The following is a 72,089-nucleotide window of genomic DNA, read 5'->3' on the forward strand; positions in this document are numbered from 1 at the left end:
GTTGTTTGTAATCTTGTATCACCTTTTTTTAAAATAAAAAGTGAATTCATTTTTTTTTTAAATTCGTAGCGCCTTCCAAATCTACAATTCTCACAAGCGAGAGAATTGTAGATTTCAAATCACACAAGCGAGAGAATTGAAAATTTTACTACTCCTGAAGTTATTCGGCTTGGATAGAATCCCAGAAGATACCTTAGCATAACAACATGGTTTCTGCTTATTCTTATCAATCAATATATTCTTAAAGCGAAAATGTGTAATATTAAATATCACACATTTTTCGCTTATCAGATTATCAAAGAAATTGCCAAATGAAACTTGCAATTCGGAAAGAAAAAAAATTAATAAATATTCCTCTTTCTAATTCCAAGCTCTGCCTTTCTTTGATCCTTGTTATTGCTTCCACCTGCAGTATATCTGTAGGTTTCCATTCTGTGGGTTTACAAAGAAGCTTACTGTTCTAGCAACTTTTCTCTAAGAATTCTTTAAAAGCCGAAGCCAATAACTTGCCTGTACACACACGGCCATCTTTTCTTCTACTTAACTATTAATATAATACTTGTATAATGCTTTATCGAAACGATGTTAGATATCGATCTTAATAATCTACTGGTGCAGAATTTCCCTTTCGTTCCCAATCTCTCTTTCTTCTATGCTCAACCGATATTCCGTAGTCTCTTTCGTTCAACAAGAGATTTACGATAAATCTTGAAACGGATTTCCTTTGTGCGTGATGCATGATGTAGTCAGGCAGCGCAGTTCCAAAGAATTAGCAGGTAACGATGTCCGGTGATTTCATGACACATACACATTATTTATCAGGACATAGAAAAAGTGAATCTCTTTTCCATGTCCTTCAAATTGAATCCCTAGTCTTTTTACCGACAAAAATTAAGTTTTATTTTGAAAATAAATACATCCTTTGAACAGGTTTATTTATTGTTTTGCGTAGCAAGTTTTTTTTCATGTAGTAATTTTTCTTGCAGGAACTTTTTTATCTATTAAATTTCTTTCATGTGTTTTTTAAGTTGTTAACTTTTTTAACCTGTTAACATTTTCATATGTTAATTTTTATCTGTTAACTTTTAATCCGTTAACATTTTCATATGTTAATTTTGTATCTATTAACGTCCTTTTTCATATGTTTCTTAATCTGTTAACATCTTCATATGTTCATTTTTATCTGTTAACTTTTCATGTGTTTTTTAATCTGTTACCTTTTTAATCTGTTAAAATTTTCATATGTTAATTTTTTATCTGTTAAAATTTTCATATGTTAATTTTTTATCTGTTAACTTTTTCATGTGTTTTAATGTGTTAACCTTTATTTGCATGTATTAACGTTTTTCACATTAAAAATGCTATAAAAGTTGTCTTTTTTTTGCTATCATTGCAATTGATCAACATGCATATCTGCTATGGTTTACTAGCTACAACTTATTTGAAAATAAATAGGTCGTTATATTTTAAAGTGGTTAAGTGTTATTTTTATTTTTTAGAAGCTTTTATATTATAACAAGGATATCATTGCTGTAAATGAAGCTGAAATATCGTTTATGCAAGAACACACGTCTCACCATCAGCCTGTACACAATATAAATTAAAATGATACATGTTCGGGTTATCTTCAAAGAAACAGACAGTGAGCAAATAGACGATGACGACAGCAAAGTAGCATGAATATTTGATAAGACAAAGAGTAAACACTTTTGTTTCTTTCGCTGGAAAAAAACATCTGAAAACAAACCAAATTTTGCACAGAATAACTTTGCTGACTGTACAGTTTTACTTCCTTGATCTTAAAAGACAAGACATTAAGACGCAATGTATTAAAAGAGGACCACTGTGTATACTATGAATTTCAATTTGAATTTAATTTGAACAAAAGCGTTGTTTTTATACTGTATAAGAAAGGAATCACATAATATACATATATATGACTTAATAGATGTATTTATCGGCCGTATCATTTTCTAGTTTATAAAAAAATCTTCGCAATCTTTGTTAATATTCTATATTATCACATTTGTCTCTATTTGAAATAAAATAAATATACCAGAACTTTTTGAACTCTTTCGACAAATATTTTTAAATTATTATTTTTATGATGTAATAATTCACTTCTCATAATGAATTTCATTGCTAATATCAGAATAATAGGTGGGGTAAATATACTGTGACTTAAATTTCTGAATTCGCAAACGTCTCAATTGATGAATAATCTCTTCTTGTGAAATACATTTTATACAGTAAACATGGAAAAAAATATTGCAGTAAAGCCTAGAGGATACACTAGTGTTACGCAATTAATAAGGATGATATCCTACTCAGATAAAGATACATTTATGCTATAAAGAGGAGTATCAGATTATTGTGAAATAGGAAGTGAAGACAAAGTCTGAAATCTTGAAAGGTTCACGAGAATCTTTCAAGGTTTTACGAGAAAAGAACCAAAAAAAAAAGATAGATAGAAAGAAAGAAATTGTAAAAAGACATTTGTACAAGTAGCGCTTGGCAACAAACAAAAAGGTTTTAATTATACAGAACAAAAGAAGAAATTTAACCAAGAATAAAAAAAAATTCGCAAGGGATTTTGTGACCGCATTGAAGATAAGCAAATATTTAGAATGGTTTGAATTTCAGTGATTTCACTTTACGTACTCTTTCAAAAAGGAGGTACGATGGAAAAAATCTTGTATACATGTTCTTGGACATCTGTCGCATGACAACAGATTTTCTTGCAATTTACAGATTTGTTTAGATATTTTAAAACCGGATATAGATATTTTCAATAATGTGTATTGTACATGGGAAAAAGCAGAATCGTATTGTCTGAGAAACTAGAACACGTAACAATATAATTACTTTTGCAAAAGAATAAAATTTGGAGATTAAACAAAATATTGATAATGGACTCAGTTTATTCAAAAATTGAATTTTTTTCTTTGTTAATTTAACTATAAAGAATCCTAATTTATCGTATTGGAGATAACACATTATCTTTAAATTGTATTTAAATATCAATTGTTTTAAATAAAGGTTTTATCAATCCACTAATAGTGGAGTGGTAGAATGTTAACAGTACTCGAATATAAAGTTATAGCTAGAATAAGAGCTCAGTAGTAGTGAACCAAACTCTATTAATCAGTCCAATTTTAATTTGTCTTTTTAATTTTACTTTAAATTGAGCTGCCCATTGCCTCTTAAATATGTGCTTTCAATCTCCCATTTTGAAGTTTATGGTATCTGAAGCCTGCTTTTGACTTCCGAAATAACTGAATCGCCAAAATTTGGGGAAGAGTTCTGTATTACGTACTTAAAATGCTTTGAATGTGTATTAAATCAGATCTTTTTATAAAGTCAGATTTTCTTTAGGCACACTTTTGGAATCGTATTACATATTACATACACAGACATATTACGATATCACTCTGGTGATGATCAAAACGATTTTTTAGAAACATGCATGTAAGACCTCTAGAATAATCACATAATCTTCATTCTGTCTTTAACACTACTGTCCAAAGTTTGACAAAGTCTTGTATTCGTGTCAGCAATATTTAATTTGGTTTTGCTTTATTTTTTTGTTTGTTTGCTTGACGTGTTTGGTAAAGTGAATCACTTCTGCAAAAACTATTAATGATAGTGATGTATTTCCCATCGTTTATTAAACATATACAATAGGTAGAAGTCATCGAAGGTCTGGAAGGCTTATGTCACGTACAGTGAAGGTGAGAAAACTCTTGCATCCCTTACTTATCCAAGAAGATCAGATAATTCTAGTGAAACTTATTCTGTTTTTGCGCGATTTCCCACCTTAGTCAGATTCTTCTTCCATTTTAACGTTCTTATTTCCAAGAGAGAAAGTAGGTATCGTATTCATCTTATTTTATGAATTAATATCATAAGTAGGATGATAACCATAATAAAAAGCGCTAAAATATAGGTTTTACCGTTACGTACTTGACAAAATTCAAAGTAATATAACACACATTACGAAATATAAATGATGTCATTGTAAATTGTAGCAGAAACATGTGTATTGCCTGACTCAGTTTTGGTTATTATGAAACTTACTCAGGTTAGTTATAAATTATGCGACCATGCTAATATTTCTGTGCAATCTTTTAAGTATAAATATAGTTAAAAGATTGCGAAGGAAAAACAAAACAAAATAATCAGCGATTAACAATGAAAAAGAGCTTTTTTTTTCCTTTTCAGAGAGATTGGTTTATCCCCAACCTAATGATCAACTCCGACATTTAGGAAAGATAACCAGTGACTTTGAAAAGCATCCTCTCTCTCTCTCTCTCTAGATATCAAAATTTAGAGGATTAAATGTATAGTAGTAACTTACCGGAAACGCAGTGCACCTTGACAAATGGGATAAGTGCAATAAGCCTATCGTCGAGTAGCACGTCCAGAGTACGTGTTATTTTTTTAATGATTTTTCAGGCATATCAGACATCCTAGATTCGATTTGAACAATAGGATTTAACTGAAGATTGCAATGCCTACTTTATAATACGTGTTCAGAATTCATTGTAGATTTTTCCCTTTATCTCATATTAGAAAATCAAGTATTCGTTTTAATAGAATTATACCGAAATGTCAATGTCTTCTATAGCATACTTATTCTACGAAGCGCAGTCGATGGAAGTGATTGACTTTGAATAGAGCAGTATCTATGAGGTAACTATAAAGTTTGGATGCTCTCTTTAGGATTTTCTGGACTATAATTCTCTAAGTCTTCGCTGATACTGGCGTGACCTCATAATTATACGTTAAGCCCAGTTACGTTGCGAAGATCAGAGCAAACCGTAAAACTCATGTGATCATTATCTGCCTTAGCGATCATTGGTTTGGAATAGCCTTTAGTCTTTCTCATTGCGTTATTCCTGGTAGATTAGGGGATGTTATAGCTGTTAATGAGATGAGAGCATTTCCACCTCTATGACAGTCTATGATCGTTAAGAAATTGAATTCGCGTTTGTTTTGATCAGGAGAAAAGATACTTCCTGGGGAGAATTCAAAGTATAATGAATGTTACCGTATGGTGTAGGGAAAAAAAACGATTTTAAAATATATTTCAATATATGAGTGAGAATTACATGTGAGCTTTAATTCTAATTTAAATTGATTATCGAAATTTTAAAGCATATTTCTAAAGCTAAGAAACTTAATTATAAAAAGAGAAATAATCAAGATTTTACCACTGTTGACAACGTTCTTTTTAATTTTGTCGACTGAGATATTTAGCTGAGTTTAATGGTTCACGTGCCAACTTTCTTGGTGAGTACGTAAGTCAATGACGTAAGGACATCCCACTATGTAATGTAGCGTCATGCGAGACAAAAATATAGGACAATTTGACAACACGCTTTAGCTAAGATATATTTTTTATACACGCGGCATTTTGCTGGATGATTGGCTGTATACAATAAACAGTAACAAAGATAGAATTAAATTTTTCCATGCTTAATTTAAATCCGTAAAACTTGAACTGTGCAGTGATTTTGATCTGAAAATGCTAATGTTCCATGTTGCTATTTGTTAAAGCAAAATTCGTTCCTCAAGACGACTATTGCACAAGTTTTGATACAAACGTTAATTTTTTAACCTTTGAACCGTTGAACAGTTAATTTCATTGTTAGCATTAGATCGTGAGTGTTCGAAAGGAATGCTTGTGATCTAACTAACAGACGCAATATTATATTGTATAAAGCAGGAAATTCCAAATTTCAGTGCGAACTCATTGATCAGTGATGGCAGTTATTCAGCTAACTAAGCAAGAATTTTACATACCTGCTGTTGAGAACTCTTTATGCTGTTAATTTAAAATGTAAAGCCGGATATAGAGAAATAGAAGTCCATTAAGAAACATGACTCTCAAATCTCTACATGGTATTTGGGCTATATCACGGAACACCTACCTTATAACTAAGGTAATATTCGCAGAAATGTATCAGACTGCTTAAAAGGATGAATAAATGGTCAAAGATAAAGTATCTTGGCCGATAAGCAATTTGAAAAAAAAAAAAAATTCAACTTCCTGGTTGTAGTTGTATCCAAATATTATAAAGGAAAATTATCAAAGCATGAATTATCATTTCATAAAATAAAACCACACCCTCCTACGGAAAAAAAGGTAAAATATAACAGCGAACAAAAATACAATCTTACAATTTAATCTTTTGACCATAGACCATCACGTGATCTCAGTTTCGCATGATGACGTTTCATTTCCCCCCTCTTTCGAATTGCCTTCTAGCAACTGGCAATTTGCCATAATAAATTTTCCTCTTGGTAAGTATAAGACTTCTTATCAGCTCTACAGTTCTTGGAAGGCATACTTGGAAAGAATGCAACGAAGGCTTCCCATGAAACTCACATTTAGGACGCAAGTCACAACCATTTTTTTTTTTTTTTTATTAATAAGACTAACTTTCCAAGTGAACATTTAGACTGCGATAGGATTACTGGTAGCACCTAACTTCGGTATGAAAGTAAGAAGCAATACTTTCTATCTGCGCAGACGGTATCAGACTCCCTCTTTCTCTGACCAGTCATTCATGCGTATGTGTGTGTGTCGTCCTATATTCTAGCGGATCGAATGAGGTTAATGTGTCTCAATATAATTACTCAGAAATGCTACGATATTATGTCTGAAGAATAGCGAAATATTTTGTTTCCTACATAAAGAGAAACTGAATAGTTGTAGACAATCAGTTAACACATAAGTGTCACTAATAAAATAATTTGCAATAATTTTATGTAAATATCACTTTATGGTACACACTTTAAACATAAATGATTAAATACCATGTTATATCTCCATTTCTTTCATAATTAGCATTCAGATATTGAAGTAAGCAATTCATATTATGTTTCTCCTTCATTCTTGGTAATCCATTGTTGTCATTCACTTTAATGTAAAGTAAACACGTTGTCATTGACTTAAATATAAAATTAACATTGTTGTCATGGGCTCTAGATTAAAATAAATAATTATTGTCGTGCACTTTACTAAAATTAACATTGTTGTCTTGCAATTTAGTGTAAAAAAAAGATCGTTGTCATGGACTTTAGTATAAAACAACATTGTTGGCATGGACTTTAGTATAAAACAACATTGTTGGCATGGAATCTATTGTAAAATAAATATTGCTGTCATACACTTTAGTCTAAATAAGCATTGTTGTTCTGCACAATTTAATTAGCATTCAAAATAATTTATTGCATTATTGAAACAGTTTTAGATTATAGTTAGAGGAGGACTAATTTAAGTAATCCATGGAAAATTTGGCTTTATGTAACTTTATACCCAGTTTAGATTTTTATAAGTTCCCTTAGTAATTAAATGTAAAAATAAACATTAAATCACTTATAAACAATTTATGTTACTTAATTGCAAATAAATTGAATCTAAGACATATTTTTAAATTTATTTTAGATTAAACAATGCAGTCACGATTTAGACCAAAAGAGGACATAATGACATACGTTTTAATATTTAACATGCACGATATCCGTTTTATGATTAATCCATGTTTTCTGTCATCCGGCAGGATATAAACCAAAATACATTTTAGTCGAAATGATGGTTCCGGTCAAAAATTATTTATCACTTAACTGGTTACAAGAAAAACTGTTTCTCTGCACTTAAGAAAAACATTAGAGAAAAAGAATGACAGAGATAAGAAAGAAATCTCATAAATATTTGTTTAGATATTGTATGATCCTGATTCACAAGATTGCTTTGCGATGCTGTCGTTTTTGTTGTTTTGATTCACGACCGAAGCAAAAGACATGAAGCCAAAGACGCACGTCTGTCAATTAAGGTGCGTGTGTTCTTCTGACCAGTTTTCCTGTTTGACGCTATGAAAAAAACCGACACATGAATTCAAATTCTTGGGGAATTTGAACCCAGGTGTCTGTAACTAGTTTAGTTACAGATTAAACGGCATACTCTGTATTGACTGCTGAGGTAAGATTCAAAAGAGCGAGAGCAAGGGAGAGAGAGAGAGAGAGAGAGAGAGAGAGAGATACTTCACGAGGAGCCATACTATCAATAATGTCCTTTGGGCTGTAAAACGGTTTCCTTTTTAACTTTAAGATGCAGACCGAGTTCATTTATATTAAAAGAAATATCTTATGAGCATTTATTTAGATATTGAATAATCCTGATTTATAAGATTGCTTTCAGGCTATGCGTAAATTATGAGTTGTTGGAAGAAAACGACTATTTAGTTTGCAAATATTGAAAGAAAGAATATTTAGCTTAAAATATTCTAAGAACGTCAAGTAAAGTACATAAATGCATGGAGTGTAATGTACAGCAGTAACAGTGGATCAATGTATGATAAATACAGGAAGAAGGATTGAAATGAAGCATTTTATCAACATAAAAGTACCAAGTGATGTGCTTCATATTATAGATAGCACGTGTGTGCCTCCCACGCTTCTCACGAAAATGGTAAGAAGATTAAGTAGGATTTTGAAGTTCAGTATTAAGTGAATATAGAAAATGGAGAGAACATGAATTTGTAGAGCTGATAACAAAATGAAATAACGAAAACATATTGCAAACACTTTTATCGTTTCATGTTATATTGAACACAAAGATTATTACTGGGATTATTGGGAGTAAAAATAATCTACGACATAAATTTCAAAAAATTGTATAAGGTGCTGCTTGTAGTCACAGTGGTTGTTCTTCCGTAATACCTTTACTGGGAAACTAATCGTTCAAAAACATCTTGGGACTTAAGCCTCGCACTGCTACATATGCTGTCATAACCTTTCAGATTATTTTAATTAAGGGAACCATCAACAGTGTTCGCAAAACAACACTAATGCACAGCGGGTTGTGTTGTGCTGTGATTGGCTAATTTAAGAATCATATATCAGGATATACTTTCGTACAATTTTTATCCAGATGTTATTATCACCATTGAAAGAATCAGAAAACTTGCAAGCAGTAATAATTTTGAGGTTAGTTGCCTAAAAATGGGGAAACGAAATTAATGCTAGTGTAGCATTATCCATGCTATAGTAGTAGTAGCTGTATGTGACACGCCATTTTTATGCCATTGAAAAATATCATAATAAAGATTAATAGACTTAATTAATCTTTATTAGTATTTATTAATAGACTTAATTAATAGACTTAAAAACATAAGCTGAGTCTAACTTATTGAACACACATAGCAAAGAAATAATTACTCTAGGAAAACTAACAAAACTGACTTTATTAATCAACATAGTGGGCATGAAAAGGGCCCACTAAATTATCTTTCTCCTTTAATGTAAGATAAAAACTGTAGTTTCATGATTTTAGTGTAAATGACCACAGATTCGATTCCCTTCGATGACGTGAGGAGTTTAAGTAATCTTTCTCAGCCATAGCCAAGTTAACTGGTCATGGGCGTGGACAGCAGGTTTTTTTCTCAGTTTGTCTGGGGTTTTTCATCCCGCAAGCAGGCAAATTGGCCCCGGTCAAAAATACATCCCCCCAGAGGTAGGCTCGGCGACAGGCCGGTTGGGAGTTGTACTAAAAAATGTCTCATCAATGTAACATGCGAACTCTGCATTGGAAACGGGAGAAATGCGCAGAGGAAGAAGAAGAAAAAGAAGTATAAATGACCACAATAAAGTTATTACTATAAATCGCTATCACTGATTTTTGAAAATTAATCTCATGAAGTACTCATTTAGAGTATATTCATATTATCTAGCGGTCACTGATCAATACTGAATAACTTAGTTACTTGATGAAATACCTAAAGCTATTCAAATTATAATCATCTTTTGATTTAAATATCTGTATGCAGAGAAAGCTACTGTGATTTATTTCCAAAAATAGAACTAGCTTTTAATGCATCTAATTAATTTCAAGTACTACTTTCAACGGACCTTACTCATCGACGTTTGCTCTTTCACTTTGAACAGTAAACTAACTTCATTAAAGGAAGTATTCCTTACAGAAAACTCTTGATATTTAGCAATTACAATATTTTTTGCATTGGACAAAAACTTATTTTCCAAACCCCTTTCTAGAACTGAGGTTTTTATGAAATTGGAATACTCTTATTTATTCGAAAAGTAGCACCTGCTGACTTCACTGTTTTACTCTTCAACTAATATTTGTCTACTTGAATTCAACGTTTTCCACAAATAAGTTTGGTATATTTTCAAGGTTCTAATGATGAAAATTCTTGTGAATTTCATGGTTTAAGTGAGTTTTATTCCAAATACTCGTAGTAAATTGTTGTCTCCGAGATTCATTATCTACTTCATTATCTAACAACACTCTAGTATGTCAGATATAAGTGATAAATGGATAATCGCTAAAATTGTTATTTAAAGAAGAAAAAGAGATATTTCATTTCCTTTTAGCGATGTATAGAAATGGCTTAGAATAACTCATTTAATAGATTGATTGTATATGGAATAATTGTGAAAGTTTCTAGCTATAATAGAGGAAAAATCGATCGAGTGTTTTGGAAATACGTATGGGCAGAGAGTCCCCTTTGAAGAAGACGAAATAGTGTTTGAGAAGTAAGATTTATAGAGGAAGAAATTGTTGATATCCTAAATAAATTATTTGTCACAATCAAACAGTAGACATATGGAATGACATATCTCTGTTAGTAGAGAACATATGTATTTCAAGATTAATCAGTCCGCATTTGTTATCACTTTCAATAACGAGCAGAAATTGGAAATGGTATCTTGAGATTGGAAGATCGGAAATATTATTCCATCTCATAAAAACGATTCTTCACATGGAAAATTATGAACTGGTTAACTTTTTATAATCATTGCAGGAGAGCTGATGATAACAGAACAACAACAACAACAAAAACCTCGAAAAATTTTAGGATTGCTTAGGTTTATGATAGGATAAAAACGATCATTTTCAGTATGACCCAGTCTGGTTTGGCTAAGGGGAAGTCAGGTTACGAATAACCTGTTTAGAATAAGAAGAGATTGCAAAGGAAATACATTACGCAATGGGTGTAGTACAGAGTAAGATTTTAGCAACATCAGTATTCCTTATCTTATAAATGAGAAAGAAATCGTTAGCAACATCCTAAATAAATATTACTCATATAAAACTGCTTCTGAATCTGCTTGGCGAAGGATTAATGTCCCGATCTCTAACAAATATCTTAAGTGTTCAAAAACATCCATGCTCCCTGATGGATTTACGTGTATTTTTTTAAACTTTTTTTACCTAATTCGGAAATCCCATTTAGAGACATTTTAGACACTAGGTTCCACTTAATAAGGCTTTTAATGGCTGAAAAGGTTAGTCTCTAGAATGGGATTTCCGAATTAGGTAAAAAATGTTTTTTATAAAAATGCATTTAAAATCTTTGCCCATCAAGATTACTAATCTACCGAAGATTTACAACTTTTCATGTTGACATAAAATAAAAATCAGCATTTAAAGGAAAGTCTAGCGTTTCTTGCTAATGTAAACATTTTAAGGTAAACATTTCTCTCTCTCTCTCTCTGCTAATGAATACGCGAATTTGAATCGAATCATGAACGGTTCTTATGTTCGCAATTCTTAAAAGATGATCTTATAAGATTGAGGTCTTGAAAGGGAGTAGTAATTTAAATGTAACATTAACAGGTGTATGATTGTGATTTGCTAAGAAGCTAATATCAGATTGATACAAGTTAGATGGACAGGAAGCACTTCTATAGTTCAGAAGGCTTTGAAGAAGCTCTTTTAGTTGACATTTATTACGGCTTTCTAAATGAAGATAAGTTAGTCAATTTCGTACTGAAGTGGTAGATTTTTGCCTCCTGGAACTCTGGTTTCTAGTTCTGCAACCAGGCAAACCAGCTAGAAGAACACACGAACTTTAGAGACATAAAGATATATTTAAGCATAACATCAACTATACTATCCTTGAATTATATTTACGAAAGCTAAAGAATTTTTGTCAGATCGTGGGCCTCTAAGTATTATTATTATTAATAGATGGATAGGATTTTGGAGTCTTATTGAAAACAAGTTCAGATATCATGTTGATAAGACAATCAGTAAAGCTCTGAACATTTTAGATTTAATTGAAATATTATTCGCTTGAAGGAGTACGTAAGAGGGAGACCCTTCTATTAGTCTCTAGTCAGGCTTATATTGGATTGCTGCTCACAACTTTGCCTTCTCAGCTTTTTAATGGACGTCAAGAGAATCGAAGGTATTCAGAGAAGCTTCATTAACTGCTTGAGGGAATTGTATCATAATAGTAACGGGAATTGGTTGATTAGCTGTAATGTGTTAAGTTGAACGAACAGGAGAAGGAGAGATGAGTTAATTGAAGATTACTAGCTCGTTCAGGGAATGTGTATAGGAGGCAGAAGTGATCTGTTGCGTCTGACTGAAGTAGGTTTTACTAGAAAACATTATAAGCACTGTTAAATAACAATCAGAATAAATACAATAAACGTGTGGGCGTGGGGGTTGGGTGGGTGGGTGTTAAATAAAAGAATAATTAAAACATTTTTAAATAATTAAAAAATAAAAAATGAAGGGAGAGAGAGAGAGAGAGAGAGAGAGAGAGAGAAATAAGAAATGACGATAAGTATAGTATACATATAATAATCTGTGTATGGGACTAGGAAACTGGTCTAATCATATCGGGTTGGTCATAGTGTAATCATTCGGCTGTTGACCAAGTCATTTACATTATTAAGATGGTGCTCTTAATGGTTATACAATCATAACCATTAAGAGCACCATCTTAATAATGTAAATGACTTGGTCAACAGCCGAATGATTACACTATGACCAACCCGATATGATTAGACCAGTTTCCTAGTCCCATACACAGATTATTATATGTATACTATACTTATCGTCATTTCTTATTTCTCTCTCTCTCTCTCTCTCTCTCTCTCTCTCTCTCTCTCTCTCTCCCTTCATTTTTTCTGAATATTCGACAGTTCGTTTCTTATAGTTTACTCGTTTACCACTTTAGATGTATATCTCGTTCTGTAAGCCAATTCTGCACAAAGAAGTTGTTCAAAACTCTTCCCAAATTAGAATCTATAAAGAATATAATAAATGTACAGTTTCTCGGAATACCAGTGAAGTCGCGAATATGAGATTCAGTTTTATGTACGAAACAAAATCACAAAACGAGGTAATATCCAGAGACGTAACAATAAAAGAAAGAGTTGCATTCTTCACAATCAAAGTGAAATGTTGAACAATGGAGACATTTCCCCAACAAAAAAAATTTATTAGAACTTTTTATAAATCCATCCATTAATATTAAGGGTTAAACAAGGTAAGAATATATCGTCCTCGTTATTAATATGTATAAAATCGAGTAATAAGCATTAAAATTAAATAGTTTTTGTAAACATAATTTGAATAAAGTAAAGATTTACTGAACAAGGATCGTAGAAAAGAAAGAGAAACATTTTGAGAGAATATTCACATAGAATACACCCATATGTATATATCATACACATTACATATCTTTTGATGCTATGTCACAGAAAAACGTTGTATTCAAAATAAACTTTACTGATTTTTTTATTATTTTATTTAATGTTTGAACATATGGGAATTACGCAAACTAAAATCTCGCAGCATATCCCACAATCCCAGAATAGATGCACGCGTTTCACATAACATTTTATTGGCAAATTACAGAAAATCTAGAGAACAAAGCTGTTATTTTACTACGCTTGCTTGCATAGAATATATCATGCAAGTATACTCCGCAGTGAGCTGAAACATCATCAAATCATGTGACATACTTTCTTTTCAAGAAGTAAATTTAAAGGAAGATACGGAACAAAATATTTATTTTATTTCATATTCCATTATCTAGGAGAAGAATACAACGTCGAATTATTCTATAGCATTAATTTAGGTCAGCCATGTATAGCTTCGTGTTTCACTATGCTGTGACTTCTGTATCCGATTTCAAATAGTTTCCCGTAGTGAAACATACATGTTACGTATTCGTAATTTTGATACTTACACAGATTTCCTTTACTTTTAATATTTACCATTCGTGGTAACATCAATGTATTTTTCTTGAGAATTTTTCCGGTTAGAACTGTAATGCACAAACGTGATTTTCAATAAATAATCGTTCTAGAAACTTAAATATTCTCTCTTCTGGCTGCAACCGGGCAGTTTATATATATATAGAAAGGATGTTCTTTCAATATTCTATGATATCAGTGGATAAGGTTTTATTCCATACTTTAAATCTCTTTTCTTACAAGATATTGTTGGTTAGTTGCTAGTAGACATCCTATTCCGAAGGACTATCTTTCTGTTGCGAGCAGTTGTTATTATTATGCTTTATACTATCACTCTATTCCCAGGCCTTTATGAAAAGATTGCTTTTTCTAGAACGCACTAAAGGCGAACGTGTAGTATTTTGGCACTTATTCAACATCATCATTTGGCTTCAGTTGTCTTCGTTTTGATAATAATCTTACCGTTTTTTTAAAGTAAACTTTTTACGCTTCATCTTTCTTGCTGTCCTCATTCTTAAGTTGGACAGAAAGCTTCTCATTTTATTCTACAAGGCTGTGGATTTTTAATATTTTAAGCAATTTTCTTATTATACAATAAGTGTACGTTATAGAGTATCTATCTCAGTTGCTGCATTTGTAGGAATGTAATGAATGATAATATTAGGCCTGTATTTTTCCAACTGCTGGGTTAAAGCCTCGCTCTTTGAGGGAAGGTTGGGTCTGCTTCTCCCATGGGGACCAACTCTATATTAAGAGAGTGTATATGTATTTGTTATGAATGAATGAATGTGAAAAACAATCACAAACAGCTATGCCCTAGGCGGGATTCGAACCCATAGTCTTCTTGTTGGAGAGCGGCTACGTTAACAATACGGCCAATCAGAGCTGTTGTAGAAATATGTTCGGTGCCTACTTAATAAATACGCTTTTGTAATGTGATCTTGACAGACCACATTAAGCTTTTGCACCATATTACTGTAACTCTATTAAATGGCCTGATTGCGCGAGTCGCTAGCGTACCCGGTCTCCAATCCAGAGGCTGTGGGTTGGAATCTCGCCGCATGCATGGATGCTAGTGATTGTCTTTAGATGGGAGATGCACTTCATCGCACGGTGTGAGACCCACCACCCCGCTGATTGGGTGTAATTTTTAATTTTTCTGATACAATTCTTTTTTGTAAAATAGTTTACAATAATATTATTTTGATGATGATATATGGTATCTCATACATATTTTGAATCCTTTCAAAATCACTTAAATCTACATAAGAAGAAAGGAATTCAATTCACGCTGATTCTATCATCATTTGGGAATTATTGTTTACAGTTAATTTACTGGCTTACATTTTTTTAAATACTTGCTTTAATTCCTGAAATAGATTCAGCACAAAATACATTACACTGCTGAATTATAATGCTTTAACACAACAGCATAATATTGAAACTAAAGTATTCGAGTTCCACTATGGTGTCAATGGTTGAGAAAGTCGTAATAATAGATTGATTTAAGCGTGTTGTGTAAAATAAAATCCCTAATCTGTCTTTCACGAAAGCAAAAACATCAAGCCTCGGACAAGAAAAATAAAGCCTCGGGCAAGAAAAATAAAGTTTCAGTCAAGAAAATTCAAGCTCCGAGAACATCCTTCTGGTTTATTAAACCAGTGTAATCATGATTATAAAAACATTCACTGTAATTAAAAACAATAACTCTGAAAGTAGTTGTTGCAAATACTACCCACAATCAAGGTATGGGTGGTTGTTTTGAATTATACACAAGCAGTGAAGGCTTTGAGACCTGTGTAAAATCCCTACTTTACGTTTTTAAACGGAAAAAACTCAGAGATCTCAGTGTAAGACCAACAAACTCGCCATCAGTTGAAAAACCATTATAAACGGGATTACATTGCACAGCTCTCCAACCAAAGGATATCATCGATACTGAGTGAGATATTATCTCGCAAGAGGTATGAAACCAAAAAAGAAAGAGTCGGTTTGAATTCATAAAAATTTAAATTAAATTTTCTAGAATTTCTCTATTATTTTTGTCTGAACTTATCCATTAGGAAAATACATGCAGAGTGCAAGATAAAACATTGTTTGTATTTACTTGAAGAAATACTTTACATTCTAGGATAATAAACAAACAAATTTGCTTGTCACTTGTTCCAGAAAGGAAACCTTCATTGCTGAGAGCGTTCGATCTCCAACCGGGAATTAATTGCTAAACTTCTACAACTGCATTAAAGAAGTTTTATCAGATATTTTCTTCTTAGAGTTGAGATAATGGTAGCGGAATCCTTAAAGGAGAGCTAGTTTTCGTATACTTTTAAATATAAACAGGGGGAAAAAATCTAGAAGAATCTCTCTCTCTTAAAAATAGTTTCTAGCCATCAACAGGAAATTATTAAGAATCCTCTGAATCAGCAAGTGCTGATGATAAAATGATTACCTTTATGATACTTTTAAAGTGAATTGCTTACATATGATCTTTCATGTAATATGCGTCCTACGTTATCTGATGACCAGTAGTTTAGTACGTTTATGATGACATTCGATTTATCTGGTATTTTGCAAAGAGCCTTCATTTCTCTAATTAGCTCATTCCATAAATACTTCCGTAATTTTATTATAATCTACTGTACGTCAAGATTAGGAGACATTTTTTACTATTGCATTTCCTGTTGCAATTACTCTCTTTTATGTCTGTAATTTAGTAGATATTGATTCATTCGAAGAAATAATGCTAGTAAATCATTCAACCTCCCCTCTTTTCCTGTTTTCTGTTCCTTCGTTTTTTTTTTCTTTTTCTCTCTTGCCGTTTTCCAATCATCTGTTCTAAAACGCATATCTCTCATGGCACGAGAAAGAATTGCAATTATCATTAAGTTGGCTATTTTTAACTTCATACCTCCTCATCGTCTTCCAAAGTACTCACAAGAAAAGAACTAGGGATAAGTTTATCCGAAGTAGTGCATTCATTATTATGAGTCTATACTTTAATTTCAAGGACAAATGACATTTCTCGCCGAGTCGTTGTTACAAAGCTCACCCTCACACCTTTTATTTTCGATTCTACTTTTTTCATTCTTAAATCACGGGAAATGAATGTGGTGTCTGTGTTCTCTCCTGTAATAAGGGATCTTTTTCTTAGCAATTCATCGAAATCATATTTGCTGTTCCCAATATAATACTTTTAAAAGAACTTGCTTTTTTTATTCTAGGAAATAAAGTAATATAATACTTAAAAAAGAACTTGCGCTTTATCTTTTTATTGGGCATAGTTCAATCGATTAATTCCTCTATCGATGTCAACAGCGGTTTATATTCGGTAATGTGATATGTAGAGTTCGGCAGTTACCATACATCGGAAGTTTAAATTTCCACAGAATATAACTAAAAGTTGGAGCTTCCGTAACTGTTAGTTTCGACGGAGGCTTTTGGATGAAAGTACCTAGGAATCCGGTCAGTCACGCGAGAAACTTTTATCATGGCATCTCAATTAAAAGATGAGTTAGCCGGTCTCATACGAAAGTGTAGGATTTGACTCCTTGAAAGTCGGGTTTTTTGTTATTCAAAACGGACAAATCAATCCCGAAAACGTGCCCATATTTACATACATAAAATACTTGCCCTTAGGGGAAGCAGCAAAGGAGTATCAAGCAGTCTGAATTAATTAATTGCCTAAAACCTATAATTTAAGTGACTCAACCCATCTCAGACGGACGAGAAATGGATAAGTTGAAGTTATTAAAAGATTACCCACGGAAAAAAATACAAATTGTAGGATTATTTTGAATTTTTTTCTATAATTATGAGACTCAACTATTCATTTGGATTATTATGCTGTTGTCGAGTTTAATTCCACAGTGTTTATTGCATTAAATCACTTACTTTTTTTAAGTATTCATTTGTGTAACAAAATATATTATAGATTGATCAATCATCATCGATCTCTCTTATTAATAGATTGGATTCGACATTTCAGTTTATTCAAATCATATTACTTGTTATTTGTCCCATAACCACATTCCATTCAAGCATCTGCCTTGAAAGTAAAAGGAAAAGATGATGGTAAAATATTCGATCCTAAATGAAGTGGAACAGCATTTCTTTTTTCAATGTCAACTTTAAAATCGTGTTAAGTGGTTCAATATCTGCAGTTGAGACTCTTAACTCATCCCACATATATAATCCACGCGAACATTAACTTCTTTTGAAGTGCCTGTTTACAGTACACTAATATCATTCAGTGACTGTGGCAATGCACGCTGTTCAAGATAAGAACGTCATTCGTGCATGTACTTTACGATAAGAGTAATAGGAACAGAGTTTATGATGAAAAAATGCACGGAAGGACACTTTCTTCCGTGTCTTTCTGCAATCAGAAAGAAAAGCAAAAATTGAATGAGAATAATAAACTGAATTTATTATTCTCATCTTGGATGCCTTGTTCTCGCAACAGGGCATCCAAGTGATCATCACTCCTTGTGATCATCCTCTCCCTTATATGTCTAGTTTTGGAGTACAATAACATTATGTCTAATGTTATTCTACTCCAAAATTAAACGCAAAAATAATATATAACCTGCAAAAACCTATTAGCGTGATGATGAGTACTAAATTTCATCATCCTCGTAGTTCTCTTTAGTTATTTATGTATTTTATTTATATTTCACTGCGAAGTAATCAGCAAGGACAAACACAAGCTTCATGTTTGACTGCCTTTAATTTGAACCTCAAATCATCGTCTCTCAGGTAGGACACTCTGTCCTTATACAGAATACAGAGCTTTACCAGTCGCTCTTATAATCTGTCTATTGTTGAAAGCGTGGACTGACTATTGTGGCGCCATGCAGACTGGAATCTGCGGAAAGCAGGAAGCGTAGCTGACACGTTACCACAAGGTCATGACTGGTCCTATATACAATGTAAAAAAAGAAGCCCAAGAAACAAAATACTGCACTCGTCTACATTAAAACCCTTTATGTAGTATGTTGTAAGATGCAGGCCCGCTAGCAGACTGATGGGAAAATATGGGTTTAAATTCTGTCTAGGACATCAATATGAAAAACCGAGAATTTTTCGTAGTTAAGAAAGGTATTTGGATTACTTGGACCGAAACAGTAATATTTCAAGGGATTTCCCGAGAACCTGGAAACCATCTTTTAGAATGTGGGCTATATTTCAAAATATAATATGCACTGTGTTGATTGAAATATTACTGGAAACATCAACATTAAAATGTTTTTTATACAAGTAGAAGTTTCGGTTACGATATTTTAAATTCAATTTAAATCTCTCGCTTTTTTTTTTGAAGATTAAAAAAATGTAAGAGGATAAGTGGATAAATTACTGTACATCTATTACTAGAATATTCATGTAATAATAATTATTAAGGGTCTCCTGAGTATTATTATTATTATTATTATTCTATATTCAGTATAATTCTTATTATTTTTACCTTCAGAAAGATAGTAGAGATAACCCACTTGGGTTAAATCCAGCGCAGAGACATTTGTTAGGCTTTAGTTTTTTGTCCTTATAAATAAGTAATCTCCGAGCCATTGCTTGAACAAAGGCCACTCCCTCATGTCAAAGCTTTGGAGATATTTGACTCTTTCGCTAAGGTGAGCGACACACACACACATGTACGAGACGCTAGACGCTGTGGTATGCTGAAGCAGTAATAGCAGAGAAACGGTATTTGTCTCGCGATTCGTGACAGAATGTGCTCAACATTGGAAAAATTAATAAGATAGAGCTTGCAAGAAGATTTATGCTCTCATTATTAGTGTTATTTTGATCGCATAAGTTAAAATACAGTTTCCGGGAAGAAAATCGAACATAATTTATAAATTCAGGAACAAATTTACAATTTTAGGAAAATAAAGTTTGTTTCGTTATTAACTTGCTTCAAAAAAAAAAGATAGGACACTGGTCATGTCACGAAATTTTGATAGAATTAAAAATGAAGTTATTTAGTGAGGAGTAAAAGTTCGATAATTCTAAAATAAAGTGGAATTGAACTAATTTTACTATTTCATGAGCAGGCTATTTGCTAAGTATAAGAAACTGGAAAAAGAAGGAAAAATAAGGGAATATATATATATATTTGAATTTGACCGAAAAAAATTAAGCAAAAGTGTTCTATTATATTCTCATTGAGAAAAAAAAAAAGAATAAGCAGAAAAACAGTTTGTAAAACGCTTATTCAAAAATTTTAAATTCATTTTTACAATACTTCTCCAAACCGAGTCCTTGACCTCGTTACACAGTACAGTGCGTCCAGGTATAGCGCATGTATTCTGCACCCTTGAAACAAACTATGAAGTTCTTCTGTCACAGTCACTGGCAATTCTGTTTTATTGTTGTTTCTCAAAGCGTGCAGATGATGTTTCTTTGCTGAATTGCTTGGTTTTTTTTTGAATGTTGAATATGTTGATATGGTGTATTGTTATAGATTTTGCAATGGAAATGGTTTTATTGTTGTTTTTGAATACCGGTCACGATTTCTAAATCGAACAATTCCTAGTTGAAGTATGTTTACTTTTCCATCATACTTTCCCAGCATTCATGGACATGCTTGTATGCAGTTTACAAAACAAAAATATGTAGAACCTTATGCGAAACAGGAGTCTGCTCCACAGCACGTTCAGAGAGTCTTCAGTGAAGTTTTGTAATTGGCACAACATTAATAGCAATTTTATCGAAGCATCTTGTTCTGTGATGGAGCCAAGTTCACCATATATAAAATTGCTTTTTATAAAGCAATTTTACACATTGCGTTTTTGTTAATATGTGGTATAGTTGGAGTTATCTCTGATCAGACATTCAAAAATATTTATGATATGCATCATACAGAATATATCTGTCTACGATGCCCGAAAGGAGAGTTGCTATTACTGTTAGATGATGCACGGATAGCTTCATAGCACTGTATGCACTTCTAATATGGACAAGTATCTCCAACGCTTTACCTGTACAGTAAAAACACATGTCAATGATAATTTATCTATGTGTGCGTGTGCGCGCGCGTCCAAACATGATATTTGATAAATATCGTAGTTAGTCTACAGAGCAGGATTTTGTGATGATCGAACATAAAATGAAAACTCATTAAGCAGATATGAATATTTCATAATAATGTGTTACTATGATTGATCCTGTTGTTTAATCGATCTCGAATTTTAAAACGCTTTCAACTTTACCTCCTACTCCTCTTTCGGTCCCTTATAATCATCCAGTTTTCACTTATATCTTCTGTCATCGATTTCAAGGAAAGATAAAAAATAAATATCACTGCACTAAATAAAATTTTCCTGTTATAGCAAAAACATATAACATATATGGGACATTTCTTAAAAGTGTTTTAACTTCATATTCTCATTTCATCCATAACAACCCCGTGATAAAACAGAATTAAGAGAGTTAGTATATACCTATGAGATCAGAATTCTTGTATACCAAAACAGAGGAAGATGTTATCCATGAGAAATGGAATGGGATATATGCAATAGCATAGAGGATTATAAAAATTTACTATTCCTGCAACTGAAGCAGTCGTAGCCTATTTTCTGATCAAGGTTGCTATAAATCTCTTCAAACTGGCATTATCTAGAGATTATTTTGGCGGACTCCTAGAAATAAAACAATGCGAAATAATATTTAATATCATGTTATGAATGGGTATGCTGATATCAGTGCATTTGCTGTTAGCTGAATGTCTCAATATATATAATAATTTCCTTCAATCTAATATTTCGAAAGATGAAGGAACCAGTTTCTTTCTTTTTTTTTTTAATGTGGTTCCAGCCACTAAAGATTTTCGAAAACCTACAGTATATTAGTACATTGGATGGGCTGAGGATGTTTTGGATGTTTATTAATTTTTATATTCCGAAACCTTGCTATACAGACCAAATATTGAACATTTGTTTTTTTTTTCAAGCCATTTCAGATCTCCAAAAAGTAGAATGGTCTTCATAGTTTTATAACAAGGTAGAGCGAAATTCATATTCCACCTAAAGACAATCACAAATATTCATTCTTAAGATGAGATTCAAACCCGCAGCTAATTACTCGCCTTACCAGGCCTGTAGTTATAACCAAAAAGGTATTTTCTGCTAGTTCTACAACAGTAGGCAGGGAAGAACGCTGTAATGTTCCAGAGACCTTTTTGGTTCTGATTGTGAGATAATGACGCTTGAAAGCATCCACTTCAAATTCTCTTAAACCTTTACTATTATATTCCTCAGTTTGAGGGTGTGTTTTTGGGACAGTAGAACTAAAAGGTGGTAAATTATTCACGGAGGTATATACTTCTATAAGTAATAATGACAAAGGCTGCTTTGAAAATATCATGAGTTCTTAATGAAGACTATAAACACGGTTCCTAGATTAATTTTACTTACTGTATTTAATTTGCCTTTCGCTATATTAAATATAGTGAAATGAATTGTGCCTGTAAGAAGAGTATCTGCATTATATATGTAAAATATATAACTGGTACATTATTTATAAGAAATGAAAGAATTCTAGCAGTGGTGAGTAGGTTAATATGCAGCTGAAAATCTGAGGAATCACCTGAAAATGGAATGGTTTCATACAAAGTAAAAGAAAACCAAGTTGATTAATTTTCCAAATTTGTTATATTGATTACTACAACAGACTGTAGTTAATTTATAGCAGTGAATGGGTTAACATGTTATAAACGTGTACTAGTAAACCTCGTCATCAATTAAATAATGAATGTTACTCTCTCTAATTCTGTTAAAAGGATATCTTTAAACAACGTTTATATAGTATATATAATGAGAAGGATTCGGTAGTGCACTCAGGTATAACACCCTTCGGATAGAAACATCTGGTATCATAATAATAATAATAATAACAGTGAAGTATTGAAGACTGCAATAGTCTCCTCTCCAGGGATGAGTCTTAGGATACCTTAGTTGTAATGTGGATGAGTTGAGATTATTTTTATTATTTTCTTAATTGTAAGTTATTAAAAATCCTATTTAAATTAGTAGTGTACTAATAAGAAAAACATCATTGGTTAGCTGACTTTCTCCTTTGAACAGAATTAACTTGGAAGGTTGTTTGAAGCATCGTTCCAAAGGCAGGACCTGTAAAGAAGGTCGTCTTTTAGCTTTTTGTATGTAGTTTCGGATATGTATCATTAAGTGCATGTACTAACTAACCTCATATTATCTCATGGGGTTAAGATTATGTTAGGCCTAAAATGACTGGCTTATTGATTATTAATAATTTCCAACATTATGAATAATTGAAACCCACTTATATAATAATTTATGAGAAATAAAACAAAAATATTTGATTATTGCTAAGATTATTAAAATATATGATATTAAGTTAAATGTATTACCTTAATATTTAAGCATAATAAGCTGATGCTCAGTTAAATATATTCGTGCACTTCACCATTTAAATTGTGTAAAGTATTATTTAAACACACGTTAATGTTACCCATGCAGTAAAGGTAAACAAAAAGGTAGGAAAATGTTGTTATAAACCTTTCCTGGCATTCATTTATGACAGTAAATTTACATACTTTTGAAAACGAATGCGCTAATCAATTAAAGTTATCTATTTTTATTTGTTTCCAGGAGAGATGCTATAAATTTGCGCTTCACGAACTTCAAGTTTCCTATCTCTCCGTCTGTATTTTGTTTATGGAATGTTCGTTAGTGACATTTTTTATTCGGGCCACTCTAGCAAGAGTAATGTGTACGTGTGCTCCTTTACCTCCACTTGAACGCGATCCAAAACTAACGTCAGCTGGTGCTGCCCACAATATCTCAAGCAAGCTGCAACTCCTACACTAGAACTGTACGGCTTCTATAGCGTTGGCTTAGTATAAAAAGAAGTTCACTAGAACAGTTTGCATTTTACTCTTGGTTTTCACTAAAGCAGCAGATGGCGCTGTATGAAACTTAGTAGATTATTAGTTTCCTTTAAATATCGAACACCATTGTGTAAAGACTGTATATGTGCCTTTAACTGAATATCAAATGAAAGTTAAACTGCAATTTTTAAATTATCATAAAGTATCCCAAATGAAAACCGAGTGCGGGTTTATTAAATGCGTGTATATATATATTTAAATGCGTTAGATAAATTTATTAAATTGTTTTCTCTTTTTAATATTATTAAAAAGAGAAAAAATAAGTATTTATTAATAACCTCTGTAAGTAAACAAATAACGGTATTGCTCGATATATGATTCTAACATCGTCTTCAATAGAAGGTGTTATGTGTTATGCTGTATATGCCCTTCATATTATAATTATATTCATATCAATACCTTCTAGGCAGATCTCCGACAATTACTTCTGAGCATTTCTTTGTCTTCTGACTTTTAAAGGACAAAGAAGCAATGCTATAGTAAGAATTGAACGAACATTACATACATCGTACTCTTTTAAATATTCTTAATATAGACATCACGATGTTATACCACTAGAGTCGACTATCCATTTAGTGCGGTCGCCAGCAGTTGGAGAAGAATTTAATGGAGTTCAAAAAGTATTATAGGATGCCATATTGGTGGCTTATCGGTTCATGAGAATAGTAAAAGAATAAATCACCCAGAAACTTTAAGTAAGATTATTAACATCCACTGGAAATCGTGTCATCTGAATCTAAGAAACTAACAACAATCAAAGAGAATATCCAAGTAATAAAGTAATAAAAGAGAGTATAGAGAAATCTCAGCATGTGATCTTAAAATGATCAACCAGAAGTTCAAAGGCTCCATTGGGGGTTCCAACTACCAGATATTACTTAAAGAACTGCATAGCTTCGGTTAATAAGAAAGGGTAGATACAGTAAACCAAGCGTCATTCTATGTGAATGGATAGCACAAATAATACTAGTGTAAAGGATAAATTAGCTCATTAGTGTTAGAAATCCATGGTGTGGAGCGAGTGCCCACGATAAACAATTTTCTGAGGTTGTGTGATTTAGTAAAACATTCAGGGTAAGTTGCTCAGAACACTATTATCAGAACACAAGGTGAATCGCATCACCTTGAATACTCAAAACTCAAAAATATATTTCTGTCTCAGATTCATACAATATTTTGTCTTCCCATCTAAATAAAATTCCGAATTAACAGATCATTCAGCATCTCCAATACCTCCTATCAACATTAGATTGCCGTGATGCTCATTACGAAGTTTGACAATTCTAATTATGCAAAAGGATTTTAGAGAAAAATACTCTTTTTTATTTTCAGACACAATAAGTTCACCGATCGTATTTGAAATCAAAACAGTAATTATTTGGTTCTAATGGAAATTACTGGAATAATTACAAGCCTTAATTTCCCGCGTCGATTGTATGAAATTTCTAACATATTTAGAAAGTGCCAATTATCCTTAATCAATATGATACAGTACATATTAATAAATTTTAGATTACTAGAAATTATTGTTATTATCATAAATTTCAAGTATTGCATATCTCTCGCTGTAAAGAAACATGTATATGTGTGTATATATACAGGGTGTTCGGGATAAATTTGACATATTTATAATTAATTATATTTTTCCGTAAGTTACATGTATTAACACACACTTCTCTTCATTTAAAAGTTTGGACCCTTCTTCATTCATATACAAGATGTCAGAAAGGATGGATAGCTGGAACCCACCTGAATCATGGAAGAGAATAACTTGTATCATGATGATTCGTGCCCGCCATCAAAATAAGGATATTACGACTGCTGCCCAATGCTCCCTGAATACAGTAAAAACAATCAGGCATGAACTAGAGACTTGCAATGGTGACTACGAGGATGTAGCAAGAAGAAAGATCCCTAGCAGACGATCTGATTGCGTTCGTACAGCAGAATTCCTCGCAAATCTGCAGGAACAGGTGTTGAAGAACCTGGCATTGGAATTCGGGCTTTGTTCGTGGAGTTGCTAACTGTAGTCAAGCCCTGGATAACAAGGGTAGCCAATGGTAGGCCGTATGTATGGCAGCAGGATTCGGCCCCTTGCCACACCTCTGGGAAAAGTCAAAAATGGTTGTCTGAAAATTTCTACGACTTCACCAGTCCAAATGTTTGGCCTCCAAACTCCCCAGACCTTAACCCCATGGATTATTTTGTATGGGGCGCAGTTGAAAAAGACACCAATCGCACGTCCAGTAATACAAAAGCCCAGTTAATGGATAAAATTAAAACAGTTTTTGCGGCCCTTCCCAGGGAGACTGTAGCATCAGCTTGTTCGAGGTTCCGAAGCAGAATTGAAGCTGTGATCGATGCTAATGGTGGTTATTTTGAGTAAATCTTGTTGATAGTATTGTAATTAACTCTGCCTGTAATGTTTTTTTGTCAATTCATTAAATTTAATAGATACAAAGAAGATTTTCTTTTTCCTTACGAAACTGTCAAATTTATCCCGAACACCCTGTATATATATGTATTACGAAATTGTTGCTAAAATATTTAGATTATTTCGTTTAAATTGGAGAACAAAGTCTTATTACTGATTTTAATAGTCTGTATCATGCAATTGTAATCATCATTTAAGTCTCAAAATAACAGTTTTCAAACATGGATTGCTTCTACCTGTACGTTACACTCTAATCTTAGTAGACATTTTTTTAATAAATAATATTCATAAAAGTTTCAATAGGATAATATTGAAATATGTAACATAGAAAACATATCATATAAACGAAAGTCAACACACTTTTATATACTACACACTATACTGATTTGTATTTATTTTAAAATTCGTATTAAAGATCTTTTATATTTTATTACGCATAATTTGAATTCAAATGCATGTTATTTTGAATTTTTTGGGACTCCACAATATTATATTACAATAATTACATGCATCGCAAGAAGGAAATAATCTCAAAAGCCTCAAAATATAAGAGAAAATAAATAAATAGTTTTATTATTTATTTATCCCAGTAGAAGAAGTTATCAATATTCTATACAATCTCTTTCGGGAAGATACGGCTCACCTTTTTCGTCATTGGCTCAAATCTAATTATTTTAAAGGGAATGGCACGATATATGAACAACTAAATAGAAACAGACATCCTTTCAATATTAGACCCAAAGCCTTTAGTGTGGTGGAGGTACGTAGATGATGTCTTCATAATTTAGAGGGACACAAAAACAGCTCTTTTGGACTTTTTAACAAAATTAATGCTTTCCATAAAAAATACAATTCACTTTGGAACTGTAAAAAGATAATCAATTACCATTTCTGGACACCATAATCAAGAATTTAATCATAGCAATCCCCTCCCCACAACAACAACCTACCACCACTCAGTACAGATCTTCAATAGTTATTCCTTATGCAGTTACAATGTCGAAAAAGATCGCAAACTTAATTAGGCCTTTCAACATCAGAGTTGCGTTCAAACCTGTAAAGACTGTCCGCCACGTTTTAAGATCACCAAAAGACATCAGTGCGTTCTTCAAACACGCTGGAGTGTACAACATCTCATGCTCTTGTGGCCTAAACTATATAGGACAGACGTTGAGAAGTCTTGAAATCCAAAAAACAGAACATATAGGTGATGTTAATAACAACAGAACAGACAATTCAGGTCTATCCCACCATTTCGCCATGGCAAACCACACTATTGAGTGGAATAGGAGCTCCATGGCTTATCTAGAAGAAGACTTCCGTTGTAGAAACTGCAAGGAAGCCGTATTAGTCCTCCGTTCTGGAGAAAATCTTAACAGAAACCAGGGAATGATAATTGCTGACATATGGAAAACCTTAATAAGATCGCTCACTTTCCTAGAATTTCATTTCGCTTATAACTACACAACGTGCTCACATAACAGTGACTAATACAACACGCTCCCTGCGTGTAATGTTACGCGTCTGTTTCATTTGTTTAATTTCTACGATAGTGTTACTCCATTTTATCTGTACTAGCCACTTTGAGTTTTCTCTTACCGTTATAAGCCCCGAAGAAGCCGAACAGCTCCGTTGGCGAAACTTGTGTTACCTTCGTGATAAAAGTTTTGCAAGATGCCATTCCAAACAATACAGAATAAAGAAAAATAGTATTAATAGAATAACCCAAAACTTCGGTAGAAAACATGTAGATGTGATCCTCCAAATCATGGACATAAAAGTCCTCAGAATTCTACAAGACATGCGCAGAAAATCTTTTTAAACCGTGTTGGAATATAACAATTCTCTGAATGAAATATGCACATGCTCTTTTTTTTAATGTTAACGATACACCTGAAATATTTTATACAAATTTATTCAGATTTAAAAATCATATAAAACAAGTTACCCGTCGAAAATGAGTATAGAAAACGCCTCATTCTAAGGCGATTAGTACTTGATATTTACATCTTCAAACATGTACTTTCTTAGTGAGTGCAAATAATCCCTCCTAGTGTAATGTATGCCAGCCGTTAGAGTAACACTTCCTCTTGAATAATATGACATACAGATAAGAATCTACACATTACCAGTGACGAAATAGTAAATTTAAGGAGACACTCCAAGCTTGGAAAGTGTATAGCAGAAATTATTTGCTTATCTGATTGCCTTGAGGAAGTTATAAAAGTAGGGTGTTACCAACCTGAAAATAGTATTCCTAGCCGCCTTTCTCATCACAGCCAAAGTTGAAGTTCGCCATCAAAAAACTATTTCAATGCTGTAGCAAAGAACTGAGTAACTTCGTCCTACTTCCTTGCTTTATAATAACCTGTATGTCCTGTCAGATGTGTATTTCACAAGGGAAGAATAATAAATAAAAAAAAAACAGATATTCCAAAACCTAACACCATGTTGGAACTTAATTCTCGTATTCGTGATTCGTTGTATCCTATTTATCTTTAGCGAGGTATCTTGATATTAAATAATCTAAAGATACCACTCAAATACGTGGGAATATCTGAATCAAAATAACTCGGAGTATGTTGTGCCAAAAACCTTCACAGTTATGCTGAAAATATCAACGCAACAAAAGTGGGAAAAAATGCAGCTTCATGTTTCGATAAGCGAAGCTGGAATATATTTGCAATTTAAAATATATTACCGTAATTTCAAATATATAACATTATATTCCATGTTTATTTCAAGTTCATTTCTCACGGACGGACTTTGCTTTTTTTTTTCAAAAACGTTTGCGTACTATACAAATGTTAAAATATCGCTCTAGACGAATAAATTCAGTGAATTTATCAAGCGGGATCTTTACCAAAATTAATCTTTCGAACCTTCTCAATACCAAAGAATGATATACCAACACCAAGAATGGTTCTTAATACAGATACTGTGACAATCCATACTGCCCCTCATCATCTGATTTTTGTATCTCTCTCTTTTGTGTTTTCTCATGACCATAATACGAATTAAGTTCATTCAACCTTGTGCTACATTTCTTTCAATTGTAAAGGCTAACAAAACCTATTAAATTAACCATTACCTATGTACATTAGGCTAAACTGATGATGATACGCACGTCTAGAAGTCGCAAATATATTTTACATAACGCTTTTTATGTAAAAAGTGCTATGTAACAATTTATTTGTTCTTACTAAATAAAAGGGTTACGTTAGATAAATTATGTCAAGGATAAAGTGCATTAATAGAAGTAATCCAAACTTTCCCACCTAGTCGATGAGTCTTATGTAGGTCAGTCAAGCCTCCAAGACACACGTCCAAGGAACTTAAAAGTCATGCATCATAAATCGCCTCTTCATTTGACTTAAACGTATCATTATACAGTGTGTGTTGTTATACAGCGCTACAGACAGATGGAGTTAAAAGGTGGTTTTATACTTAACTAGACGTCATGCTTTGGTGATTAAATAGATGGAATGAACCAAGAAGTGCTTTTCAAAATTGTTGTCAGCTGATTTCCATGACGAACGTGAAGATTTTAAAAACAGTTTGAGGAATTGTAATCATTGAGTTATTCGAAGAAATGATATACCGTGTTCCTTTTTCTTTTTCCTTTTTAGTAATTTCGAAGTTTTTAAAAGTTATTAAAGAAACAACAAGGAAAAGGATCTTAAGGAATAACAAAACGACGTAAAATCAAAAACAATATTAACAGAACAAAATTCTAATTCGATGGCTTCTCTGAATATTACGTTTGCATTCCATCTAAAATAGCTCAAAATGTTATTTTTAAAAACACAGATATTAATCAAGATAAGTGGTTCCGGTTGATTTTTTCTACCGAAAGCATCACAAATTTTCCGCTCTATTATCCAATAATCACAACGTACTCTACTCAGTAAGTCATCAAGCAGACATCTGCTTGAATAAGAATACAGAAACGCATAAATAGATTATATAGTTAGCGTGTCTACTCTCCAAACAACAAGCTGCTACGGGTTCGAATCCCTCAGTGGGCATGGATTTATAATGAAAAACCCGAGTTACCGAGAGAATAATCCTCTAGCTCCGTATGAGACCGGTTACCTCACCTTTAGTCGAAAGAGACCAAATAAAAGTTCCTCGCATCATGGGCGGGATTCGAACCCAGGTCTTTCCTACCAAATGGCTTTGTTTACAGAAGTGGCAAAAGTATGTGTAATTCAGATCACGAAAAATATTTGCGATGTTCCTTATAACTGGAAAATTCTGGTTTGCGGAAGAGTAATTTTAAAAATGCATTTCTTTAATTAGTGATTGTGTTTGCAATCGCCAATCACTGATTCTTGGAACATTAATTATAAACAGATGTTAAAAAGTGATTAGTAAAACCGAATCATGATATATTGGGAGTATATATAGATAGAAGTAAATAAATTCAAGTGGAATTATAATGGAAATAAATAAATTCAAGTGGAATTGTAGATGAAAATAAATAAATTGAAGTAGATTTTCATATGGGATGGCAAAATTTAAAATCAAATGGAAAGTGGAATTATGCACAGATTTTTAACTCGAGTTGTTCAGTTCTTGAAAACCTTATTAATATATCAATATCTAAAGTACTATAAATGAATGTTATTTTAAAAGGACAATTAATACCAAGTACTACATTATCTTATGAACATCGAATAAGCTGAGTACTTTCAATTTAAGGAGCATCCTTGCTTCTAACAACATGTTTATGGTAAAATGTCTTATTGGGAAAGGCTTGATCGGTTGTGTATTTCCTGGGAATTCCAAATCTCCTTAAGATATTTACTGTTTCTCTCTGTTTAGTTTCAATGTTTGCTTTTCAAAGAGAGTTCAAGCAGAAAACTTTGTTTACAGTTTCGAAGAGACTATAATTTCTTTTGCCAATACCTTTTTTAAAAAATCGAAAGAGTGTGTTCTTTGCGAAAATTGTAAACCCTTACCTGCTTTCTAAATGTTATAAGTCGTTATAATTACAAAAGCAATGTAATGATTTAAATTTTATATTTAAAAAGTTTTGCTTATTTAACCAAATAGAAACAGGTGTAAAATAAGAAAGAGAAAATACAAAAAAAATGAATTGGATATAAATGAAGGACACCAGCTAACAAGTGGAAAAAAATAGGAATTTTTTTAAAAAAAGGATTTCCTTTCTTTTGAAGAAAATTGTTTCTTTGTCAATATACGATAATTTGGTTAGAGCAATTGTGTGACACTTTCAAAAAACAATAATAAAATACACATAAAATAACCAATATGAAAACGTTCTTTCCTCCTCATGAGAAGTGTAATTTATTGAAATGTTTTTATGTAATGACACGGTATGTTACATATGAAACACTATCATTCATATCATCTGAAACACTATCATTCATATCATCTGAAACACTATCATTCATATCATCTGAAACTACTAGGAAAAACCCAGCATTTCTCAGTATCGCAAAATTGCATGTTTTGTGAATGGGTACGTATGTAACTTTTGGCATGAAGTATTTCCATTTCTTGTTTCTTATCGTGCTGCTTTGTCAAACCTAAACTTTCTGTGTATACGTATACAGTTGTGTACTCCAAGTAGCCTTCATGACGCTATTTTATAGTCAGCAGTCTCTTTTATAACACTTTCGCATCCATGTTTTTAATCTGTTTCTACAATGTTCTATAACAAATTTAAATTGCTTCACAAAGTCAAGGGTTTTTAAACTCACTAGAAAGTTAAAATGAATAAAATGCTCGCCATCTGTTTATAGAACAAACGCAGAAATGACATAGAGCAGTAAAGTGTAAAGAGAAAAAAAAAGTTTGTTTCTTTAAGACGAAATGAATTACTCTTTTTAAACTTCTACACGGTAGCAAGTGAATTTTAATACCTCACTAGAAAAAAAATTATTGTTATTGGTTGTTGTTGATTCTTTTTATTTATTTGATTTTGAATTACTTTTTTATTCAAAGCGGTATTAAGAATGGAACAGAAATAATGCACTCCTGCACACCAAAAATTCTATTTGCACTTTTAAAATTATCTTGGAAAGTTTATTTTTCACTTGATCAGACTATAATAAATTTAGTTTAATCCTTTATCCAAGTGTGTGCAAACAAAGTTTGCGCCTGAAAGTATCTTCAGGACTGGAGGAAAGTGGTACAACACCTGGTAACTCCTTGCAAAGGTGGAGCAAGCTACCAACACTCCTATCTCAGTATCTCCCATAATGCAAAACACATCTCCTTGCGGATATGTATAATGTTATGCATTAAGGGAAGGGCCGCTACCCAGACTAGTTTCGACCTTTATTGAGGTCTCTTCAGTGGATATCTTGCTCCACCTTTGCAAGGAGTTGCCCGGTTTTCTACCACGTTACGCCAGTCCTGAAGATACTTTCAGGCGTAAACTTTGTTTGCACACACTTGGATAAAGGATTAAACTCAATTTATTAAAATTATCTTTGTTTATAATGGTTATTCCACCTAACATAAAAATGTAAAGCCACTGGAAGACATTGTTTTTTTATTGGTTAAAAAAAAAACGTTTTTGTTTCCTGTGTGTAGACATTCACAACTAGGCTGTTCTGGACTTTTTATATGAACAAGATAGGTTTAAGCGATTTGATTTTTAAGTTAAAATATGCTAGTCTGGTTGGCTTAGAGCATTGTATGGCTTCTGTATCGCATCCCACTAAGCATGAATGTTTAAAAAATCATTCGGTAGTAAATGAATTTCATCTCTAGAAGTGCGACATCACTCTGGCCCGGATCAGGAGTAGAACGTTACTTGAAAAAAAAATACAGACACACACACCAGCCTTTCTTTTTTAACTTTTTTGACTTTACTTTTTGCCATAGTATTCCCAGAAGTCTTCACTGAGAGACGAAATTAAATATTTTCTACCATTAGAACCTTGTTTTTTCCAAATTTCTGTTCAAGACCATGCCATGGACAGGTATAAATTTACATTGTTAATATTCTACAAATAGACTTATACAAGGAAGATTAGAGATGCATCGTTTGACCTTTAAGAGCAGTGTAAGATTATTTTAATCGCACAAACGTACATCAGTTTCTTTGAGGAAACTTACTACTACCTTTCTGTTGAAAGATATTATCGTACTAATTGAATAAGAGTGTTTGCCTAAAGGCAGCATCAGTAATAAATGAAAAATAATATCGCTGCGAAACATGTCAAGTACTTAGATTTAATTAAGTTCAAGAGAATATGCATGGTTTCCTTTTGTATTCTTTCTCTTATTTTCTCTGATTTTTGTTGAACTGGCGAGTATGAAGTCTTTGACGTGCTTAAAAGTTATCCATGCATCACTTCTTTCACAGTTCCACAGAAAAATTGCGCGAGGGATGTCTTATTCATTTATCCCAGATTTTTAATGGAAAAATGGAAATTCAGAGGGCATGATGTATGTGGTAATTACTTCGATGAGATAGTTATGATTTCTGATATCTACATTCGTTAACTAACCTTATACTTCTCTGATTTCAGAGAGATTGCAATCATTATTTTAATCATTATCACCAAGCATGACTGATGATGGTATATTTATTCCCTTTAACTTTCTAGACATCCTTGCTTTCATTTGATTGATACCTTTGTGAAGCAGACGCTATGGAGAGTCTTTCTTGATTTGAGAACATGTGTTCTACCTGTAAATGTCGTAAAACGTTCTGTCCAATCTTTTGCTGACATTGATGAATGACTTGCCAGAGAAAGATCAGCATTTTCATTCACAATCTAACTCCTTTGCTGTCCCTCCCCAACAGACAGCAATTTTCTCACAAGACAAACTCATTTAATAAACAATTTCAAAATTACGCCTCATGGCCTTGTCGATCTCGGTCGTCTTTTTAACATCTTCTCCTCCAACTAAATAGCTAATTTTATTACCTTTCTCAGTTTAAAATTATTAAATATTCCTCTAACTGCCAAAGATATTGATGATAAATTATTACATCAGAAATGAATTCTCCTCCTCCTCATACGTATTAGGCCTAGTGGCCTGTTACGTTCGTATTAGACATGGCCTATTACGATTTGAAACCACGACCGCTTCGAGTATAAAGTGGTTAGCCCTATGCCTCCGGTTTATCCTATGTTTGTAGATGCGTGTATTCATGAGATGATTTGTCTGTTCTGGGGAACGAAAAACTAGAGTTTCGGGGTGAAAAATCCCTACTTCCGTACAAGACCGGCTAACTCACCTTTAGTCAAAAGGGAATAGAGGTTCATTATAAAATTGACATTATATTACCTTCCATTCAGTTTAATCACTCTAATGACAGGTTTTAATATTTTGGTTTACAAAGTGTTTGTGGCTTAAAGATCATTTTAATAACTTTTTTATTTATCTACTTCCTTGCTTGCTTAATTTTCTGCTTACATTAAAATGCATCTAGCACCACTTCATATACTCTTATACAAATTAACCTGATACAAAAATGCCCTAATTTGAATCTTATAATTAAGAAATATGAGGAATGAAAATCTCCTCGTTCGCTTTAAGATAACTCGAACTACTTTATAAGAGGTACTAATTCTGAAGTGTAACAGATTTCTCTTGCGTGAAGAATCTTGGTGTTCGTTTATAGAAATATACCTTAAAGGCAAGAATAACAATACTCAAATTCTAGAATAACTTAATTAAAAGAACACTTGCGACTTCTTTTTATCATGAATATGTACTTTTTAATCATCGAAGCATTTTCTTAGCAGATGCGTCAGAGATTTCGCATTTTACAATATTCATGTGAAAAAGATAATTTTCAAAAAAAAAAAAAAGATAATAATAATAATAAAAATAAAAAGAATATTACTTAAATTAAGGGGATATTAAATCCCACATAGTTTTAAAACCGAATAAGAAACTCAAAGATTGGAATCAGAGAGTTTCTTGCCGAATATAGTAAAACTATAAAGTATCGGCGACACTAGCGTTAGCCAATGCAAGTGACCCTAGTACGTAGTACAATACCGGAATAATGTTTTCATTGCCGAAATGAAGCTTATTAGCTCTTTATACTTAAGTAAAAAGAAAAATTAAATTAAATTTAAAAAATATAAAGAAATATTATCAGTTTACATAGAATGCAGTCTCTCTTTCTTTCTTTCTTTCTTTTTCTCTCTCTCTCTTGTCACTGCTTCCTGCTTTGTTTATATAAAATAATATGCAATGTTAAGTGAATCTCGAATATAAGAGATTAAAATCTGAAATAAAACAACAAAAAAAGAACATTTATTTTCCGAACTTTTTCTGGATAAATAAACTTTTTAGATATTACTGAAATATTCCAGTAAGTACTGATCTCCTTTAATGAGTAGAATTAAATGTATTACGATTAAAAATTAAATATTTGTTAAGATTCTATAAATACCACCGAAACGTTTAGTATTTATGGAATTTATTGATTTATAGAAAGGCTTATCATATCGTTACTAATTTATAATTGTAAAATTTAAAACTAAATCTTTCTACTTCTGATACAAAACAAGAAATTTAAAACAATAAATCAAATTTGTTTATATTCGAACTTAAAACTCGTAAAGAAAATATAATATATTAGGGATGTTCCAACTAACTAAAAAGAGATAAAATATAAATAAAAGTATTTGAATTCTACCAATAGTAGAAATCAAAAATGTATTTGAGTTCTACTATTGGTAAAATATATTATTCTAAATTATGATGATTAATTTAATATAATATGAATGCTCTCTCTCTCACTTACGCTTACACGTTACACTATTTGACTATTAATATATCTAGTATGATAGTATTAAGTTCCATTAATACTATCATACTAGATATAGCTAGCATGATAAGTTCTATTGAGGAAGATTCTATAATTTTAAGTGATGTGGTTATAATTACGACAGAAGCGTCTAAAATTATGACGAAAACTATATAAAATCTATTGTTTGGATAGAATATCCAGCCTCTTATTGGATAAAAACACATTCCTGGAGGTGAAATATCTTTTCCCATCAGTATGAAACCAACTACGTCATATTCAATTCAAATGCCCTTGTAAAGATTATTCGTATCCTAGACGAGAATCAAACCTAGTTTTTTTTTCAGTTGACTAAGAAATGTCGAATATTCTCTTAACTGGTCTACGAGGGTGCTTCTGTAATCATTCAATACGCATTTAAGAATGTTAAATAAATAACCTCCTTAAGATAGTTCCTTGTAAAGGACAAACTCGTCCGTAACATAACGAAATTATTCTTATGTAACATTTTCTTATCTTCAAAGTATCATTTTACAAATTATGAGTTTTGATTCTTATTAGAGGTTTGGTGAAAAAATTCTGTTTATACATTTCTACATCATATTGGCTAATATCGCTACTTTTTATTTAAAAAATACAAGACAGTGCGCAAACGTTTATTAAACTCGCGGAAAATGTTGTAGGTAGTAGTCTGAAAAAAAATAATTCAAAAGGAATCAGAAGTGTAATATTGATATGAACATTTTGTTTTCTAGAAATTCACAAGGAAAAATTATTATTCAAATTCTATCATTTTTCCTACTCAACAAATTATTTTTATGATGATGATGGCAACGATGTAACTTTCCTTTGAAAAATAAATAACTGGGATCTAATAATGGCTTATAAATAGACTGTCATATTTATTTCAGTTATTAAAATTTTCGTGTTTGTTAATGGTATTCTCTTAATAAATATGTTACTAGTAGAAATTCCAAGATGATGAGTCTTGCAGATCTAGGCGTTTAGTTTCTCTGAAATCTTGCTACAATTCCTCTCCGTTTGCTAGAAGCCAAACGCTGTCAGCTCTCTCTCTCTCTCTCTCTGTCTCTCTCTCTCTCTCTCTCTCTCTCACACACACACACACAAGGGAGTCATTTCTTTTTGATAATGTGTTCTTGATGTTCCTTTTGGAAGACATTGTCATCTGAAAAGAAATCAAAAAAATCTGTCTTCTAAAAGAGAATTTTAGTAGACACCATTGTCTGTCATCTGCCGCTTAGCCCGATAAAGTAATTCAAGAAAAAAGTACCTTCTCATTTTGCTAATTATCGAATAAAAAATATTTTTGTCTAGCGTTAAATTTCACATGATATCTTTATTTTTCTTGAAATTTACTTAATGACAAGATGCTGTAAAATATGAATTTATCGAGAAAACAAAAAAAATGTTTTTTTCAAAGTTGTTTTTCAAATCTGGTATTTTTTTTTATTAACATCAAAATATCTCGTTATATACTTTATGGTTTTCACAACATATTTAAATATGAAAACTCTATTTGACTAAGCATATTATTTTTATTGTAACAAAGTACGGTTCTTTCGGAATATTATTCATATACGTTAATAAAACTTTCATAATTATGTTGTACAAATATTCATTGTTCTGAATTATTGTCTTACTTTTATAGTATATTACTGTTTATACTCTGTCTTTTATTGGCACAGCTGTTTCTTCACCAGGTTCCTATTGTTAAATTAAGTAGCTAATATTTCGTTTTGGGGTTCAAATTTATTTGCTTTTCTCCTCTCAGAACTTAAAAAAAAACTTCCCGAATAGTATCAATATTCATCTTTTGTAAAGATCATAACGTGCAATACAAAACAAACAACATTTTAACAACGTGCATTCAAAATCTGAATTAAATTTTGTTGAGATAAAGTAGAGCCATAGAATGCCATGAGTGTCTTCCAAAAATAGCGCAGGGTGGAAGGAAACTCTGAAAAGCAAACTGAAGGGGTGGGGGGGGGGGGAAGGAATACTAAGAGAAATGAACTGAACATACAGGAAAATAAACGAACAGGAAAAACTAGTAACATAGCGGGTAATGACGTCACCAGATAATATATTTAATTGTGATATAAAATATTTACCATCCATTTATTATATGACAAAATATTGAAAATAAGAGAAAGATGGCATTTCATTAGTCTTTATTACTATCGAATAAAATATCTACTTAATTTCTTTCTGTTACTAGTAAAATTTGTATTAATATAAGTACCATTTATATTTTTACATACAGATTCCCTTAATTGTTGAAATAGTTTGCACTAGTTTGTTGAGGATCAATTTTTCCTACAGCCTTTTGTTGAATTTATGTCGGCTATCAGATCGTCTCTGATTTCTACCTAATGACAACGTGTTTCTGATGAATTATGCATGGTTGCTCTACACGATAAATAAGAATAGACCACTTTTTCCACAGCACAGATTTCCCGATCAAAAATGCCTCTCGTTTACAGACCACTTCAAGAAAAATTTCAGCTAAGTGTAGCATCCCATCTTTTCTTTTAAGTTTGTCTCCTGTCTCTGTACATTTACATGGATGATTTGTCTATGTAAGCAATGTCTCCTTATGTCAACGTTTTGCTTTATGTCATTAAGCCGTTATACTTTGCCGTATTGATGCAGAGGACACCCTATATACGCGGTACTCGTTTGAACGAAGCAATAGCCGTGTATAGGCGTGTCAAGGGAAGCCTCGCACGCACGGGATCTCCGCGTCTGTACTTCCGCTTTTGGACGAACGCATACATACAGAGACAGGCAAAGTTTGCTTAGAAATAAGATTAGATATCCCCTTCCGTGTGAGAGTGAAAGTACAGAGTACAGCAGATGAAGGACGGAGAGCTGGAGAGAGTTGCATCAACATGCAAAGAAGAAATTCTTCCGTTGGTGTCACGGTTACCGCTGGAATGATTTTTTATATTTACGGCATTCATCTTTGCACGAAGAAAACCAGACCATACTAATTCACTTCCGAGGAACGTAAATGAAATTCTGAATTTAAACTAAATCTTTGTAAATATATTCGTTTTCTTCAACTTTCATTATTCATTTCAGCTCAGAAAAACTTCAGATATCCATGATTGCTATATTTTTTGATAACTAAAATATTTCTCAGTATCTTATAAATATCACAATCAGTGTTCATTATTTTTAAGTTCAGACTGAGAAGCGAATTTGAAAGGATATAAACATGCAATTTAAAAAAAAAAATTCTAATATTATATGTAATCACGAAAAGACTATTAGATCTGAAAACAATAGAAGTATTAAATATTTTAGACATTTTTTTTATTACACCATTTATTTTATTGTTTATATTTTATTAATATAGCTCAACAGAAAATTCAGAATTTGTTTAGGTGATGATACGAGCTAATGAAGTCTTAACTGAGGTTCGGCTATTGCCGTTACCCAACCATGACTAGAATTTGTTTAGCTGATATCTGGAATTTAAAATAAAGGCATTGGTCTTATTTAATTAAACAACCCGACTTGAAAACATGCGTATAAAATACATTATCAAATATTACAAACTATAACTTCAGTCGTATGGGATGGAAAAGAGACAGATAGAGAGATTATTTAGTATGTTCCATCAAAAAGTATAATGCGTTCGTTTGCACAGATGAATGTGTAATTAACGCTTATTTCATTTTATTTAAATAAAATATTTATTAAAATAAAATATTTTATTTTCAAGATAAAATATTTATCTTGAAAATAAAAGAAAGAAATTACTTGAAATTAATTAATCAGATATTGAATTTCAGATTTAGTTTATTTCACATTTATATCAAATTTCACATATTTAAAAATGAATATTTGTGAAAAAAACCAGTGGATAAAATACTTGTCTCAAATAAGAATAAAAAGAAATATATAAAATATTAAAGGAAATAATTGTAAAATGATGTGAGTAATATTTTAAAATGAATTTGAAGCCGATCTTGTATGATACTCTTAAACTTTTGTTTACACAGTAAGTTGTTTTTAATTCACAATATTATTACACCACTCTTTCTTTATTTTTTAATCAATGGCGTAAAAATAAAAGATAATTTATTTAGAAATATCTATCCTAAACTATCGAAATTGGGTTGATCATTGTAGAAAACATACTTTAAAATTAAAGATATTCATATTCCTTTCGTTTTAAGTATCGATAGGCATTGATATACATAAATCATCCTCCAACCCGCATTGCTCCAGTGTATTACACGAGAGCACCCTTGCAGTAAATTAATAATATACGATATCATTAAATTAATTATTATTTATCAAAAAAATGTTGAAAAACGAGAATACAGTTTCTACGCTGGTATGCGAAGAATTAGAAATGCAATTAATCAGAATTAAAATACACTTTTGGATTAAAATAAATTTGGTTTTGTTTTGAATTAAATTAACTTTGAAGATCTGAATATTTCTACCTACCTTATTAACAGTTAGATTCTATTGATCTTGATTAAAAATAATAAATAAATAAATAAACACCTTACCTGAGAAAATATTCAATATTTCAATGTATGTGCAGAAACCAGAAGAATGAGGTACGTCCTATTTAAAGATCATAAAATATTTTCAAAACTTACGTAGAATAAACAGGTGGGGACATACACATAAAGGATATGGATTCGTCATCATCCTCATACACCACGATCTTGGTCTTGTAGTTTGAAATAAGCAATAAAGCACTACAGGTCTAAAACCCGGGTAAGGAAGATACTCCTCTCTGTCATAACCACTACTTGCAGTACTATAACGACCAGAACGGTCAGAGCTGTCGGTATGACTGTGGGATCCCGAGTGGGAACACGCCGAACACTCAGAAGTTTTACTTCCATGACTGCTACAGCTGCAGCTTGACGATATCGTGCTCGTCGATGAACCATGAGATAAAGACCGATGTGACAACACCGATAATAGGTCTTCTTCTGTACGTTTCGCAGTTGCCGTGGCTGCCGACAGTGCGGTCTCCTTCTCCGTCCATGCTTTCTCCGGAATCGGGCCATGCTCCAATTCTTTCCCGCCGTTGGCAAAGGCCATCGTATTAGGTCGTCCGATGTCTCCCCTTCTCTCTCCTTAACCCCCTGACAATCGGCATCCTCACGAGGGGATCCTACAACAACTAAACATGCACTGAGCAGGAAGATAAATCCGGCAAGAATCAACTAAAAAGCGATTTTCCATGTTACAAAACACCCTTTTTTTTCAACCCCCCTATCGGCTGAACCAGAACACGGATGTGGCGGCACAGTTTACGTGGAAAGTTCTGACTCCTCTTGGCTGCACGTGCTGACTAGCAACCAATCGGCGTCATACTCCTCATCGCTTACTCGAAGTAACTGCTTGCTGAGTGATGAGGCAACTCTTCGTCTGTCTCTCACTCTTACTCTCTCTCTCTCTCTCTCCCTCTCCTCTCCACTCTCTTTCTCTCTCTCTCTCTCTCTCTTTCTCTCGCTCTCTCTCTCTCGAACTCTCTGTGTGTGTGCTGCTTCCACAATGCTGAAGTGCCGGACTGCGGGGGCGCCACATGTTCTCTCATTCCACGCTGTCGTATCTATTTGTGTCATGTGATAGCTGATTTTAATAGGTGCATTAGTCGTTCTCGTTCACAAACTTTGACTTTGGTGCTCACTTTCTTAGTTTGCTAGTGTAATGAGAGTTGAATAGTTTACAGTAAGGAAGAAACAAGAACCGGTAATTAAATTAACGTCTAAATTTCGACATTTCTTTGCATGGGATTTTATCCTCTTGTCTTTAAGAATGACTTTAAAAATAATTCTCATATATTTCTCAGAATCAAGTGAAAATAATGAATTATTATCAAACTTGAATACCACATGAGTCGTTTTTCGTAAAAACATTACACTTTCTCTACCTCCATGGGTCGGATAATCGTTAGGTTAGGAGAAATCTGGAAGTTTCTTAACATTCTGGAAAAGAGAATTTTATTCGGAATTTATGAGATTATATTTGCTTTAAGTTAAGTATGCAATGGATAAAATCTTCGATCACTTTAGAGTTCGTTTCGAGGATGGAATGAAAGAAAGAGAGAGATAAAAACTGAGTATCTTGAAACATGTAGCATCCGTTCAAAAATATTACTTGCTCATATAGATTGCGAAAATAAAACAGCCGTCTTGAGCATGCATTTTAGTCAGTATGATAAATTTGGCAGCCATCAAAATAAGTTAATTAGGTGGCGTCGTCTTCTCGTTTATCTTACGCACCATGTGCATTTTATGGGAATGAACGGAAGACACCGAGAGATGGCAGCACATGTCTACAATGTGACGCATGGTGACGTTCATATAACGTGACAGATTTAAATACAGAAAGGCAAGAACCAAATTGAAATTTTTGGTACACAGACATCAAAATTCTAATAATATCAAGAAGTTACTTGAACGGATGAACAATTAATTACATATAAAATTACAAATCTAATTTCATACACTTTGCACATAGTCATAGTTTGCTTGTAGCTGCTAATCAATTTAGAACAGTATATATTCGATGAAATATAGGGCTAAGGTTTCATACGCAACTTCTCTGAAGCTTTCAAATAACATAAATGTACTTCATTTAACATGGATGTCTAAGACTTTATCATTTACTTGTTAGTAAAAGCGACAGGACATCAATTTCAATGTTATTACAAATGTTAAGTTAAAAAAAATAAATAATGGGCAAAGGAAAAATAAAATTTAATGCCGAAAAATTTTGTTTAAATTTATAAAGTATATGTGTGACCAGTTTTAATTATATCATTCACGTTTATAAATTTTACCTTCTCACCAGCGATATATATTATATTTTTGGTTATGTTAAATATATGGATGTTTTTATGATTAATATACTTACATAAGTTTGTCTTTGTTTTATAAACAATGTACAAGTAATATTCAGAAATTTAACCTTGTTTGCTAAAAATTGCTAAATTCGCACATCTATATAAGTACTTGTATTATTATTATTATTATTATTAGTAGTAGTAGTAGTAGTAGTATTGTTATAGTTGTTAGAGCTGGTGGCGGTGTTTAAAATCTCAGAATTATGCAAAGATTTTAAATAATACCTTTAAATATTCTTCTTAACTTCTTTCTACGAATATGTGATATAATAACAGCGTTCTATTTCATTTGCCAGCAAACATCTGGAATAATACAACGATTCTCAGTTTGATAAATTATCCAATTAAGAGAATAATCATACAGGTCTCCAAACAATACCGCATCATCATCTGTTAAATTACGATTTAAATAATGTTTTCTTCTGTACCTGTGATTTTTATTCTTTGTATTTATTGACCATGTTATTCTCCATTTATTTAGTTAGTTTTAGATCATAATTCACTGGCACTCTCTTATCTCTTTAACCAGGGTTATATGCCACGATACTTATGATGAAAAAAATATTGTCGATAAAGAAATAAGTTGCGTTGGCCATGCAACAAAAACCTTCATTAATAAACAGATAGAAGATGCACCTGCCTACTATTAATACTGAATATAATCGAATCATTGCAAAAAAATTTGTTCATTTACAATTTTTATGGTAACGCTGGATGTTTTATACAGAAAACTGTGACATCGATGTGCAATGAGCTGCATAAATGATTATCCAAATAACTCAGAAATTAGAATATAATTCCCAACATCAGCGTTTTAATTTATCCGTAAAAATTGTGCAAAAGAGAGAAAATAAATAACCAAGGCGGCTGTGCACTTTACATAACCGTTTGTAAACTGAATTTTGTAGTTTATAGTTTGCATTCTTTATACTGCAATGATGGGCTGCATTTGTAAAGAATGTAAAAGACAGTATTACATATGATGATCAATATTAGTGGAATTACCTCGGTGTTTATTGAAATGTTACCTAGAAACACCACTTCTCTTTCAAATGAAATATTTGATTATATTGTTAAACAAAACTGCTTGTTTAAGAAAAATAAAAAGCTCATAAAAATGCTAAATATTGTGTCGTACACCAGAGATAAAGAAAGCTATTTTTTTCATTGTTTGGGAGTCAATCAAACTGAGTATGCGACTGAAATTGTAGAGATGCCAAACATGCGTTATTGTGATTGAGGTCAGTTTTAGAATTTTCATTTACCGCATCTGAAAAAAGATACTCAAAGCGAAGAGGTGTAGTCTTGTCGAGAACGCTTGTTAGATGGCTGGATCTTTAAAGAAAGTTTTTGCTTTTAGAATGAGTGAGATGAGAATGCTTCATTTTCTGAAGAAGATGATTTTGAATTGAGGAAAATGTTATCTGCAGCTATTGGTAGTAATCTGAGAGGGGGTTCTTTTCTTTCTTTTTTTATTAGGATTTGTCATTCCACAAAAACTGTGATATTTAAAAAAATAAACATGTCCTGGAGTTAAGAAAATCCAGCACTCGTACATACGAGCAGTGCAAAGGCATAAAAAGAAAATTATTCTTCGCCAGTTTACATCCAAAATGTCTTTATTTTTAAAGCAACTCGGTGACGCAGTTGATATCGATGATACTCTTTGTTTGAAAAACTATGAATTCAATTCGGATTGAGATTAACATTTATAAAGTTATAAATGTTATATATGAAGTTATATAAAGTTATATAAAGTTATAAATGAAATCTTTCATATTCTAAACACGAAAACCAAACCATTTTTATAAGATGGAAAAACTTCCTCCAGTAAATTATCACAACAATATTAATACTTAAATAGATGCCGAAATATTTCACCAGTCATTCAAAAAAAATCTAGACTTTTTCTGATACCACAGTTTATAATAATAATGACTAGATATGTGTCGTTTACTGATACTGAACTTAATATATTGCGAGAATTTTTCAGATGTAGAGAAAGATTCGCCAAAGCTTTAAAAATGGTTGTTTATGTGATAGAGGCTCCTTTGAGAATTATTACTTTGGATTCAGTATATAAATCTTTTTGCATGTTTTCCTTTGAGTAATACAGTATATTGTATATCAAATCTCATCGTGAAATGCAAATTAGTTTTAATGCGTAAATGTTTACTAGAATATATTACTTTTAAAACCGTGCATTCAGAAGTACTTTTTTTAAATGAACTGTTGTATTTTAAGTAGTACTAGAAATCTCATCGGAAAAGTGGTTTTCCAAGCGTGACAGTCTTCCTTTCAATTTATTCAGTAAATTTAATTTTGCTTGTTGCAGTACACGCATGCATGGATGATATCTGCATACCATAAACTTTTGTAAGAATTTGATCAAAATATCTATAAATATGCTTTTACTGTGGTAGAATATTTAAATAGAAAATTGCAGAAAAGCTATCATACGATATAATTAACTCATAATTGCAATCAGAAGAGCTTCACTAGCTTCACGTTTGCCTACCGCTTTGTGGACTGTATTCCTTGACATTTGAAGTTCTAGAAAAGCTCTTCTGATTGACTTCTCCGGTGACCGGATGAAGGCAGTTTGAACTGCCTCAACTATCTCCTCGGAAACCGATGGTCTGCCATGCTTGTACTCTTATGAACTGAACTGTTTCTAAAAACTTTGTCTTCCATGACTTTATGGGCTTGACATCAGGTGGGTTCTTTCCATACTGTGCCCTATATATTCTCTGCACTGGAAATTTTGTTTCTGCTATCCACAGAACACATTGGGCTTTTTCCTGTACTGAAGCCATTTTTAAATAAAATCAGCAGCAGCGCTCCTGGTGGTAAAAGCAGTATACTGAAGATACCAGTATGGAAACTTTATGAGTGCCAAAGTTTACCTGCAACAAAATTTATTCAGTTAGTCTCATTGTTAAAAATTATAGCCAGTTGAAATCAGGGTAAACATTTGTGGACACCTTGTATTATAATTTCAAAACAAACTAAAAAAAGTGATTTAATTGTATAACAATCATCGCAAATTTGACGCCTAAAGTATTAGGAATCAAATAATTCATCTATCACCTAATGACATTCACAAACAATCCTACTCACATAAAACTAGCAATATGTGGATTCGAACTCCCAGCTAGTTGATTGGAAAAAGGATATTTTACACATTAGAACAACCAGAACGGCAAATAACTGTTCTTATGGAAATCTCACGAGACTGTTGATATTATACACTACAGGGCGCAGAAAATTGAAGAACGAAGAAATGTAACATTGGATCTAAAGTCCTACAAATTCTGCTAGTTAAAAAATACAAAAGAAAGAAGTGTATTTTAAAGACAAACAATAGGTATGAAGAAAAACTTGTTATAAGAATTTGAAACAGCGATTGAAGATGCAACTCTTATTCCCATAAGATTCAATAGGTTTTAGAGAATGTGGTAACGAGCGATTCTAGTTATGTTGGAGGGTGATCATGGAAATATCTGTCGCGAATGTAGTCATCTACAAATGACCGTGTCTGTGTATAAGAGAATGGACTGAAACACCGAGAGACAGATCATTAATCAGCCTAATTGCTCTCTTTTTTTACTGGGTCAAGGTTTTTAGCGAGTCCTACGGAGTATCGTCAAAGGTGGGAATAAAAATCAACAACAGGAGAGGTTTGTGAGTTTTATCGAGTGATTAAAATTAATATATGTTAGAAGTGAAATAATGCCACAAGCGTAATAAAACACTTTTTTCTTGGAATGAAGAGGAAGAAATATTTAATATGTATATCTTATATATATTCTTATCCATGTAACTTATACATTCAAGAGCTTTCGTAGCTCATTCGATTTCGACAACGCTCTTTGGTTGTAAAGACCTTTGTTTTGAATCATGTCTGGGATGTCAAGCACATTTATCATGACCTTTCAATTGAAAGTAAGTTAATTGGTCTCATGCAATGGTGGGATATGTTTTTTCTCCATCCGGCCAGTAGGTTATGCGCAGTTTATATATACAAAATGTATATTGAAGCATAAGACTAACTACTTTATTCTAAAATTATGGTTATGAAAGCCAAACTGTGGAAGTCGTGGATGTTAAGAGTCTGAAAATACCGCAGATTATTATCAAATATCGTTTATAACAGTCTTTCGACTTCCATCCATATTGAGTTTCATATGATTTAAATTCTGTTTACAGGAACTTGAATATTAATAGCCATTTCTAATATGATTGGAATTAGGTTGAAATTTTTATGATTGAAAATGTAGAAATTAACTGTATTTAGTTTGATTTATGATCAGATCTTATGATTCCATCTAAACTCTTAGAACTGCATATCAACGTCAGTTTGAACAGGGTTATATTCCGAAAGCTTCATCTAAATAGCTCTTCATTTGAAGTCTAGTTTACTGAGGAACGCACATGAATTATTTACTGCACGCATTCAAAAAGGGATTATCTTATCGGTGTTTGTTTGCATAGAATACTCTGACAGGATTAACCTTGTCTACATAGTGTGCAATGTCCATCAGATTAGGTAGATAAGACGGTAGATTTATTTATGTTGCTATGGTGAAAAATCTGATCATCTCTATATGAGACTAGATAACTAACCTTCATTTGAAAACCCCTTATAAAGGTATTCCCTTAGGGAGACGGATTTCGAACCCATTTTCTAAATAAAGATCATCACCAACGAAGACGATAGAGAAGCACTGGACTTATTTATGAATTTTGGTTTTTTATATTATGATATCAGTTTTTACTCCAGCTTATTAATATAACATAACAGTCGATCAATTGCTGAAGTGGTAAACATCAATGTTTCCACCCGGCAGTTCGTGGATTAGAATCTCATTGTGGAAAGTATGTTTGAAAACACAAATGCGGGTGATACATGAATTTCATTGCCCGGTGTGAGACCACTTCCGGTCAAGTATATATTGGAATCCGGGGATGCCTAAAAATTCCATATTTGGCTTCTAGAACAAAGTTTCTAAATTACTTAAATCTTACAATTCGCGATAATAATAGTATAACTTGACAACTTTTCCTAGGAGAAATTCATGTAGAATGTTGTGAAGATATTTTGAAGAACTGACTTAATATTAGGAATGTGCTTATTTTCGTTTAACAATTTAATTATTTGTTTAAATGTTAAGTTCTTTGCATTCCTGATCAAAGCCATAGATGTGAATAAATCACACCTAAATTACAATAATATCTAATTAGAATTTAAAAACAGTGTGTAGCCCCATCGTTTCATCGAATTTGTTTTCATTAACATAAAACATTGCCATTAAGTGTTATTCTTAGGATATTTTACTAAATGAAGCGAATTTTTCAGATATTTGTTTATACACCAGTATATCACTTTATAAATTTAAAATAACATTATACCTGCGAATATTTATAAACGTCTCGTTGTACATACTGAGCATGCGCTGTTTTCATTTTTCCCTAACTGAGCGTTTTTATACCTTCTTGGTGAACGTTCCTTTGAGGGAAAGTGTGTGTGTGTGTGTGTGTGTGTGTGTGTGTGTGTGTGTGTGTGTGTGTGTGTGTGTGTGTGTGTGTGTGTGTGTGTGTGTGTGTGTGTGTGTGTGTGTGTGTGTGGAGGGGAAATAAAATGCAGAGATACTCAACGAGCTCTTTCCTTGTGTGCCACACTGCAGTAGCTATTTATAATACTAGAAGAGGAGGGATGGAGACCCTGAGAGACAACAGATGTGATACGAAGGAAACCGCCCTCTGTAGCCGCTATCTTAAGTGTAGTTAAGTGACAACCGTTACGAGGGGGCATTTGGTAGTCGAAGTGAACGCGACATACACAACAAAAGATCTTATCCACACTCTCTTTTGACTGGTATCTTTAGTCCGTTTAGGAGGAACGAAAGAACTGGGTCTTATAGTGGAAATAATATCCTCTATTCTTTACGATATGTATTTAGAAAAAATTAAATCAAAGATGCAGAAAAGTATTCATATCAATAAATATTATTTATGATAAAACGCGAAGTTTTTTTTTTTTTTGAACTAATTTTGTAATCGGCGATTCGATTTTCAGCTTTTTGGTTTTATATTCTACTTTCTGAAGTTTAGAGAAAAAAAATACTCAGATAAACAAGCCTAGTAGAACATGATTCCTCGCTGTTATGTTGCAACCTGAAATCGAAAACTTGGTAAAAAGCAAATCAAAGTGTAATGTTATATTTCTCTCGTTTGCCATTTCTCTGAGGACTGGATGGCTGTAAATCTGTATTGTTCTCAAAATTCTTATAACTCCTCAAGTTTCAAATATAAGTCCAAAAGTTAACAGATTCAAAAAAGCCTCATTACAAAGAAAGACATGAAAACAGCTAATTTTAAGAATTGGTAAACATGATAATTCTTATTATTCTCCTTGACAGTGATGTTTTTCTTGAAATGATTTCAAAAAAGTACTGAGTTTATACTTTGCAGTAATAATCGAAAGTAGGACTCGAATAAACTATTTTCTCCTTCTTTCAGTTTGTGTAATTTGAACTTTATATGGAAGAAGCCCGACATTTCAAAGGTAGTAACACACACTCATCTCTAGTGGAGACTAATAAAGAGAACGTCCGTTTTTTAAGCCTAATACATAATGGGTTCTTTCTTTGCAGTTTTTTATATTAAATTTACTGCATCGATACTATACTTACTGAAGAAAAGTAAAACAACTTTTATAAAACCACTTTGCACTTCGTTTGGTCTATTGATATGAATTTACAGACAAAACAACTTAGACTATGAAGACAGTGTATATGTCTATTAATCGCATGTGTTCTAATGCCAGGTTTTGCGGGATGATGTTTTTCCGGGAGAAAACCCTAAATGTTCTTCGCGTCCTAAACCAGATTCGAACCTAGGTCTTTCCAACCAAACGGCATCGTCGAAGCCAACTGAGCTACGGATACCCTCACTTCATTTGGAAAGAATCTAGTTTGAATTCTGTCTAGAAAGCCAAGATCCTTTATAGAAGTTTTTATGGAAAGGGATCTGGCTGGTCTCATTTGGGGATTTTCACTTCAGGGAACTGGGAGTTTAGCTTTATGTGGTCTTTTCATAAATATCTCTACCGGGTTTTTTTTCTTTTTTTTTTAATTTCATCTGGTGCTTTTAACACATTTTAATCTAAAAAGGATAATATTGTTTCCTAATTTCTGATGCAGTTAAATTATATACAGTATAAATAATATTTTGCATGATGATTGAAAACGTGAAAAATGACAACATATTACGTTTCTTTTAGATATTTTCATATTTGAAACTGCAGTTAGTGTAGACCTTTCTCAGTTTGAATTGCACTATATATTTTATTCTCCTCCAAGTTGAATTATGTTTGCTTTCTACAAATATAATAATATTATATGACGAATAAAGGTTTTACATTGGTATGAAAAAAAAACTTAGAAAAACACTCCTTGGAAAAATATCATTTAAATTAATGGAGTACGTTTAATGTTAACCACATTTTTCTCGATATGTACTTTTTCGACATTTTGAGCAACATAATGATAGTGTTTCTTATCTTCTGTCCTGTTTTCTACTCCTTACCATCCTGCCCAAGAAACTTCGAATTCTTAAATTTTTAACCTCCAGGGTAGAGCGAATTTCTTCCTCTACCAGAACTGAGCCTGGAATGACAAGCTCTATTTACATCATTCCAACAAAATGGATGGAACTGAAAAACCCTCACCAAACTCCTTGGGAAAAAAGCAACACTCCCCTAAACCAGGTTATGCATACACTACTTGTAAAGAAGTCAACAGACATCTCCTTGGGAAAGGTGCATTGTTTCACGTAAGGAATCAGGTCTTTGTACCAAGTATAAATTAGAGGAATATGATGCTCGCAGGTCAGTGCAACTGATTATGGGCTGGAATGGCTGAGAAAAGAGAACTGATGGAGTTTGAAAGATGCGTTGTAATAGGATGCCATGTTACAGGACTATCTGATTGACAAATAGTTCAAACACGGAGCCATCCCAGGTCAATAATAAGTAATATTGTACTGAGATGGAAGCGCAGGGAGTCAACTGCAAGTAGTACCTGCAACGGACAACCTACCACTCTCACCGAACGTGAACTAGGGTGATACGAAATATAATATGTAAAAACCGCCATTCTTCGGTTGACTGACACGTTAAATTCGGATATAAACTGGAACATGAATCTGAACAAAAATATTCAGAACAAGGCTCACAACGTGGGATTCCATGATAGGACCGCAATATGCAAGCCACACATTACCCGAACCAAAATTCATCGCCATCTTCAATGGTGCAAAGAGCGTATATAGTGAGACGTGAAATCTTGGACAGGTGTGTTACGAGGGACGAATTACGATACACTCTACCGAGGAGTTGGACGGGTGTGGATGTTACGAATGCAGTGAACGTTTCATTCAAGAGTGCATGACCCCAACTATGAAATTTGGAGGTGGCTGTGCGATGGTATGGTCCTGTTTTTCTTGATTTGGTCTCAGGCCTCTGTTTGTGGTGCCACGAACATTGAACCCCGAGAGGTATCTGATCATTATGGACAATGCAATGGAATGCTTCGAACTTTGTGGTGAATCTACCGAATTGACTATTGTCTCTTTCAGCAAGACAATGCACCATGTTATAACGTTTCTGCTGTGAATACGGTTTGTGGACATGAACGTCACCACACTTGACTGGCCTCCACAGATCCCTCATCTCAACCTTATTGAACATCTGTGAGATTAACTCTGAAATTAACAGATTAACTGGTGAAGTCAAGAGCCTCCACTCAACAACATTCCAGGACTTCATTACATGCCTTCTGGAATAATGGTCCAAAATTCCCATTGATCTCTATCGTTCGCTTGTGGAAAGTATGCTTCGTTGGACTGCTGCAGTCATAGCAGACATCATTGTGATGTCCAATATGACTGCAGCATGTCCAATATGACTGCTAAAAGGATGTCCAACATCCTTTTAGCAGTCATGTCCAATGACTTCTAAAAGTCATGTTTACAAAAGGATGTCCAAAAGATGTTGGACATACTTTTGTAAACTATGACATGTAGCAGGATATGTAGGACTGTGAGGAACAAATAGCCATGGCTGTTTGTTCGTCAGAGTATAGTGTATGTTGACCTCTTTCCGAGCAGTGTACATCATATCTTGAACCTGCAGGAACAGTACAATGGATAAACTGAGTTCCTTTCTAAAACAGAAGATTATGCAAGCCTATGAACAAATTTTCCACATTTATTTGAGTAAATCAAGGATCGTCATGATCCTCTCTCTCTCCTTCCCAGGTGTCTTCATCATCCCCTATCATCATTAACCTTAGTACTTCAAACAGACTTAAAGGACTACCGAGGTAAAAAAAAATACCATAAAGAATTCAGTCTGTACTGACAATCAAAAACCGCCTAGCACAACATGCTCTGGAGGAAGACCATTTTATCAGATGGAAGAAAGCCAGGCATCACAAAGTTTAGTGTAAATCAGAAAGACTGTTACTAAAAGTAGTACATGTTCTGCAGAACCCAATTAACTACAAAAGAACTGACGATGATGCGATCTTGCAATTTTTTGACGCAACGCCCCTTCTTCCGATTAGTATTAATAACATACATTACCACTAACATCGCCACCTTTATCCTCCTTGTTCTCCTTGTTCTCGAGGTCCTTTCATTCCCTATTTTCGCTTACTGGGTATGGTTAAATTGCCTCTAATGATGCCAATTTAAACTGGTGAAACGTCGGCTAGTAAATAATTAATTTTATTCAGTAAATTATTTATTTGAATTGCTGTATCATGTATGGTTTGGTTCCAGAAACTTTGGCATGAATCATAGCAACAGTTACGGATATTTGATCGTGGAAATATGCGTAAAATTGCGGCATAGTTTAATGAAACTTATGAAAAAAATCCATAACAGAATGTTACCATTGGGATGAAGTGAAATTTTGAATGGCTCAGGTGGTAGGCAGATGGACTAGTGGTCGTGCATAAAATACCTGAGTTACATTGCCACATGGTGGAAAGTATAAGAAGAGACAAAAGAGGATCCATGCTATTAAGACATGTGCAGTTTAGAGATCTTTGAAATTTAGTGCTATCCCGATACTTATTTTTGCACAGAAGGAGAAGCATGCGCTCACCTATCTTCGAATGTTCCCACGTATAAACACTACCGCTGTTTATAAGATAGCAGAGTAGATCGGTTGTTTAGCTATACGTAATATCCCATTGGAGATATTTCTCTTAAAAAAAAATGTAACTATCAATGACTTAATGGATACTGCCCTGAAGGCCTCCGAAATTACTAGTTAGCATTTAATCACTCTCTTTATGGAGGCTGCAGTGTTTTTCTTCCGAAAATTGAGTATATTATTATGTCCATAAATTACATACGCTTTTTTTCTTTTTTTTTTCTGGATTCAACAGAAAGTACGTACTGCAATAGCCATAACACCCTGACATGATAACCTTATTGTTCTGGTATTAATTCAAAATCATAACTTTAGAAACACAACACGGCATTGATGACGTTGGTGTAGTTGCAGTTCGTCAATTGGTGGATTGATTGGCGGAGAGTTGTAGAGTAGGTGCCCTCCCTCGATGAGTCTTGGACTCCCTAGAGGTGTTACGTGATGATAATAATAATAATAATAATAATAATAATAATAATAATAATAATAATAATAATAATAATAATAATAATCCCTGCATGATAGATCACATTATTAATATCATGATCGATTCGCTTCTGTAGATTATTTTATCGTATACCTTTATTAAGAAAAATTATTATTCAGAAAAACTCGAACTCAAATAAGACAGCATGCAAAACAAACGCATCTAACATATCTCTTCTGCTGTTCTAAAGATGGCTCATTATACTTCACTGAAAACCTCAAAAAAAGAGATACTGTTTCATAGGACATAGGCTGAAAAAAAGGAGTGTGTGTGTGTGTGTGTGTGTGTGTGTGTGTGTGTGTGTGTGTGTGTGTGTGTGTGTGTGTGTGTGTGTGTGTGTGTGTGTGTGTGTGTGTGTGTGTGTGTGTGTGTGTGTGTGTGTGTGTGTGTGTGATACTTGAGTGACTTTAAATAGGTTCTGCAAGAGCAGAGTGATAGATTGAAAGATAGACTGATAGATTGGATATGTAGGGATTCAACCACACCTGGCACGATGCGTTCCTTAAACTTAAAGAAAGGAACTTGCGCTTTTCATATCACACGTTCTTTAAAAAACGCTATCAGACCTGGAATCCCTACTTTTTGATCTTCTCTAGCTCAAGATTTCATTATTTACAGGTTTCATTTGCTACTTTTATGGCTGTCCTTATTCAGACAGCCATTCTTGTCTTTTTGGATACCAAATTTGTGATATTGAGACTTTATCATTCATTGCGGAAACTAGTTCCTCGTCTCTACTATTACACATCCTTAGGAAGGCTGAATCATTTGCTATCAGTCATGATCTAACACAAATATTTAACCTACCAAGTCAGAATTCGAAACAATTCTAATCATTCTTCCAACATTCAGTTCCTCTTTTGTACCTTCAAATACACTGTAAGTGTTTACTTGCTTTCCTCTTGACACCTACGACCATGATCATATCCACATCCCATTTTCTTCAGATCGATCTCTACTAGCCCATCTCAGTAGATCACTAAGAAACTATAAGGGCACCAATTAGGTTAAACACCTGAATATACGCCTCTTTTCAATGGTCAGATTACTGTATCTACTCTGCCTTTCCAAATATCTGCTACGAACTAATAACCAAAATAATCTTTGCTAAACTGAGAGCTTTCAGCAAACCCCTACCTCTATCGAATACTTCTATCCATGCTAAAACAGCATATGCTCACTGGATCAAGGTATAAGCTCCAGCGTCTCATGCAGCTAACAATGCAGCCGAAAACAAGTGTAAAAATATCAACAAATCCAAAGATTTCGTGAGAGCAAAGTACAATAAGTTTTATCCTACTTAACTGCAGCCGAGTCTTCTGATCGCTTGCCAACGTTGCTAAGCATAACTTCTGCTCTTCCTTGTTTCCACTTTTCTCACATCCAGATATCATCCAAAAATAAGACAGAATATTGGCCTCAATCTATTCGACGAACTCTTGTTTAGACTTCCAGCGCAATCATCTGTAATATTCATAAACTGCACACTGAATGCTTCCTATGATCTTTCGCCAGAAAGAGATCGGGGAAATCCTCATTAGCTTTGATACTAGTAAGTCTTCTTTTCCACTGGTTTTCAGTAAGTCTTCTTGTCCGTACAGCTCAGCTCAAAACTTGTACTGCAGTATCAATACTCACTCTTTATCGTTTATATAAGATGTCATATCCATCGATCATCTACACCAGCATGGTTAATCTAGCTTAAACTTAAAAAAGAGAGATAAAAGTCAGTCATCAAATTATTCCTTTGTACTTACTCCTCAATACTTCCTTTGTACGTACTTCCTCAGTACTCTCAATGTTGATGTAGAAGGTTATTAACAGCCAGTTTCTTCACCAGACAGTAGACTAATCGCTGTAGTTACCCACCTGTGGACATAGGATGTGGAAAGATATGGAAACACTTATGTGATTTTACTTTTGATATGCCCAAGTCATTTGATTGTGTCTGGCATCGTTGCCTTTTCGGTCTGTTGTATCTTATGATATCCCTCCTGCCTTTGATAATTAAACTGTCAGCATCTTCTCTTGTCAGTCATTTTTATCAGTGCTAATTACCCAAAGGTTCTATACTCTTACCCTCCGCTCTTCGACCTATCTCTCTCTATATATATATTTATTTATTCATTTAAAAATTAATAATTATAATATTAATTATTAATTATTAATTGTTAATTAATATTTATTAATTAACATTAATTAATTAATGTTTATTAATTAGTATTAACATATTATTAATTAATATTATTCGATTAATATTAATTATTAATATTTATTAATTATTAATATTTATTAATTATTAATATTTATTAATTATTAATATTTATTAATTATTAATATTTATTAATTATTAATATTTATTAATTAATATTAATTATTAATTAATGTTTATTAATTAGTATTAATATATTATTACTTAATTATTACTTAATTAATTAATTATTACTTAAGTAATTGGTAATTAATTATTTAATAATTGCTCAATCATTAAATTAATAATTAATAATTATTTAATAATTAGTAAATTAATAATTAATAATTATTTAATAATTAGTAAATTAATAATTAATAATTAATAATTAATGCTTATTAATTAATAATAATTAATATATATATATTTGTATTTTCTTTTTTTCTTAAGTCCTCTATGAGTTTTATTGGTATTATATTATGAGTTTTATTGGTACTTTCATTGGCTTTGCTCTGCTGAGCTGGCCACTACTGTTCCTCTACTTTCCTCTAATTATACAAGAACTAGAACAAGCAATGGACAATATCCATACTCAGTTGGAATCCAAACATATCAACCCAACTTATCGTCATCTTCCTTCATTGCATCAGCATCTACTTCTAATTTTTAGCACTGCCTTTTCCATACTATTTTACATGATGAGCACAACCACCAGCTATTCAAGAAACATCTTAATAGATTACTTCTTTCTTCGTAATCCTTTTCCCACACATGGCACTGTAGTGCTAAAGGTCTTGTTACTTCTCTTCTCATACGGGTGGTTATTATTAAAATTCACCGTGAAAAATATCGTTAAATGTGAGTTATAGCAAGCGACCAAACAGTGGTCAGAAATGTTCATGAAGTAGGTGAGAAGCACATATGATTGCTTGACGTAGCAAAGACATCAAAAACTTTAAAGGTGGAAAAAATAGCTGTAGAAGGCCTGGATAGAAGGACGAATTCTGATTGATTAGTGCAATGCTCTATCCATCTATAAAAAAGCTGAATATGAGAATTACAGAAGAATTTCTCTAATGACTATTCATTTAAGATTTATGAAAGTACACTTGAGAAGTGGCTAAGAAAAATTGTGAAAGAAGAACTTGGCGAAGAAGAAGCTGGGTTCAGGCCAAACAGGGGCTGTCAAGATCATATTTTCACTTTAAGACAAATAGTCAAGAAATCATGAGAATATAACAAGGATCTGTATTTAAGTTTTGTACATCCGGAAAAGCATACGATAAGGTGCCAAGAGAAAAGCTATTCAAAACGCTAGAGTTATATGGGGTAATAGGGTCATTATATAGAGAAATACATAGTCGTGTATCTAAACGAGCTTCCAGCTCCTACTTCAAGGAGAAGTAGGAAGCTCGTTTAATGTAAAATCAAGCGTAACACAAAGGGTGCACACTATCATCAGCTACATGAATCACATTGCAGGAAAGGGCTATTAATCCTATATATATATATTAGGGTTACTAAGTAATTTTATAAACTTAGTTATTTTACTCCTAATCCCAAGTAAGCAAACAGTTAAGTTTGCGCCTGAACGTAGTTCAAGTCTAAAGGTGGTGCAACTCATAGTAATGGTGGGTAAAGCTCTGATCACTATTCTTAGTATTTTCCATAATGTAAAGCACATCTCACTAAGAGATGTATACTACAATACACTATTGGTGGGGGTCACTACCCAGACCGGTTTCAACCTTTTTTGAGGTCTCCTCAGTGAGTAGCTAGACCCTATATACCAAGGTCCTTATAAGGACTGGCTTAAAGGGGCGATGCAAGAATACTTTTAATCTTCCCAGTTATCTGTAGACGACAGTGTAGGATAAGATGTTATTGAGCTATTAAAAGCTCTGATCATGGCAGGAGGGTAGCAGCAATAGCCGAGCCTCAGTTACAACATCATTGGCTACAGCATTGCCATCCATTGCCATATATAAAGGTAAAGCCGTGTTTAAAAATTCGGACGATCCCTAGGCCACTCAATCGTGGGCGAAAGACCGTCCATCTCAGCGTTGGCTCCACTCAGTGATGGCCTTCCACCCACACACCACCACCGAGCAGAACCGCTCATATTCCGAAGAAAAGCATTCACCGACAAAGCCCCTCAGCGGGCCGTGCTGGAGAACACTTTCCCCGGACACTCAAATTGCTCCATTAAGCAAAAACCTTAAGAGAGAGAGCGAACTCAAATTCTCGAATCTCTGTGCCCCAGGGGGCAGAGATTCGAGAGTTTGTATTCCTATCATTGTATCATAGCAACAGCCGAGCCTCAGTTTAACTTCATTGTTACAGCATTGCCATCCATTACCCTCCAAGGGTATTAATCCAATCGATGGTCAATATACCAAGGTTTTTAATAATACAGAGCCTTATCAATTTTACCTATACAAGTTGTAACAAGGTGTTTTTATTTTTAATAAAAATCTCTGGAGGAGATGTAGATGTAGATTAGTTTTTTTACTCCAAATCCCAAGCAAGCATACTTGGGATTAGGAGTAAAATAACAAAGTTTATAAAATTACTTAGTAACCCTATACATTACCCAAGGTAAAAAATCAGTAAGGAACTTTATATTGTTAGCATTCAAGAATGAATGTGTGAGAAATCTCATGCGGTATCTTCACGTAAATGAAATGGGGGAGAAAGATTAGGTTTTTGATGGTAGGATTGGCAAAAAAACCCAGATGAAGACTAACGAGATTTAATTTATTAATGCAGTTGGTGGTGCGTTAGAACACAGGCTCGTAAACATTTTTATTCGCTACTGATTTTCATAAGAGGAATTTCTTAGCGATTGCTAACATTACTGGTTAAGTTAGGTTTTTTTTGCACTCTAGTGTGAATTTATGTTAGTTAATTTTACGAATGATTATTGAAACTGAAATTGAATTTGAAATTGAATTATAAACTGAACAAATATAGAACGAAAGGTTGCTGTGTATAATAATGTCAATAATTTTATAAAATATATTTAATTTACGAGTATTTACTTTTATTAATCTGTGTTATAATCCGCACAAAGTTCATCGCGATTCTTTCCTAAGATATATAAGATCTGACAATACTGAAGTTCTGGCATATAACAGACATTTAAGTGGATTGGAGGAATACTGAAGATAGAAAGTTACTAGTGTAAACTTAATCATGTAGTCCTATCACTGTATCTTACTCACCTTCATACATAGGACTCTGATGAAGATGTTGTGGAAAAATCTGGGATAGAGCCAAATTGCACTGGAATAATATAGGTAGATTAACTTTCACTATCCTAGTGTGATAATTACTAAATCGAGAGTGTCGTGCTGTTTGTGACAATATTTGTGTAACAGACATATATCGTGAACTGATTGGTTTGCGACCTCTGCCATGTAGAACTCCCAAAGATCCTGTTTCTTCAAAACGACTAATCATTCGTCGCAGAGCACATGGATATAGTGCATCTCATCGACGTATGTTCAGGGGACGAAATTCTCGAAGTGGAGCAACAGCATTGCAATTGTTTATGTAGTGTAGATAGTCGAGCAAAGTACATTGGGGCAAAGTTAGTACTGTGGACGGTATTAAGAACCAGAGATGGGATTTTCCCCTTCATTATGAAGGGGAAAATCCCATCTCTATGCTTTTAGATCCTCCTGGCACTTGCCGGGTTGTGATATGCAAATTGCATGCATTTGTTGTTTAAAACTCCTTGGTGGTGAATTTCGGAACAAACTACTTTTGTTCGGTTCTCAAATATCGTTTCCACATGACGCACAATGTATTTCTGCAAAGTTTTGCAGCATTTGGATCACTGTTTGGATCACTTTGTTTACGGTCCACAAGACCTTAAACAAAGATACTTTAATTATGATCACCTTGTGTATACATACTAGCACTGTTTACTCACAGCGCTGTTTCGAACGTGTTGAATCGTTGAACAAGTCTGAAAACTTTTTTAATCCAAAGATTGTGTATTTGTTCAAGTCCCCAAAATACACATAAATGAAATGAGTGAGCAAATGTATTGCTATGTGGAAACATTTAAAGTTTATGTTTATTTTTCAAGAGAGAGAGAGACTACTTTTTAAGAGTAACAGTAATGCTAGTTGATTTGTTTTTCAACTTTAAGAGTGAATGAAGCACTTCATAAAAATATAATTTGCTCCTTTTAAATATTTATGTTTTACACTTCTCTAAACTTCTTTAAACTATTTTAGGAGAGAAACACAAATTTTATTAAATTCCATTTAAAAAATTAATATTTTCCTAGAAATTTTTATTCGTAAGTAAATTATGATGAAATGAGATTTTGTAAATTACATTTTTAAAAAGGAGTTATTTTCAATTACTTTCTCAATAAATTAGATTAGGAAGAGTAAACGCAAATATTTAATTTCGCATAGTTCTCTTCATTTGCTAAAAATATTAATTTAAAAAGTCATCACAGCACACACTTATAAAGGGTGTATATCGACAACGAATTTAAATAAATTAGTAGACTATTAAACTTCCAAAAAGACTCGAAACAATCTGCACGAATCAGTGAAGACAAAAATCCCCATGAAAATTAGCAAAACAATATTTTATTATTTTATTAGCAAAATAATAATATAAAATAAAAATAGAATAATGAATAAAATAATAAAAAAGACTAGCTGTTGAAAAGGCGTACTGTCAGAGAGCTATTGAAAGATTTGTGATTTGTGTTGATTTATTAAGATTTCTCTTAGATTTAATTGTGTATTTCTAGTATATTATTGTAGTTTTTTAGTGTAGTTATTGTTCTAAAGCATTTTATAACATAATTTCAGAAATAGTATTAGTTTTTATAACTGCAGTTTCGAGTAAAACATGGGTATACATTCAACTTTTCGGGTCAGGTGCTAGAACTTGACAGGATAAAAGACAAAAGGCTGCGCTAAGCAAATTGTGTTTGAAGAAAGATCTTTTCGTGAAGGAATAATGATGCAAACTTGGATGTCTTGTAATCTCTGAAAGATATCTAGATGATTTCACGCGGGAAAGAATTATTGGAAAACTTGAACAAGACCACAGGATTACTGATATTGCGGGTGCGTTTTAGAATCTCACATAGCGTTGAATCCAGGCTCTGGGTAGTGTTTCAAACAAACAGAATGCAATCCAGACGTTTGATAAGAGGTTTCCCTCGCTACACCTCGAAGCATCAAACATAGTTTTGGTTATAAGGCAAAACGTAAACAACGAACCACGGCAGGTCAGCTTGCAGGTTGGCTCCATTTAAGCACAGGTGCAGAGATATCTCAACAAACTTGACAAGGCGTCTCCTACAAGTAGGCCTGTATGCCTGAAGGCCTGTAGTCTGCGTCCCATTATCCACAGCCCATCGTAGAGCACGTTTTCATTGATATGGTAGCCGTACAAATTGGACAAGACACCAATGGACTAATGATGTACAAATGCTTACAATCTGAAAAATGTTCTTGAAAGGGATAGATACGGCTGTTCTGGGGTCATGGCAAGGGGAGGCATTATGCCGAATGTACGCACCGAGCTACAAGTGCTGGAAGAAAAAAGGGATTATGATTTCCTGGACAGAACATCCAACAGTAATCTCAGCATTTTGCTGAAAACTCTGTTTTGTTTGTTTTTGTTTTCATTATAAACGACCTATAAGAGACCTATATTATCAGTGCCGTGTGTGGTATGCAGGTGAGCATAGATAGAAGTTTATTGAAAGCTTTTTCCTCTTTTTCTGAAGAGCTACAGGTTGTTGTAGACGTTTGGGAATACTTCATGAGGAAGACTGTTCCACAGGACAGACAAGATGGATAAAATAAAATAGTGCAAGAAAAGCAGATTCGGTGTGTATACAGTTGCTCAGTCAAGGATTTGCAAAGCAGATGCTCTTGTGTTGACAGGCGCAACGAAAGATGGAGGACATGGTTTCCAGATCAGTGGAGCAATGGCCATTAAAGTATCTACAGAATAGACACAGTGCTAAAACACTACCTCTGTGAGACAGAGTGAAAAAGAATCTGAAGAGATGGATGATTTATGATCCGAATTGCTCCCCTCTTGACAGCATCAATATTTTTAAGAAAGTTTCAGGAGTACTGTCCCAAACATGTGCGCAGTATTCTACGCATGAGCAGATGTGGTATTTGTATATAATTAAGAGGTGGTTCGGTGTAAAATAGACTCTTGAACGAAAGAAAATGCCTAGTTTTTTAAATGCTGAGGAAGTTATTAATGTCATGTATTTATGCCCGCGGAGACTGGAGGTACATTTTAGTCCAAGGGGAGAGATCTGATATTGTCCAGTGATCTGTGTAGTATTGAGGATACGATTACGGGAAGTAAGGTCTGTTTTGCGAGAAAATGAAGACTGTGTTTTATGAGCATCGAACGTGACAAGATTGTCCTCGTCCCATTGAAAAATAATATGTAGATCAATGTTTAAAGCACTGACTGTAGGTTATCTTAAAGCTTGGGATGTAAGCTTACTGAATAGTTTGTCAAACGAATAGGATGGATGGAGAGTACTATCGTCTGCAAAAAGGTGGATAGAATTAGTGGTGATTGAGAGTAGTTCATTTATGTACATGAGAGAGATTAGGTGATGGGACACAGCCTTGAAGCATTCCTCTGTTGGTTCTGAAGCTACAAAAGAGGAAGCCATTTGCAATGACTACTCGCAGAGAATAACCAGAGTGAAAGCTAGATACAAGAATAGCAATTTGTTTAGCAAGTTTTGACGACAGATACTGTCAAAAACTCTAGAAGTGTCAAAAGCGAGAGCACAAGTTTTTTCTTAACCTTTCCATAGTACCTGTCCAGTGGTGCGTCAGTTACGGATCTTAAATGGTGAAATCCAAACTGGTGGTCATTAATTAATTGGTAAGCCTTTAAATAATTGAAAAGATGGCCGTTGATAATTTTCTTCATTATTTTGGGAAGAAACAAGGTGACAGCTCTTGGTCGCTAGTTTGACAGTAGTCTTCTAATTTACTTTTTCAGAATAGGTTGCATATGAAATTGCATCTACGCACTGAAATAAGTATCAGCTATGTATAATAGATTGTAGAGACGATGCAGGACATGTGTAAGCTCTCTGGAGCACAATGTTTGAGTATAATTGGAGAAATGACATCAATGCCAAACGAAGTTTTAGAGACCAAGTTATTTACAAGGCAGTCTTATAGAGATATTCTATATTTTCTTATCCCAAAACGTATTTAGATTCCTTAATCGTTATTTTATATTCGTTTGCGATCATGTCTTTTGATAATCCATCCATTTCTCTAATTCTTGTTTAGGCATCTCAGTTTTTATTAATCAAAAAGGACTTTCTACATTCTAAAAAAATCAGCTAACGCCTTTTATTCCCTTATAGGGAGTAGGTGATACCTTTATACCCTATCTAGCTTTTGGAGACTGAGTGGGCAGCTCAATCTCCACTGGTAGCCAATCAGAGATAGCTGGCCCATGTCTATTTCTTATTATAGCAGCTACCGATTAAGAGGCTGGAAAACACTTGCTGCCATCTTTTGGTACCTAACCCTAACAAGATATGTTACTGTCTGAAATAATGTGGGTACTACGGTCGATTTTCTTGAGTTTACGGGAGGAAAAACCTGCTTGCCTGTGCCAGAGCTCGACTAACTCGGGGATCAGTCGAAGAAAGGCTTAGAATAAGTTCCTCCAGTTGGCGACTAGACTTGAACTTAAGTCTGACTTCGAGCGACCAAGCGCAGAGGACGCAAGCGTCACTTCCACTGAGCTTCTGCATTCTAGTTATACTATAAAAAATAAAATAAAATAATTAGCAGCCATTTTTCTACCCACTGTAGAGTGAAGGCCTTTCCCATTGCGAGAGGTTTATGGGTCTATTACTCCCATGGTGACCAAGTCAAGATTGGGAGAAGACAATCACAGACATCCATGCCTACCCAGGATTCGAACCTCCCTACATCTTGGCTGGAGAGCGGATACGCTAGCCACTCGGCCAACCAGGCTGGCTATTATACTCTATTTGTTATAAAGTGTACAATTTATATTTTTTGTTCAGTCAATGTATGTATTTTGGCCTCATTTTGGAATGACTTCTTGACTGATTCAGAGTTCTAAGCTTACGGTGGAATAAATAAGAAAACGAATAGACACTGGGAGGTTTCCTTGGCTGGCACTACTGAACATTTGTTTGACTGAATATGCATTAAGTTGCAGTTTCAGAGCTTGAGTCCATTGCACAAGTTAAACTGAAGATCCACTTCAGATCTACAAATACGTGTACAGACTTTTCCCTCTACAATGATGAGAGCTTAAATGAAGAATAGAATCCATAAGAATTTAGAACAAAAACACCTGTAACAAAAATAATATTAAAGCAACTGATATAACTACAAGAAAGAACATATCTTAAAACCTTTAACCCTCATGTTTGATCAAATCGTAATAAGTTGTTCTTTTCACCAACTGAGGCTTACGTGTTTCATAAAAATTATTGTTTTCAATATCTTTACACAAAAGAATATGATGTTAGTTGTTTTAAAATACGATTTTCTTAAGGTTTTGAAATAAAAATTCTCTCTTTCTCTCTCTCTCTCTCTGCCTCGCTGACTTATGTGAACATATTTCTCATATATTAAACTGCAGAAGGAAAAACTTGAGGAAAAACTCAGTTAACTATTGACCAATGAGAACTTTCTCTTTCTATATTAATTGATTATTAAGTAAATTATGAACACATCATCTCCAGATAACTCCCTCGTGTTTTTTTTTTTTATTATTTCCTTGTTGAAAGAATCCATAATAATAGGCAATAAATGGGAACTGAGTGACAGAAATCAACTTTTATGTCAAACGTCCAAGTAATTATATATTGATTGCTCGGTAATCCCCGTGTTTCTTTTTATCTTGCTTCACTCTTCAAAGGAGTATTTTGCATCTTTCTGAAGGAAGCGATATTTCTTTTCGTTATTTTATTCTTAGAGTAAAGGTTGTGATATTTAATATATCATGAAAATTCTGGAGAGAAAATAAATAAAAACCTTTAACTTCTCATTTTCGATTAGGGAGATATTCAAGAATACGAAATTTCATTAGAACGATTTACAATTCATCTCCATACAATTCCAATGCAAATCTCATCGTTCATGAAGATGAAAAAGCACACACATTCTCTCTTCTTACTTTTAAACTTGATTCTTAGCAATTATCTTAAAATATTCTTTTAGAAAGATACTAGAAAACCAGTTCTTCCCCCTACCTTCCCTTCACCTTCAGATATATGGCAAGACTCGGGTGACATTTATCTTAGCCAGTGATCCCCGATGACAGGTGACACATTCCAAGAGCCAGGACGCACGCAAGCATTGAAAGAACGGTAATGCTAGCTTTTCCTAGAGCCCGCAAGTCACGCAGAGTAGAAAGACTGGAAACTCCCACACACATTCAGATCGAATTAAAAACTTGCAGGTACACTTTCCAATATTGTCTGCCAGGAGAGGTTGGGTCACTTGTAAGTTCGCTGGCCTTGGTGCGTCAAAAGGCTTCTTTCTTTATTTCTCCGCCTATTCGATATTAAATGGAAACACGACTCCCATCATGGAGACGTACTGTGAAGGTGGAAGTGGCGTTGATAGATAGCACCGTTGTCGAGTTGGCTCAAATGATCTCTTTAATGAACTAAGGAAGTGAGCAGGGCCAAACTTAAAACTAGTCAGCTTGTCTGGCATAATTTAAAATAGCGTTTAGCACCATACAGGATATATAATAACCTTTTTCGTAAGAGTTCAACAACCGATATGTTGGTGAACTTTGTCTCGTATAAAAACAAACACTCTAGACCCTAAGTTAGGTAATAAATGTATGAGCAAATACTGAATATAATCCAAAAATTCTATGCATCAACTGCACCGTATAAATGATAAATTATGCATTGTAATTTAAACTGATTGAGGTAAAGCGAATAATAACGGTGACTTCGTGTTAGAACATTAAACCAGTATTAACACTATCACAACACGATGTCCAACCAAGCTTCATGACTACTGAATTGACACAGAGATTCATTTAGAATTGCCATCGAACGAACACGTTCTAAAGCGTTAAAAACATAGAATATATTCATATCTGTGCTAGTGCGTAGATATGAAAACTTTAAAACGTGGTATTGCAGAGATTATATCAGATGTATTATTAGTTTGTTAGAGTCTTTGATTCCCTTTTTAAAAGGGAGATTATCCTCTAAATATTTTTGATCATTAATTGAAACAACTGGTAAAACATTGAGACAACGCGTGGTATACGACAGAATAATATTTATTTTTTCTAAAAGCAATAAAATTATTATTTGAAATAAAAAGATATAAACAAGTGTTATTCATGATTCAACTATAAATACTGTAGAAATTTTATTTTTGGTACGTTTATTAATTTTAATTTTCTTTAGTCTCAACTAAGAAGATGTAAAAGCTGAACATTTACATTTAAACATTAAACAATGTTAATTACATTTTCATATAGGCCCATTCATGGATCGCTATTGCAAGCTGTTTTATTATTATTATTATTATTATTATTATTATTATTATTATTATTATTATTATTATTATTATTATTATTATTATATAAAACCAATCGAAATAAAATCCATAGATGACCTCAACAGGCTGTCACATTGAAAGGAATATTGACAACTCGTAAAGAAGGACCAGCACCCCAACCAACATGAATGCACACCATCAAGCAGACGTAATCACCCCGGAACATGATAATTGCCACATTCTGAAATCAATATCAGAATAGAAACAACTGACAATCCCCAAAAAGGACTATATATTCTCCACATCAACATCAGAAGCATTCAAAAATACTGGCTGACCCTGCAAGCTTATCTGAAGGAAGATATAGACGAAATAGACATTTTAATACTGACTGAAGTATCTACGACAAACGAAGAGGCATCCTCCTACCAAATGCCACACTTCCAACAACACAAACACTGCAGACAAACAAAACGAGGCGGTGGTATAATAATATTTACCAAACATAATCTAGAAGTAACAGAAATAAACTATAAATTAGAATACGCAGAAAACATATGCATCGAAATTAAAAACATCAAACAAGAAAACTCCCTGATATTAAACGCAATATACAGACCACCCAACTTAAGCACCACAAAATTCCTAGAAGAACTAAACAGATGGCTTTCAGCCACGAAAGTAGGCACCTCAAAATACTTGATAATAATAGGAGACATTAATATAAACATTAGGAACATATATAACAACACAGAACAATACCTAGACCTATTATCGGCATATAACATAACCCCATCCATACAGTCGTATACACGAGAAGAGATAGTCGGAAACACAACAACCTCAACCTGGATTGATCATATAAATATAAGGGCCCCTCCAAACAGCCACACAGCAGCCGTCATAACATGCAAACTAGCAGACCATTATTTCACAGCATTGCAGTTACACACTGAACCAGAACCCATAAAAATCACTGAGACTACAAAACAGTATCATAGCATTGTAAACGAAGCAATAGTGAACGATGAAATCAGAAAAACAGACTGGATGCAGATAGCATCTTTAGACTCTGCTCAAGCTGTATATAATAATCTTAAACTTGCATTTAACAAAATATATAACAAACCATTAACAAAAATAAAAATACGCCCCCAAACGAAACAGAATCCATGGATAACAGACAACATACTAACAGACATACAAAGAAAAGATGCCCTATGGAATCAACTTAAGAAGTCACCGAACAATATCGCTTTAAAAGCTGAATACAAAAGAAAACGGAATCTCCTAACAACCCAGATTCGAACGGCAAAAAGAAACTATTACAGCAACAAATTAACAACAGCACAGAACGACATAAAGGAAACCTGGCACCTTATTAATGAAATGCTGGACAATATACACAGAACCACTGCCACAGAAACAATAAAACACAGCTTTGCCTGCGACCCCAAATCCCTCAAACAGTTGGCAAACAACTTTAATCAGCACTTCGTGAACTCTGTCCAAAATCTGCAAGAAATAACCTTTCCTCACACATACGAACATTCTCCACTAGGTCCACGAGCAACCCAGTCGATGTGGTTCCCCACAGTAACAAAAGAAGAACTATCACTGGCAATTCAACAAATTAATCCTAACAAAGGACCGGGATAGACGGAATCAGACCAAAAGACATCAAGAAACACTCAACCGACCTACTTCCAGTTATACGAAAACTGTTAAATAAAATCTTCGAAACGGGATACATACCTGAAACACTGAAGACTGCATTAATCACACCCATACACAAACAGGGAAAAAGAAACATAATAAGTAATTACAGACCTATCGCCACGCTACCTGTAATCAACCAAATCATGGAGCGCATTGTACATCAGAAACTCTCCACATACGTTGAAAAATTTCAAATCATACCCGAAACACAATATGGCTTTCAAAAAAATAAAGCAACAGCAACATTCCTGGAAGATTTCACAGATCTAATAAACGCTGCATTGGATAAAAACAGAATAACATTAGTGGTATTCATTGACCTAACAAAGGCATTTGACTCACTAACACATAAAACCTTGTTAACGAAACTTACCCATATCGGAATTGGAGGTCGTCTACTTCAGTGGTTTAAAGCATACACGAGAAACAGAAAGCACATCACACGTATAGGATCAGCACACAGCAAAGAGGTACATGTAACCTGTGGAGTACCGAAAGGAGCTGTCCTATCTCCCATTCTATTTAACATATACACACACGACATAAGCCAACTCCCCCTAAAAAGTAAAATCTTCCAGTATGCAGACGACACTGCCATAGTATCCATTCACAACACTGCAAAAATCGCTTACAAAAATATGCAACACGACATCAATCAAATCACTAACTGGTTAACCGAAAACGGCATATATATAAACCCTGGAAAAACAAAGCTAATGATATTCAAAAACCCCGAAACCCTGCCCATAGAAACTAAATATCTCACTATCAAACATTCATCCTCCTATACACAAAGTGCAGAACCTAAAATCGCAACCATCACACAGGTGAAAACAACACGCTACCTTGGACTTCACTTCGATGCAGATCAAAGTTGGAATAGCCATACAAACTACCTACATACCAAGCTTAGGATAATAGCAAGCAAACTATACAGATTAAAAGACATTGCCCCAACCCACATAAAAATATAATCTATAAAGCATTATGTGAAAACATTTTAAGATATGCAATCACATCATACGCATTCTGCGCAGACTACAGACTTAACAGGCTACAATGGTTGCAAGATAAAATGATAAAACTGATATTCTGGGAACAACCCACTCTTATGCAGGAAGCATGGACAAAACACAAAATATTTAAGGTGAAACAATTACGCCACTACACAGTCATGTTAAAACACTACTACAGCCCAACATATAGAGTAACCAGAACAACATATCAAATAACAAGACCACAGTCAACAAACTACATAGCATATAAGTACAACAATCAGTACGGCAAAGCCACCCGAAACTTCTACGTACCTGACATGATAAACAAACTGCCATTCTACAACAGAAACCTAGGAACATACAGAGAGCTGAAACAGGCACTATATAAATATTATAGCGAGAATGAAAATTAGAGCAATTCCTGTTTCTCTCTCCCCCACCACACATACACACACACACTCACAAACCTACGAGAACCCCCCTCTCAAAGAACTACCACTACAAGAACACAAAGAAACAAACACACCATGTTTAAATCCAACCCTATTTTCACAAAAAAAAAAAAGTTAAACTGTAATAGCAGTCGAAGTCTTTCAAGCACGTACCAACAAACAGTAAAATCAACACCTGGCTTGTGACCACTATAGGAACACAACCATGAAACCACCACCCTCTGTCATCTATTATCTTCCTCAGATAAGCTCTGCTAAGCTTCGAGGAAGAAAATTACTAACTTGCAAGTATCTGTTATACACGCTTGTAATGCGTTATAAATATTATATACATATAATTACTACAGCAACTAAGTATGCAATTCATCTGAGACATAAAAAAAAATAAAAAAAATAAAAATAATAATAAAAATTCTGTATAATCCTTATTGTAAATACTGTAAATATTATTATTGTATGTAACTTATACTGATACATAATAAAATGTAAAAGAAAAAAAAAATTATTATTATTATTATTGAATTGTGTGTGTATGCTGCATTACTGCATTGTATCGTGAATTGTGTGCACATTGGTGCCAATCCATATTTAGCTAGTTTAAAAAAATGTATATTCATATTTATAAAATGTACTCTGCATTTTGTATATCGAATTTTCGTACTGTACAGAAAAGATAATATGTTTTTCATTGTGTGTGTGTGCAGATACTCTGTGTGATAGTAAACCTTATCATTTTCATTGTAAAAACAAAAACAAATAAGTCGTTTATTAAAAAAAAAAAAAAATATTATTATTATTATTATTATATTCTAAATTCAAAAATTCTGTATAAATCTTATTGTAAATATTGTAAATATTATTATTGTATGTAATTTATACTGAGACATAATAATAAAAAAAAAAAATATTATAGGGCGCTTTAGCAGCAAGCGGTCGCAAGCACGCTATTTCGATGCTCCCATATTTTAAGTTGCAAAATAGATCTTTTCTTGTGAATTAAAATTTAAAGTACATCAGTGAATTCCGTTCTTCAAGACGAACATATTGTTGTAAAAACTATAAGTATCTGTTAAGTAATAAGTAAAATATAAGTTCAAAGTTCGAAGTATACGTTGGTCAACTACGCGAGAAGAGAACAAAGTAAGCCGCCATATTAGAAATTACAGCAAGATCGTCAAACAAGAAATATGAAGTGCTACAAATGTCAAGAAGACTTAACCGTGGAAGAAAACCACGTAACATGTAGGAACTCCAGAGAAACATGATTTTCTATGTTCAGGATTGTCTGAGGCTACTTGGCAGCGAAAATCAAACCAGAATCGTGACGAGTGGAAGTGTCCCCATTGCAGAGACAACAAAGGAATGTCGCCTTCGACCGCAGGCGGAAAATAGCACATGCAGAAAACAACCGCAGGCAGTAAACAGTTATCAACAACAGAGGGAATTAAAAACAAAGAAAACAACAACAATAACCCAGGTGAGCCAACTTTAAATGCATTACTTGAAATTAGATTACAAAACCTAAAAGACTGTTTAATCGATTTTGTTGGAGAACTATTTAAAAAACATACCGCACAAATTACAGAAAAATTCAACCAATATGAGAAATTTATTAAATTTAATAATAACTCGATAGAAGGTGTATTACAGACCGTTAGAGAAATTAAAAACTGCGTTAAAGAGCTAACGGAAAGACAGCATAATTTAATTAAAGAGAAACGGAACTACAGCAAGAACTAAACTCTTTAAAGCAACAGTACGAACTCTCAAACCAACAGCAGCACAAAAATGATCTCCTCATAAATGGTCTCCCAGAAATAGTTACGGAACATCTAAGAGACACCGTAATACAACTAAGTCAAAAAATTGGCTCTCCCATTGAATCAAGAGACATCCAGTCAGTGCATCGGTTACAACAAAAAATGAAAAGAGAAAACAAGAGGCTGTTGGTGAGTCGCGTAGTGCGACTCACCAACAGCCCAACAAAAACTACACTTATAAAAAGCTAGCAGGATTAAAAAACCAGAGTCAAGGATCTGAAAGGAGACCACGACAATACTCCAATATACTTGTCCGAATACCTAACGCCATATTATCAGAAAATATTCTACCAAGCAAGGAAAGTAAAAACAGAAAACAATTACCAGTTTATTTGGATAAGAGACAGCAAAATATTCCTTAGAAAGATACAAGACGCAAAACCAATCGAAAAAAATCCGTAGACTACCTCAACAGGCTGCCACATTGAAAGGAATATTGACAACTCGTAAAGAAGGAACAGCACACCAACCAACATGAATGCAGATCATCAAGGAGACGTAATCACCCTGGAACATGATAAATGCCACATTCTGAAATCAATGACAGCATGGAAACAACTGACAATCCCCAAAAAAGGACTATCTATTCTCTACAT

This window comes from Typopeltis vanoorti, chromosome 2 (assembly GCF_054136105.1).
Source record: "Typopeltis vanoorti isolate ZY-2024b chromosome 2, IOZ_Tvanoo_1.0, whole genome shotgun sequence".
Classification (NCBI taxonomy): Eukaryota; Metazoa; Arthropoda; class Arachnida; order Uropygi; family Thelyphonidae; genus Typopeltis; species Typopeltis vanoorti.